The 72,089-nt window shown below is 38.8% G+C and overlaps 1 pseudogene; it reads right to left on the bottom strand.

The window, feature by feature from the left end:
- Positions 1–49,860: 49,860 nt before the first annotated feature.
- LOC132301304 (subtilisin-like protease SBT3) lies at positions 49,861–66,382 on the bottom strand (annotated as a pseudogene).
- Positions 66,383–72,089: the final 5,707 nt, after the last annotated feature.

The raw sequence follows: 72,089 nt of genomic DNA, 5'->3' as shown, positions 1-72,089 counted from the left end.
GTTTATCAAGCACACATTTTAGGATTGTTCCATGCACTATCTTATCAAAATTCCATATCCTTCCATTTAAATTTAAATTTGAATCCTCCATTATGATTCTAGTTTGGCTCTTTATATCTAGACAAATATTTTTTAAATTCTAACTAAATGTAAAACTTTAACCAGGGCCTTTTCCTTGTTTCATTTTTTTTTTTTTTTTTTTGATAATCCTCTGTTAAACTTATTTTTGCTTTGAATTTTTCATTGCCTTTTAAATTGAATCTTTATTCAGAGAATTCCTCGTTATTTCAGTTTAAATTCTAGAAATGTCCACGGCTTCATCCTCACGTAGAAAGAATCCCTCTCGTGGACAAAAACAGTCTACTCAGCGTCATGATGAATCAGGCCCTAGTGAACCAAATCCTCCTCCACCTCAAATCTCTGCCACCATGCTATATAAAAACCCCACATACAAAAGCATATATGACAAATTCTTTCAGCATAGAAAAGTGGCCACAGCAATGGTGTTGTCTGACACAATTTGCCATGATCTTCATCTCAACACCTATAGATTGTTTGATGCAATTGGCCTTGGATCTTTTGTTGGAATGAATGAAGGTTACTATCCAAAATTAGTGAAGTTATTCTACACTCATCTTGAAGAAATGCCTGGAGAAGAAAAACTCAACTGCTATGTGGCTGGAATATATTTTCATCTTGATACAAACAGCATTGCTCGAATCCTTCATCTTCCGTCTGTGGATGGAATTCAATTCTATTCTCATTTCAACTGGTTTAAAGGACAAGGTTTTGATAAACTAGCGGCTATTCGGCAAATGAGTTATGATTCAAATGTTACAAATACCAGAGAAGTCAACACCAAACAATTAACTATGGAAGCTCGGCTGATTCACAAGATCATCATGTACTCTATTCTTCCCAAATCTGGCAGTCAATCCAAAGTTTCCCACATGGATGTCTTTCTTATCTGGTGTGTCTTAAATGGCAAGCACTTTGATCTTGCATACATTATATTTCATCACCTTCTTACATGCAAAAGAAAGAAAAAGGTCTCTCTATATTATCCCATGGTTCTCTCTCACATATTTATGGCTAAAAAGGTTCCACTTGATAGTCGTGAAGCAGTCAAACCAGGGCCAAGACACATTCTTACTGCCTCCAATCTTGCATCCATGGGGCTAAAAAGGGATTACAATGGAGTGTGGTTTTATCCTAGGCAACGAAGGTTGGAAGAGGCTCGAGCTAGAGGAGAAGAGATTGAGGATGTTGATGATGGGGATGAAGACGACCATGAAAGTGATGACGATGATGAAAATGAGGAAGTTCCAGTTGAAAATCGTACCAATCGTGCTCTCTTGTTGGACATTCTCAAAGGGACTCGTCAGAACCAAGCCACTCTTGAAAAACAACAAACTCAACTTGACGAAATGCACATGGCAATCGCTAATCTTAATGAGGATTTTGCAGAATTTCGAAACCAATATGGACCCTCTTCTCCTTAGAACAGTTTCTCTCTATTTTGTGTGCCCTTATTAGCTTTATTTGCTTTAAAGAAGTTTTTTCTTTTTTGTGTGTTTTATAACTTATGCTTTTATCTGTCATATGGTACTTATATTAACAGTCTCTTTCTGTTATCTATAAAATGCTATTTCTGCTTCTCTTTTGCCCCTTAATTCATTCTTCTCTGATATTTCCTGAAATAGCCCGTGATTTTTTTTTATTTTTTTTGAGATGACAAAGGGGGAGAAAGATGTGTTATCATGCTAATGTGCTATTTTTTTTAAGTATCTTGATAGATGCATATTGATAGGGGGAGTCTTCTAAAAATATTTGTGAAATTTATATGCTAAATTTATTGCTATTGAATCAAGTCTGATATAATTTTCAAAATATGCTCCATGTTGACTATAAACACATCAATGTTTTGTCATCATCAAAAAGGGGGAGATTGTTGGCCTGAGGATTCTATTTAAAGGTCAATCTTATGTTTTGATGATTACAATCCATTAATGATGTTTATATACTAATATTTTCATTGAGTGAAGTACAGTTGTTCAATCATTCAATCCTTAATGATGAGCTAGAAGTTTCATTTCAAGCATTCCAAACACTCAAGAAATGATTTCAAAGAAGCATCAAAGTGCAAGAAAATAAAGAAGAACTCGGTCTTCAACGATCATTCAAGCTTTTCAGCAAATCTTCATCAAGCCTAGACGATCATAATCAAGAAATGAAGAAAAAGGGTAGATAGGATGGTGAGATGCTAAGGTTCAATGTCAAAGTTTAGTTGAATATATTTTGAAGCTCAAAATTACAATTCATGCATATCATTCTCATCTCATCTCTCAAAGAACATAAAATTAGCTCATTAGGTTTGTTAAACATATTCATAAGAGCCTTACATTGTACTGGATTTCATTTCAAGCCTCCTACTGAAAGTAGAGAAGGCTCTACAAAAAGTAGAGAAGGCTCCACTTTCTGTTGAGCCGTCTCTTATTCAGAAAAAGAGCCTGCTCCACTTTTTTAATGGAGCCGTCTCCATTTGAATTTGAGCCGCCTCCACTTTTGCAAAAAGCCGGCTCCTTCTAGGGTTTTGATCTACAACGGAAACTTTTTCATTTATTGTTGTCCAACCACCTGCAACAGCTATATCGACCATTGTTTATCTATAAATACAGAGATTGGTCTGCATCAAAAATACACACACTTACAGAGAGCATTCTACCATTTCTAAAAAGTATTAAAGAAGCATTCGTTGAGATTTCATTGCTTCTGCTTTCATTTCCTCTCTTCATTTCATTCTACTGTAGTAGTTCTGGGCTTCAGATATATATTCATCTTTACTATAGTCGTGAGCAGAACTGTGTACTTCTATCTTTGAGAGATTTATTGTACAATTCATTTCTTTTCAAGCTATTGTAAAAGGGTTGGTGTGACCCAAAAGAAAGTCTAGGAGAAGGGTGTTCTCTTAGCAAGGAAGAGAAGCAAGGTCTTGCTTAAACTGAAGGTTTGCTCTCCACCATTAAGGAGAAGCTCTAGTGATTTTGGAAAGTCTCAAGGAGGACCTTGAGCCGAGGAGTAGGAGTTTCCGAACCTCGCTAAATCGCTGAGTCATTGTTTGCAATCTCTCATCTCTATCTCTCTTATACTTGTGCTATACACTGCTTGAATATTTCAGTTTCTCTGTGATTAATAGTTTGTTAGATTTAATTTTTTTTTATTGCAAAAATTGCCCATTGACTCTATTCACCCCCCCTCTAGAGTCAATTAGTGACTAACAGAAACCCCTCCTCCGAGTGGGCCGACTCATGAACAAGTTCAAGCTATCACCACCCTTCGGAGTGGTAGAGTGGTTGACAACAAGGTCGATGGAGACAAAAGTGAGGAAGTTTCTCCGTTGAAAAATCCAAATTCAAGCTCTTCTAATCCAAATTCTTGTCCCAATACCATTCACGGAAATCCCACACATGTCTCCCCAAATGTGGAAACTACTTATGAGCCAAAAGCTCCGTTTCCTCAACGTCTTCAAGAGTCGACACATTTTGGGAACAAGAATTGTAAAATTCAAGACATATGGGAAGTTTTCAAGCAAGTGAAGATTAACTTGCCCCTGTTGGATGCTATCAAGCAAATCCCTCCCTATGCAAAATTTCTCAAAGATTTGTGCACTCAAAAGCGCACTTCTAAAAATCATTTGCCAAAAAAAGTGAGGTTGACTGAAAATGTTAGTGCTATCATTCAGCACAGCACTCCCCCGAAGTATAAGGATCCGGGTGCCCCCACAATCTCGTGCGTCATTGGTGACAGCAAAATCGAGAGGGCCCTCCTTGACTTAGGAGCTAGTGTGAATTTAATTCCATACTCGGTCTACCTACAACTTGGTTTGGGAGATCTTAAGCCGACTTCCGTGGTTTTGCAACTTGCCGATAGACCGGTCAAGTATCCACGAGGTATTCTTGAGGACGTTATCATCAAAGTGGACAAATTCTACTTCCCGGTAGATTTTGTGGTTCTTGATACGGAACCAGTCCATGACCCAAAAAAGCACATTCCCGTGATCCTTGGTAGGCCATTTTTAGCCACGGCTAATGCATCAATTAATTGCCGAACCAGGGTGATGGACATTGCTTTTGGAAACATGCAAGTCAAACTCCACATCTTTCATGCAACTCAACATCCCTCCAATGAGGATGATTGTTTTCTTGTGGATGTCATTGATGAAGTGGTCGAAGAATCTCTCCCCTTCATCCTAAGCAAAGATCCCCTTGAAACTTGCATGTCCCATTTTGACTTCTCAAACTTTGATGTTGATCAAGCCATTCAAGAAGTCAATTCCTTGCTTGATATTAATGCTATCATGGATGTACCTCCTTGGAAAATTCCAAAAGAACCACTTCCCCAACTTTTCACCACTCCTCCGGTCCCATCATTGTTATTTCCGCCACAACTTGAGCTTAAGCCGCTCCCGGCCCATCTCAAGTATGTGTTCCTTGGTCCAAAGCAAACCCTTCCGGTCATTATTGCCTCGGACCTTCAAAAAGACCAAGAGACCAATCTTTTAGCGGTGCTCCAAGAGCATAAAGAAGCTATTGGTTGGACAGTGGCGGATTTGAAAGGAATTGACCCCTCCATTTGTATGCACCGCATTCATATGGAGGATGACGCAAAGCCTACTAGAGAGGTCCAGCGCCGGTTAAATCCAAACATGCCGGAATCATCTATCTTATCTCTGATAGTAAGTGGGTGAGCCCCACACAAGTTGTCCCCAAGAAATCCGGGCTCATCGTTGTTAAAAATTCAGCGGGCGAGCTCGTGCCACAACGAACCACCACCGGGTGGCGTGTGTGCATTGACTATCGTAAACTCAACTCATCAACTAGGAAGGATCATTTCCCACTCCCATTTATTGATCAAATCCTAGAAAGGTTAGCCGGCCAAAGCTTCTATTGTTTTCTTGATGGTTATTTCGGCTATAACCAAATGGCCATCGGCCCCCAAGATCAAGAGAAAACAACATTCACATGTCCCTTTGGTACTTTTGCCTATCGACGCATGCCTTTTGGTCTATGCAATGCACCGGCAACGTTCCAAAGGTGCATGATGTCCATATTCTCCGATATGGTTGAAAGGTTCTTGGAAGTTTTCATGGATGATTTTTCCGTATTTGGCTCCTCCTTTGACTCGTGTCTCAAAAATTTATCTCTTGTGCTCCAAAGATGCAAAGAGACGAATCTCATTCTAAGTTGGGAGAAAAGCCACTTTATGGTCCAAGAAGGCATTGTTTTAGGACATGTCATTTCTAAGCGGGGAATCGAGGTAGATAAGGCCAAAGTTGAGTTAATCTCTAATCTTCCTCGTCCGAATTCCGTCCGTCAAATCCGTTCTTTTCTTGGCCATGCCGAATTCTATCGTCGCTTCATCAAAGATTTTAGCAAAATCTTACGGCCCTTGTGTAATCTCTTAGCCAAGGATGTTCCGTTCAATTTTGATGACGCTTGCATGGAAGATTTCATCAAACTTCGCATTCTCCTCTCCTCTGCCCCGATCATGAAACCCCCTAATTGGTCTCTTCCCTTTGAGATCATGTGTGATGCATCCGACTATGCATTAGGGGCGGTTTTGGGCCAACGTGTGGATAAACTTCCGCATGTCATTTATTATGCTAGCAAAACTCTCTGCGATGCCCAATTGAACTACACCACCACTGAAAAAGAATTGCTAGCTGTGGTGTACGCCTTGGATAAATTTCGCTCCTATCTTCTTGGCTCCAAGGTCATCGTCTTTTCAGATCATGCCGCTCTTAGGCATTTGTTAGCGAAAAAAGAGACAAAACCCCGCTTAATTCGATGGATCCTCTTACTTTAAGAGTTTGACATTGACATCTGGGACAAAAAAGGGACCGACAATGTTGTCGCCGATCATCTCTCTCGCTTACTTATTGAGAAATCTTCAGAATTTGCAGCCATCCGTGATTCCTTTCCAGATGAGCAACTTCTTCAAGTTTCACATTCTACTCTTCCATGGTTTGCGGATATTGTCAATTATCTTGCGGTTGGCAAAATTCCAGCTCATTGGTCCAAACAAGAGAGGGACCGGTTTTTCTCCCAAGTCAAGCATTTCTTTTGGGAAGATCCGGAACTATTCAAGTATTGCCCGGACCAAATCATCCGGCGATGTATTCCTGAAACCGAGGCCACAAGCATTTTAAATTTTTGCCATACTCTTACTTGTGGAGGCCATTTCAGTGCCAAAAAGACCGCTAACAAAATCCTTCAAAGCGGATTCTTTTGGCCTACCTTGTTTCGGGATGCATACAATTTTTGCAAATCGTGTGAACGATGTCAAAAACTTGGATCTATGTCCCGAAGAGACATGATGCCCCTCACCAACATTTTAATTGTTGAAATTTTTGATGTGTGGGGGATTGACTTCATGGGACCATTTCCATCTTCTTATGGCTATGAGTACATCCTTGTAGCGGTGGATTATGTGTCTAAATGGGTTGAAGCCGCGGCTACCAAAACCGATGATCATAAAGTCGTGATCCATTTCATTCAATCTCACATCTTTAGTCGTTTTGGTAGGCCCCGAGCAATCATTAGTGATGGCGGATCTCATTTCCGAAATCGTTATCTCAAATCCGTCCTTGCTAAGTATTCAGTCATTCATAAGGTTGCTACACCTTACCACCCTCAAACGAGTGGTCAAGTAGAGATTTCTAACCGGGAGATTAAGCACATTTTAGAAAAAACGGTTAGACCGGACCGCAAAGATTGGTCATTAAGGCTAAACGATGCACTGTGGGCTTACCAGACAGCTTATAAGACACCCATTGGCATGTCACCATATCGACTTGTCTTTGGCAAAGCATGTCATCTCCCGGTAGAATTAGAGCACCGTGCTTATTGGGCCATAAAAAGGTTCAATTTTGATCTCAAACAAGCCGGCTCTAATCGTGCGTTGCAATTAAATGAACTTGAGGAATTGCGTAATGACGCGTATGAAAACGCAAAAATTTACAAGGCAAAGACTAAAGCTTTTCATGACAAACACATCGTCAAAAAGTCTTTTGCCCCGGGACAAAAGGTCTGGCTTTTCAATTCCCGCTTGAAACTCTTTCCTGGTAAACTCCGGTCAAGATGGGATGGTCCATACATTGTCACTACCGTCTTTCCTCATGGAGCAATCGAACTTCATGATCCTGCAAGTGGATCACTCTTCAAGGTAAATGGCCAAAGGCTTAAGCCTTGCATTGACGGCACAATTCTAACCCGAAAAGTTGAGGAAGTCCTCTTGACGGATCCAATTTATGAGGATTAGTGCCTGCTCTAGCTTGGTCTAGCTATCGACATTAAATTTAGCAAAGCAAGGGAATAAATTCTTTCGATGTTCCAAGCTTCCTTCTCTTTGAAATTGCTCGTGCCTTAAAATTTTTTTCTGGGAAACGGTTTAGAAAAGCCAAAAATTTGATTTTTCTTAGACCTTCTCAACTCTAATTTTCATTCCCGGAAGTCTCCATCGCTTTCTAGCAATTTCATTTGATTTTTCAAATGCGACTCATGTGCATATTTTCTCATTTTTACTAAAAAGTTTGAAAATTTTCTCAAAATTCTTCATGCATTTGAGATGTTTAAAAAGTTGAAAAATTGCAAGGTTTCAAAACAAAACTTTCACAATTTCCCATGCATTGGAATGGAATGAATTTGCAAGTTTAAAAATTTTCTCCAGAAATTTCATTCATGCATTGTGTGATGTTGCAAAGGTTTGAAAATTTTCTTACATCCACCCATGCTTTGTGTGATGTTCTGAAAGTTGGCATTTTTTTTTTTCCATGCATTAGATATTGCAAAGTTTATTTTTTTTTTTTTTTATTTTTTTTTTTTTAAAAAAAATAAAAAATAAAAAATATTTCCATGCATTTAAGATGATTTGCAATTTCAATTTTTCCCTCCTTGCATTAGAATGGATTGAAGTTCAAAAGTTTGAGAATTTCCCATGCATTGGAAAGAAGTTGAAAAGTTTTCAAAATTTTTCTAAAAATCCATCCATGCATTGGATTGGAATAATGTGCAAAGTTTCAAATTTTCCATGCATGGCTTGAATTTAGGACTGACATACACATTTTCAAAAATTCTCTATGCATGAAAATTTCATTTTTGCAAATTCAATCCAGTTTGCATAAGGTTGCAATGTTTTGAAGCTTGAAAATTTCATTTTTGAGATTTCCATCCAATTTGAATAATGTTGCTATGTTGCATAATGTTCCTCACTTTACAACTTCCATCTCAATGTTGCATAAGTCCATTTCAATGCGTCAATAGCCTGCTCACTGCCTCCAGTTTGAGAGCTCTAGCACCCATTTAGAGTGCTCGAAAGTTCTAGCACCCATTCCGAGTGCTCAACATTTCATCCCACAATCCTCCTCATTTCCCCGAGCTTACTGATCCAATTTCGAGCACTCGAATTGGCATTTCGAGTGCTCGACATTCCTACCACATCTTGGCCAATCTCACTGCCCAGAGCTCGAGCACTCCAGCTCCCATTTAGAGTGCTCGAGCCTCACCAACATCTCACCAAACCAACCCTCACCTTCTCTCTCTCGCAACTTCACTCTCACCACCCAACTTTCTTCTTCTCTCTCTCTTAACCCAAGCAACCACAATGCATGAATCACTATGCATCCAACCGAGTCACAAACCAACTTCCCTCTCCACCATGCAATCCTCATGCAACCCAAGCAACCTAACCACACACCATGCATGCATGCAACCATGCAGGTGCCACCACAAACCAATCTCGGCTACCACAAACATCACCCTCTCGGCATCTTGCCTGAACCATCCAAACCCAACCATCCCTCACAACCCAAGCCACACCACCCAACCATCTTCACCATTCATTGAACCACCAACCTTACCACCTTTCTTCCTCCTCTCAACCAACCCAACCCATCCCCAAGACATGCATGCTACCATCTCTCTCTAGCTATCACCACCTCTTCACCTCTCGGCACCACCTCTCTCAGCCACCCCATGCATGCCCCTCTTACCCCTCTCAAACCAACCATGCCAACCACTTAACCAACCCATCTCCTCAAACTCCAGCCCACTTGCAACCAACCTCAACCCTTCTGCATGCATGCATGCACGCCCATGCATGCATGCCCCTCAACCAACCCCCCCCCCCCAACCACTTCTCCACTCTCCACTCTCCACCAAACAACCCACCCCTCCCCACCCAAGCATGCAAACCATGCATGCTCCCCACCACCTATCCTTCACCTCCCACGACATCCATGCATGCATGCAAGCTCCATGCATGTATGCAAAACTCCCTCACCAACTCACCCTCAACCCCATCAACCATCCATGCAAGCATGCCACCCAAAACCACCACTTTCCTTCCTCCACACTTAACCACCCCACCATCCAACCCACACCAACTACAAAACCCACACCCACCCACAACCGACCTCTCTGCCAAATTCTAGAGCACTCGAAGCCAAGCTTCGAGTGCTCGCCATTGCTTAAGTTCTCACACAATAACCACCCGAGCCCACTGCCATATTTTAGAGCACTCGAAGGCATACTTCGAGTGCTCGAACCAAGCCACTTCTCTTTTAAAAAACCACCCCAGCCACCCCAGGCCACCCTCATCTCTCACTCTTGGCTCCAACTCCTCACCCACCCTTACCACCACCCCATTCGACCACCAACACCCACCACCTCAAACCACACCACCCACCACCTTACCAAGCCCAACTCTCAAACCCAAGCACCATCACCCACCTCCTACCCATCACCACCACTTATCCCACGCACAAAGGGCCTTTGGTTCTCCATTTTTTGGTAAGTTTCTTCTTTATCATTCTCTTTTACATTTTTGGTATAAATGGAGGATGGGCTTGCATGTAATGGAGAGTTGTGATTGTTTGGGAGTAGCTAGAGCTTGTTTTCTTGCCAAAATTTTTGGGTTTGCTCCTCCATCCCACTCACTTTCACCTTCTCCTTTTTGTGGTGCACGCCAGGTGTTCGCTGAAATTCCTGAACCAAGTCCACCTCTCTAAATGTCTCGTGCCGGTCCTTCTCGCCCTCCTAGACCCTCTGCGGGTGCCCGTGCTGTCAATCGTGAGCAACCACGTGATCCTTGGGTTGGCAAACAACTCAACTACGAGCTTTCTTTTCCGCTCACGGATGCCTTTGACATTCTACCCACTACTTCGTGGGCTGTAGCCGAATTGACTAACCGGCGTCTGCAGCACATTTGTGCGCCCCTTGCTAGGGTTGCCTACCCCCGTGTAGTGCGCCTCTTCTACCAGAATCTCCAATGCCCTGAAGAGCCACCCATTTCTCTCACTACATCCATTGATGGCACCGCCTATGCTTTCACTATGACCGACATCATTCAGGTTTCTGGTTGCCCCATTGAGTGCCCCGATGACATTGTCAATCGTGAGAATCTCCCTTTATATGAGGAGCCGGATACATTAACTGTGGCGCAGATTGCCGCTGCCATTTGCATTATTGACGATCCTACTAGGCCCCGGTCTTTTATCCGCAAAACCAATCTTCCAGAACGCCTATGGTTCATTGACACTGTCTTCAAGCACAATGTCTGCCCTTTGGTGCATAGCACCGAGCGTCGGGGCCTCCTTCTGCAAGCCTTATATGCCATGGACCAAGGCAAATGGTTCTCCATCCCAGAGCTCATTTGGACCACATTTATGAAGTTTTGGCATGATGCTTATAATACACGGGCTCCGCGAGTTGAAAATCGGAAATTGCCTTTGCCGTTTTTCATCACTCGGCTCCTTCAGCACAAGGGTTTTGTTGTTCCTCCCCATAAACCAAAAGGCGACAAAATTAAAATTTTTACCCAGCGCCGGTGGATCAATGTTCTGAGCCATTCTAGTACCCCTCCGCCTCCTGCCCCCCTGTTCATCCACGCTCCACCTCCTCCTCCTTCTGAGGCGGTTTCCACCGCCGCAGCCGCTGCAAGGGTAGAGCCTCCGGTCGACTCTCACCAGGACCAGGCTTTCATCCGGGCTTCCATTGCCGGTATTCATGAGCGACTAGATCGTTTTGAGAATTCTTTGTCCGCGTGCACTCAGACTCTGTGTGAGACTTCTTCACGTGCTGAAGAAGATCGTCGTCTTGCTGCTGAAGACCGCCATGTCACTGCTGAGGACCGTCGTTTGGCTTCCGCTGAACGGCGTAAGACTCAATCTCTCCTCCATTCCATCCTCGCCCGTTTACCTTCTGGACAGTAGCTTGTTGCGAGTGTGGACCTTCTCTTTTTGTTTCATCTGTAACTATTTCTCTTGTATCTTTTGTTTTCCTTTCAAACTGTAAGAATTTGCTATGTATAGGTTGCTCTGGTCGACATGATCCCTGTACAGCTCTTTTTGTCATCATGTAAACTCTTTTTGCAATGCAAATTCTTTATGTTCTGTTAACTTTCGCTACATTCTTTTTCTGTATTTATGCTTGTGCTATTAATGCTGTTTGTGGTTGTTTCTTTTTGTTCTTCATGTTGCTCTCCAGGTTGCGCAGTCTAATTCAAGTTTGGGGGTTTTTGTCTCAAAATGCCGTTCCCTCCCCCTGGGTATTGTTGTTCCTTTTATACTCTTTGTCCTTTTTGTCTCTAACTTGCATCCATGTCCCACATTGAGGACACTGTGTAGTTTAAGTTTGGGGGTGCATCAAAGCATTCTTGGCATATTTTTGGTTCCATAATTTTTGCTAAGCAATGATAGTATAACTTGACACTTGTCGGAGATGAAACATATGTTTAATACCTTGTATATAGAAGCAACTGAAATTTTTGAAAATAAAGAAAAATTTGAGTTGAAATGATCATGTAGATTCAAACTAGTCTGTATAAATGTTTCAATTAGATTTTTGCTGGATTTACACTCTTATAAGCTTCACAATGCACAGATGCACATTGGAAACTTAACTGTGAGGCATGCAGCTGATTAACCTTGACCTTGGCCTAGTTAATCTGATTTGATGGACCTGATAGATGAATATCTTTGGCATGATTTATGTCATTAAAAAAAAAAAAAAAAAAATGAAAAATGACCAGTTGACGTTCGTAGCCTTTCCAACTCGAGCTATTAAGCCCTTTGGAGTGTCTCTACACTTAACACCCTAAAGCCGTCTGGTTTGGGAGTTGTTGGCCTAACGCTTGCTACAAGGGTTGGTTAGAAAGCTTAAAGGACTTAAACATTGCACGGTCATTCAAAAAAAAAATTGTAATAAACATGGTTAGCTGAAGTTCGTAGCCTTTCCAACTTGAGCTATTAAGTCCTTTGGAGTGTCTCTACACTTAACACCCTAAAGCCGTCTGGTTTGGGAGTTGTTGGCCTAACGCTTGCTACATAGGTTGGTTAGAAAGCTTAAGGGACTTTAGCATTGCACAACCATTCTATGTTTCACTTATGTGTTGAAATAAATTGTTAATAAGCAACAAAAGTTGTCTTGAAAATAAAATCATGCCTTAGGGACTTCATGTAAAAGGGAATTCATTGATTTGAAAACTTGTGCCTTGGAATTGGACAAGAAAGTAAAAGCCGCATGTTGAGAATCCAATTCACTTTCACTGGAGTTTGAGTTATTTCCATTTAAGAGATGACAATTGAATTATTTATATGGACTATGATGTTGATGCATGCATGTTGAAATGGTTTTTCCCATTTTTTGTATCAATGCTTCATATATGCAAGGTAGTTTTCCCAATGACCCCATCTCCAGTTTTTGTCTGTTTCAAGTTGTATTTGAGCTATGTATCTATCTCATTTTACCATGGATGATATTTTTGTAGTAGCATGCCCATGGTTGTCTTTTCATTATGTTTTTCATTGTAGTTTTGCTAAGGGACTAGCAAAATGTAAGTTTGGGGGTGTGATAAGCGCCGAATATTGTATATTCAAGCGCCCTAAATTACATTAACAAAGTCTAGTTATTAATTATTTTATGTAGATTAACTCCATTTTCATGTTTTTATGCATTTTCAGGTTGAAGTGCAAAAAGGAAGCAAAAATGAGGCCTTGTGGAATTTTGAACAAAAAGGATGCCATTTCTGAATTTCTGGCAGCAGTGATCCTGACTTTTGTCGCCATTTTCGACCTAGTAAACTCAAGAACTAGACTTCCATCATAACATGAAAGATTTAGATCTCTGAATCAGCTTTCCAAATCTTCAAGTGGTTCATCATTCGGAGTTCGCAGCAGAGAGTTATGATCTTCATAACAGAGGTACGCAGAACTGCCTGGCAGCACTGATGTACTGCCTTTCTCCCCATTTTCGACCAACCAGACTTGAGAATTGGGTCTTCATCAAAACATGAAGTTTTTAAAGCACTGAATCAGATCTCCAAATCTTCAAACAGATCATCATTCGGAGTTTGGAGCACAAAGTTATAGCAGTTTTCCCAAAATAGGTCAGCGCTGAGCAAGAGGAGCATGTTGCACATTGCACTAAGTTAGAGTGCTCGAGATCACCAAGCGAGTGCTCGAAAATCAGGCAGAATGCCCTTCGGAAATGGCTCATTTCAGCCCACTTGCACATTGGTTTCCTCAATGCCATCTTCCTTCTTTATGAAGTGGTTGGAGGTGTTCCTTGGAGAAGAGAGGGTGTTGTTGGAGCATAAAAAGCTACCCAAGGGCCACACATTAGGAATCTTTGATTTTTAGCAAGATAAAGGAGAGAGAAGAGAGCAAGAAGAAGGGGGTTCTTGGAGTAAAAGGAAGGGAGCTCGAAAATGGAGGAAAAGGGCAAGCTTCTTCCTTCTCCTAGCTCCACTCATGGGTAACTAAACCTCATCTAGGGAGGTGATGAAGCCTCCCCTTTTGTTCATGTTCTAGATTAGGTTCTATTTTGGGGATTATAATGTATAAACTTTGGTCTTTTCATAGTTTAAGAGCTTATTACTTCTTGTAATGAATATTCATGTTTAAATGATTGATGTGAGTTATTTAGCTTGTCTTGATGATTCTTACATTAGTCTTATTGCTTTTATTTTCATAGTGACAATGAAGATATTAACTATGAATGGTTTTCAAGGCATGTTAATTTTGAAACTTGATATTCCATTGCTTAGGTACCTCCTTTGATGGACTATGCTTTATTCTTACTTTCATGTGCTTCATCATTTGATTGAATGCTTGATGGTCTTTTGCTTAAGTTAATGTATTTGATACTACACCCTAGTCTAGGTAGTCCAAATGTGTTGTCTTTTGATAGACCATTCTTGTTTTAATCTCATGAACTTTTTATTAGTTATGAAGCAACTATGTGTTGCTACATAATTCTTGATCATTGCTTATATAGTGTTTATCCCCAATTTAGTCTTGATTTAGCATGTATTTAGGGCGTAGGTGGATTCACTTCTCTAGTTTCCCCTTTTATTATCTCTAACTCTCATTTACTAGCACTACTATTTTATGCATTCTAAGTTCTAAGTTTAAGTGACAAACAACCAAAACCCTCTATAAACCCATTATCATTCTAAGAACAATTCTAGACACTTAGGTTGCCATAGACTAGCGCAGTCCCAGTGGTTCGACTTACCCGACCAATAGCCCTATTTTACAATGATTCGTGCTATTGCGAAGGTTGATGTTTAGTTGATCAACCGATCACTATGCAGTGTGTGAGTTTCATGCATTGGTGCATGGGTTTCTAGTCATCGTGGGGGTCAAGTGTGCGAGTGAGGGTTTCGGTATGACCTTAGAAGATCAGTGGTTGTGACTTGGATCACAGTTCGGTGCGGAAGTTTTTTCCGAACCGGTCACGATAGGTGTAACAGAGGTTGTTTAAGTAACAAATGTGGTTTATGGGTTGTAGGTGTGTATTGCGGGTGTTCTGGTACGGTCCAAGGAAGTGTGTTGTGAGTAATTGACTCTCGGTGAGTTGATTGTATGGCTTGGTTGATGAGCAGGGTTCTGGGTTGGCACGACTGTCTAGAGAGTCTCAAGGTAGTGTATAGTGGTTAGTTTTAGTTGTGTAGAGTAAGATTGCACTATAAGGCTGGTTATATGAGGTCATTGAACTGCTCCGTCGTTTACAGATGAAGTGATTGATGGTAGGTACGGTGTTACCAAATAAACTGTGTTCTAGGATTTGAAAGCTATGGACTGGAGTTGGATTTTATGCTATATTTGAGGTATCAGGAGATTATGCCTAGTGTTTGAGGATTCGAAGAGGTAGGCTAATGATTAGAATGATTGGGACGAGGGTGATCTCGTAGGTCTAGTTGGTAGCCCCATTCGACTTTTGTCGGGGCTAAGGGTGTTCTGAGGAACGGTAAAGAGGGGAGGTAGTGATGTTGAACCTAAGGTATAGAGTTTTCTTGTTTAGATGTGTACATTGCTTAGAAAGAGTGGTTTGAGTAGCCAGTTAAGCATTAACGATAGATTGCATCGTTAATGGTTTTGAGGTGACAGTTGAGTGTTGAGCATTCTGGTTTTTATGTTCATTTTTGTTTTGAGGATTTGCCGACATGATATTGCCGCATGGATGTTCTTTTCTAGTGGTAAATAATGGTCGTTGATGGTCTGGTGGGATGATAGGTTGAATTGTTGATTTGGATGAGTGGCAGTAAAGGTATTATAGTGTGATGTCTAGTGATGAGTAGCGGAGCAACCTAAGGCATGATCCGAATTTGGTTTAGGATTGTAAGTGTTATTATATGTTGTCAAGTAAGTGATGGGATTATGCGCCAGTTAAGGCGATTGTGGTCAACTTAGTCTTTAGAACCAGAAAGAGAGGTGTTGCCCTATAGGTATCTTTTTCTTTTGAAGAATCAGCGGGATATTGTGACTGAGGTCACGGGTCTTGTACACACAGTAATCAAGGTAGTGTCGCCTGGGTAGGTAGAGATGAAGTGGATGGTAAAGTGTCGTTTTATGGCGTAGAGGTTACCGATTGGGAGTGACTGATTCTAGGTAGAACGGGACGTGGTGTCCGAAGGGCTGTGATTGTTTCTAGTGTTGGTGTGTCATGAATGTCGGTACTCTCATCTGATTGGTTTTGGTTAGCAGGGATATCACGATGTATTGTATGCGGGGTTTCTCTATTGATAGTGTGTGACGGTCCATTAATGGCGAGGTCACATGGAATCGAGGTCGTAGTCCCGTATGTGTTTCCAGTTAGTTTTTCTCCTTGTGTGTAGGGAGTTCATTTCATCTCAGGTGAGATTGGGTGTCCATGGTTGGACGATTAGTGAGTAGCGTATGATAGGATGTCGGGTGCATTTAGGAACGAGTGGTCAACCTCTTGTGAGAGCGGGGTCGTTACACTTTCCATTTGCTCTAGTTCTGGTAAAGATGTCATTTGTCATGAGTCTTGTTCTTCGTTTACGAGTTGTGTGCGTCTATAGGAGGACGGATTTATGAGTAGTTTGTTACGCTATTAGAGTTCATCGATTGAGGTCCTGATTGAAGGGGTCGACTCACTTCCACGGAGGGAGGTGGAGTCTTTGGTTTTTGTAGTATTTGTTTTGAGAGTGGTTTTGATTGGTAAGATATGAGGCACGGGTTACCGAATAGGGGTTGTGTTCCCGATGTTTAGTACTAACGGTAATGGCTAGGAAATGTGTCGTGAATCGCAGCTTGAGGATAATTAGGTGATGTAATGTAACTCATGTATTTGGATGTTCTTAGAGGTGATTGATTTTAGCAGTGTCTTGAGGACAAGTGTTGGTATTGTTAGAATGTTTTGCAGCTAGAGAGTGATTATGGATTCCGTTGAAGAATAATAGGAACAATTGACTTTGGTTTTGAGGTTTCAAATATGAAATGGTCATATTGTGCGTTTTAAAGAAATAAGAATTGAATTGAATGATGTTATGATGTTGACTACCTGTTGTAGGTAATATGAGGTGACTAGAAAGTTTTTGGGTTGATTGATGATTGTGGTATTGGCGATGTGTTACTTTTAGCTTGTTATGATTAAGGTATGATTGGGGATTTTTAGAGTAAGTATGTGTAATACCCCTAATTTTGAAAAGGATATAATTGAAATTTAATTTTTATTTTTTGTGCATTTTAATGAAATATGTGACTATGTGCTTATGTGGCTATGCGTTTCTATTTGCTTAATTGATTATTTGAAATACATGATTTAATTGTATGTTTTATTTTGTATGATAGTGTAGAGTTGGTTGATTCATTATATGTAATTATTTGTTATGTGTTGATGTGTTTGTTAAATGTAATTTTATTTGCAAGTTTAGGTGTGTATTTTATTTTAATTTTTAATGTAGAAAGGAGTTAAATGTGGATATAGTAGGGGACCAAATAAATGGGTCACATGGACTACTTGAATGGACCTACATGGGTAGGTTTATCACCCATCGGTAGTGAAGGTTATTATTATTATTTTTCTAATTAATGATGATAAGGAGGATTAAGTTATGTCTATATTTATATGTATATATATATAATCATATTATATTTTATAAATGGTTACATATATATGTACCTACGTAATAGTACGAGATTATATAATAGTATTATGATTTATATACATATATTTAATTTATATTAGATTTTCTTTTCTTTTCTCTTTTCCGTCTCCTCTTAAAATTGGAATTAGGGTTTTATAAACCTATATATATATATACATATTATGGTCTGCACTAAGGTTGGAAAACCCTAATAGCAGCGAGAGAGAGACGGGAGAATATAGAGTGTTGTAGAGAGAAACTGAGAGAAGGGGATTAAGGTTTTGGCCAAAGAAATAGGCTAGATCAAGGAGGAAGGTTGAGGACTATTTGAGGGTTAGAACCATAGTAGAGGAGTCCTTGACGGCAGTCACGACCGCCGAAAAAACCTAGGAAGAAGATGGTTAAGGTTTCAATTCGAAACCTAGAGGCAAGTTCTATTCTGTCTCTCTCCCCTTGACCTATGTTCTGTGCATGCCTAGATGATCTCTAGGGTTTTAATCAGACATTAAATAAATCTTGTATGTTTTTAAATCAAGATTAATTAGTCTATGTGCTGAAAAATTAATCCGTTCCTTCGTATCAATTGTTGTTTCATATGTGTTGTAAGTTTTTGTTGATGATGCATACTGGAGTTTGGATGACTTATGAGGAATTTTAGGACATGAATTGAAGCCTAGGAATTGTATTAGATATCACAGAACCTTCTGTAACAGTGTCGGAAGTGAAGAAGACGAACCAGAAGAAGAAAATGAGGAAGCAGCTCTCTGGGCGAGAGAAAGCTGGCTCCATGGATTGAGGGAGCCAGCTCCCTAGACCACAGAGCCTACTCCCAAGGTGTGGGAGCTGGCTCCCAATGGTTGAGAGCAGGCTCTCAACTTGTGAGAGCATGTTTTCATGCCAAACTTGCTACATGAAGTGGTTTAAAGGTCTGTTTTGGGTTTTTGAAGTTCCTGAACTATTTTGGGTGATTTGTAGGGACTCTAAACAATATAGTATACTGTATTAGAACCCACATGGCATAATTAAAGTTTTTATGCTAACGAATTTAACAGAAGGGAAGTTTAAACAATCTTGTGTACTGTTAACGGATAGAAAGGATTAAATTGGGTATTTTTGTTTTAACAATTTAATAGATTGTAGCATGGACTCTAAACATGTTATTAGGCTGTATTAGCACCCACACGGTAGAATTAATATTTTTATGCTAATGAATTTAACAGTAGGAAAGTTTAAACAATCTTGCATGCTGTTAATGGATAGGAAGTGTAACGACCCAAATCCACTGGATCCAGATCATTAAATGGGTCCTTGCCTGACCCAAAATCATCCAAGGGTAATACGGTCCTTTCATGTTAAATTTATATTTTAAAAGTCCAATAAGGACAAAATGGTCATTTGTCATAGTTATAATGGTTTAAGACTCAAGGGGTATATTAGTCATTTATTTATGTAGCATAACAATTAATGGAAAAATCCGAGGGCCAAACAGTCATTTCCATAATTAAAATATAATTAATGTATTTTTTTTGGGTCATAAAGTAAACACTCACAACTTTAGATAAGTGGTAAGGAATAATTAGGGAAACTAAATAAAAAATGTATGGAACAGGAACCAGTTAACATGTATATATCACAGGTCAACTGGTTTTGGACGTGTATAGTGGAAAAGCCCACTGCCAGTATACCGGTCGACGTATAGAAGGCTACACGTCGATTGGTTAAAGACTTGTACAGTGGAAATACTCACAGCCAAGATACCGGTCGATGTGTGGGAAGCTACACGTCGACTGGTTCAGGTCATTCGGTCAACGTATGGCATTTCACGTCGACTGGTTTTGGGTTATCCATACTCAATTGCTCACTGTCCAATAGAAAACTGAGATACACCAACTTTGATAACCAACCACCTACACCACTACACTCACGTACATATTTAAATACATTTCAACACCTAATACAATAACACCACCACATTGTTAACACAATTTACAACACGTTACTTAAAATACCCTAAAGGATTTAGTGTGATTAAAACTTAATTACATTTCCCCAATGGCCATACACCAAAAATGAATCTAAATACATCACATGTTACAAAATAATACATTTGGAGCCAACATTATACAAAATTAAGCCCAAATACAAAAGATAGCAATAAGAAACATTTTCCTACTCCAAGCTAAGGCCGGGGTGGATTGTCGTCCGTTACTTCCTTTCCGTATCCTGAAAAATGTTAAATATTAAGAGGTTAGCATAAAGCTCAGTAGGAGGTTCCTAAGACACACCTCATATGACCTCGTGAATCTAAATATTGAATAGAACAATAAAGAACGAGATCATGCTATGTCAGGAGAAATACAACATCAACATTAAGTTCAAAACAAACAATGCCGTGCTATGAAATGTAGTGTCATACCATGTCGCTCCCTATTTTTCTCAAAATCATCCATCACTTTTCAAACTGTTAATATAACTCATCCCTTGGTGACTCTGCAGCGACACGCGAGAAGGATTAGCTACTATCCCTGACCCTTGGTACCCCCGCGGCGTCATTTGGGCCCAGCTAGCTCAACCACGCTAGGGTGTTTCCCCTAGTTCTCTCTAGGTTACATTAACACACCGGCCTTTTAGTGACTCCGCGGCGACCGAGTTTTCTCAAAACCCTTCTTAATCAAAACTTTTCTCGAAATCCCCTTTTTCATTTTAAAACATTTCTTCCTCATTTTTTTTGCCCAATGTTATGCATGAATGCATCATGCTTTTCAACAATGTCATAAAGGGGAATCACATACCATACAAGTCATATGTTCACAATATAGCAAGCTTTGTAGGAAATTTCTAATAAAAACCATCATGTCTCAATATTGAAAATTTAGCAAAAACAAACACAATAGGTATATAAATTCACCACTTAAACATGCTTTTTCATACAACATCAATTAATTCACATAATTGCATGCTTTAAATACACAATTAAGTCATTTAGAGGCTAATTCAACACAATTGAGTATGTTATATAACAAAACACATAGAAAATTTCACAAAGGAGTAAGAAGTTGTGAATTAAGAACCCCTACCTCAAGAAGATGAAAAATCCCCAATTAAACCCTAGATTTGAAAAATCCTAGGATGCACCAAAGTTGAAATTGCTTACGTCAATTCAAAGATCTCGCTGCACTCTCCTTTTGTTGCAAACGGCACCCAAAAATTCCAAAGATTGATGTAGGAATCAAGTTCTAAAGTTTTGATTGAAAAAGAAAAAGAAAAAGCAAAGTAAAGGGGGTGAGAGAGAGAACTAGCGGGGAGAGAGAAAGGGAAGTAAGAAATGAGGCCTAAATGCCTCTTTGTTCAATCTTTAACATAATGTGTGGGCCCTACCAAAATTAAATTTATTTTCCCTTTTATTTTTAGTTTCATTACACACCACATATATACTTATACACATAATTCATAATCACTTAAAACACATTAAATAAAACAAATATGATGTAAATGGACCCAACAAAGATCCCGGGATGCAACAATTCTGGTAGCGGGTCCCACACGGAACCGTCCAGCCCGAAAAACAAAAAAAATGAAAAAAATGGAAATCTTGGCATTTCAAAGATTCCTGGACTCAATGAAATGTCCCAACCAACTCTCGGACACAACCGGTACACCCTACTGTGTCTGGCACGTAAAATAAGAAAAGACAAAAATGCCCTTACATGAACGAAAAATTTCAGAAATTGAAAAATGACGAAAATTGGACACGTTACAATCTACCATCCTTAAAGAGATTTCTTCCTCGAAATCTACCCTCCTTATGGAGAAGGCCCACAACCACACACTTCCCGAGAATACCTCACAAACCTCGAGACTATGAACTCACCGACATTATTACCTTTGACACCAGATGTCACTAGTCAATCACACGCCTAATGTGGTTACCTATCTCTCTCTTCATGAAAACACAAGACTAACAAGACCTTACGCCTAACTCAAAACGGACATCAGTCTATTCTACATAGTCACAAAAGGCTCCAAAGCCCGAGAAAAGAACAGTCACCAGACCACCGAAAAGACAATATCTAACCTTAACACATCCTTTAAAAGACACACTAAACCCCAAACAAGGAATCATGTCCATCTCTTAATCAATCTCAACTCTAATCTACACATCCTTGACAGGCCAAACACTTGTTATCCAACATACGGCCATACCACTACATAATCATACAACAACCACCAACCGGTAATTATCATACTGATCAATCTCAAGATAACTAAATAATGAATCTCCCAACAACCATACAATCATGAGTCACCAAACCAATAAAGCGTACTATCCTGTGCCCAGGACTCAAATTCTCAAAACAAGATCTTTAATAATTAGGCGAATTGAACACTTGGTCCCACCTAACACACCTCGTCATTCGAGACAACCTCCTGAATCCATACCATCACACTGACACAACACCAAATACCATACTCTCATTATATATGACAACTTGAAACAACCATTGACCTTTGACCCGACATTGTGCTAAAGAGGGATTGATTTAAGAGAAATGGTTGGCTAGGACATCCTCATCCTTTATCCGATCTCAGCACAGACGTCGTTCTTGTCCTCCTGTCCACACCTTAAATACAATCTCACACAATCCACAAAACAACAATGAGATCCACTTATTATCAATCCATCATTCTTGTGATACCCCTCGAATCCGAGACACGGATTGATCAGGCCCAGGCCCAAACCTGAGGGAATATCAAACAATTAAAGTATTTTAAAGCGAACATAGATGACAAAATGAAATATAAAAAAAAAAGAATAAAGCTGAAAGAAATACTAATTATAAAACCCTCCATGTATAACTGAATAATAAAACTCCAATCCTCCAAAACTTCAAGGTTATAACTTGGGAATCCACTGGTGGACCCCTACCCAAAAGTTCATTTGAAACTGAAAACTGAAAATAGATAATGATAGAAATATCGAGAGAAGTCCTACGTAATCAGCTGAATGTGAGACTATCCTCAACAAGCACGATCAAGCTCTAAGGCTGGAACCGTCCTGTACCTGAAAAGAATAATAAAGGAGTGGGTCAGACCCACGAGCAACTTCTAATCTAACTGTAATCCATATAATGACCCGATACGCAGATACACCGTAGACACCTCACAATATCTATCTAGTCCATACATATAACTATATCCACACTAAGGGATATTCACTGGTCTATAATAGGGGTCTCAATCTGAATAGAAGGCAACATGTGAATACGCACCCAAAGGTGGGCATGAGTACCTAAACCTAACAGGGTACACCTCAACCTATTATAACCAGCTACGCATCAACCGCATATACGCACCCTAACCAACGAGCCTGAGACTCAAGCTCAACTCATGGTACCATAAGCATATATATAAAGTCCATCCAAATCCAGGGTATATAGTTCAACTATTTATTAAACTGATATACAGTAAATCAACTAGTTAGTCACTCAACTTATTCAGTTGATATGACTTAACTACCATCTGTTAATCCAGGAAGCCATTCAACTTATTCGCAGTTGATTTGACTTAGTCACAATTAGGATTCAATATTTTTAAATCCATTCCTTAAATCTATTAGGGTAGGTTTATGTGTTTTGAGGTAAACCGATCCCAGTATGTCACCGTCCCATACCGGTGCATACAATCCTTCATAACCAGGTAAATTACATCATATATATAATAGTTGAGCAATTTAATTTCCAAACCAATATCCAAATAATTACAGAAAGAAGATTAACGATCTAGCAATTAAAAACCAGAATTAATCCATGTAATTGCATCAAATAATTTAATATTCTAACAATTAACATCCAAAACATGCATAGTTCAAATTTAATATATCAATGAAACTATCATGTTTTTAAAATAAGTTCCATAATCATATTATAGTCCAAAAGTCGCTAAATTAATTTAAGTAATTTAATTCCTTCCATCCGGTAACAGCGTACTAAGTCATAGACTTATATTCTGTTGTATCTTTTAGTACTGAGCCACACACCATGCCACAAGTCCAATTCATTAATTTAAAAGACTTCACTGTGCATTTAAAATAAGTTTAGAATCATTCTATAGCACCCTAAACCGTCATATTACAATTAGTCAGTAACTCTCCTTACAACCGTTAACTGCATACAAAGTTATCCAAAAAGAGTACTGTTGATTCGATTAAAACTAAGGGGTAAATTTATGTAATTCAAGACCTTAGTTACATGTTAAACTAATTATTTAAAAACCCATTAACTTTCTAAAACTGTTCAATAACCCAAAATGCCCAAACAGTGACTGAAAAGTCACTGTACGCACAAAACAAAGAAAGAGTCTGCTCTAGAAAAGTGGAGCAGGCTCAATGTGGCATAGAGCTGGCTCTACCACACCTTGGAGCTGGCTCTAACAGGTGGGAGCTGGCTCTTGGAATTCCAGAGCCAGCTCTCTCTCCCCCTGTGAGCTTTCAGCCTCCGTTCACTCCGTTTTAACCTATCTGCTTTGTCCTCAGCCATTCGAACCCTACTGTTCTTCCTCTAATTTAAACTTACAGGACTTAAGTTACATTTATTATCCATTCAAACCTTGATTGGTTCCAGTAGGATTCAAAACAAAATTAAAACAGAGAGACGTTTTAAGCCAAAACAAAAACTAACACCACATACAACACAGAAAGGTTTTGCAGATAAGTTTTCACAATTAAAAGACGACCAAATAGACATATACATATCATGCATGGTTCAGTTAATGGCCAATTAAATCTCCTAGATGCTGTCTAGGTGCACAGAACACAAGCCAGAGGGAAGGAGGAAGAAAAGAACTTGCCTGTACAGTTTTGTAAATAAAACCTTGTCGCCGTTGTTCTAAGCTTTCTGACGACCTCTACAATATTGTCTAGCCTCCTATAACTTCTATTCCTCCCTTCTCCTAAGCCTAATCTTGAAGCCTCAGTTGGAAACCTCACAAACTTGCTCTGCTCTCTCAAAACCTCACTCTGTAACTCTCTGTATCTATGTTACGTGAGTAGGGTTTTCCAACCCTTAATACAGATTATAACTATGTATATATAGGCGTAAAAATCCTAAACCCTAATCCTTGTTTAATTAGAGATAGAACCCTAATTCTAAGCCTAGTTGGCCCATGAAACTATCTCTGTTACCATAGTGTAGCTTACCTATATGTGAATTGCGAACCAAAGTTAACTGTAACTTAAGAATAGTCAATAATTATATAAATTAAATACTTTAAACTCCAATAACATAATTAAAAACCAATTAAATAATTAAATACACTTAATCAATTAATTCCAATTAAATAATAAAAGATAACTTACTTAATTCAATTTAAACACATGTCACATAGTTAAACAATTAAATCAAATAATAAATAAAAATGATTAAACCAAAATAATCACCCAAAAATACAATAAAAATAATAAATAAAATGCTGAGACTATCTTTTTAAAATTAGGGGTATTACAACTCTACATAACTTCAATAACTATACAGTCATATACCTATTCTTATAATCTCAATCGTACCTCAACCATATAATCATAACAAACAAAACGATAAGGCACCAAATGTCTCAATCATCGATCAACGTCTAAGCTTTCTAATCTTTTCATGATACCCATACCAGGTAAACAACTCTTTAACATCATTCGATTCAATTCTTACCTCGTCAAAATGCACAATGTGACTATCTCATGTTTAAAACCTCAAAACCAAAGTCAATCATTAAATCAATCCTCAATGGAGTCCCACATTCACCAATCACGTAATTCTAAGGCGACGTCAACACTTATCCTCAAAACACTGTTCCTATAAAAATATCTAAGTACATGACCCACATCACATCACCTAATCATCCTCAGCTGCCGTTCACGACACATCCCCTAGCCATCACTGCTAGTACAAGACACCGGAAACAATATCCCTATTTGGCAACTCATGCCTCACACACCACCGGTCAAAACCACTCTCAGAACAAACACTACTAAAACCAAAGACTACACCTCCCTCCATGGGAGTGATTCGACCTATTCACCCAAACCTACCGGTGAACTCTAACAATGTTACAAACCACACACAGGTCCGTCCACCCACGAACATGCACAACTCTAAAAGGGAGATTAAGACTTAGGATAATGATGTCCTTGTCAGGACTAGAACAACGGAAAGGGTAACGAACCCTATTCTCACAAGAGTCTGACGATTCGAACTTAGATGCACCAGACAACCTGTCACACGCTACTCATCGTTCATCTAACCATAGACACCCAATCTCACCTAGGATGAATTGACCTCCTTATACACAATGAAAAAACCAACTTAGAAACACATACGGGACCATGAACACCAATCTAAGCGACCTTACCACTAACGGACCGTCCTACACAATCAACACTGGAACCTAGCACAGAAAATGCTAAAATGCCAATACAAAATGAACCAAATCCATCATACAATATGTTGATGCGAAAATCCTCACGACTCGGAACGACGGCGTTTACCTGCAAAACAAAAGGACGTTATCTCGAATGGCACCGGTGGGGTGCCAGCCGAGGACCTTCTGACGATTAAGTTACTACTTGTAATCATATCACATAATAATTATGTAAATTCTCTAAGGGGTTTTTTCTTGTACCTTCTTTAATGGCTCGGTGCCCTATTTATGGCTGTCGATTGGAATCAAATTGGTCCTGCAGGAAATCCGTTTGTGCGAGATCAGAGGAGATCATTTGTTGTCAGATTTATCGGGGATATAATTTACTCCTTTGACTTTCTTAAATTGTTCCCAGGTTATCCTTACCCTGTTGAACCACGTCGTCATTCATTATCCTGGATAAGAAATGTCATCATTTTTATCTGATGGAAATCTTTATCTCTGATAACAAAGTATGTCGAAAAGGTCTGGCGGCTGGTCAAGGTAGGTTATTTGTCCCTATCAGTTGCCCCCCATTCCCAAGCTTGCTCATCTAGCTTTGGGAATGTAATACCCACTGCCCTATCTTTCATATAAACAGTAGAATTTTATTTTATTTTATTATTATTATTTTTTTTTTCCTGAGTACTCTTCCCTTGGGTAATGGTCCCTTGGGTACTGTTTACTCTTCCTTTGGGTATTGGTCCCTTGGGTACTATTTTTATTACCCTTGGGTACTCTGCCCTTAGGTACTATTTTTGGTACCTTGGGGTATTTTGCCCCTGGGTACTATTTTTAGTACCCAGTTCATCCAGGTGGTACTAAGATGTATCACAATTTGAGGCGTCAGTATTGGTGGAATGGGATGAAGAAGGATGTTGCACAGTTTGTGGCTAGATGCCTTACCTGTCAACAGGTGAAGGCCTAGCATCAGAGACCAGCTGGGTTGTTGCAACCATTGCCTGTAGCGCAGTGGAAATAGGAACATATTGCTATGGATTTTGTAGCAGGTCTTCCAAGGTCACGGAGAGGCAACGAGGTCGTATAGGTCATCATTGATAGACTGATCAAGACGGCTCACTTTTTGCCTATTAAGGCAAAAGATGATGCAGAGGCACTTGGTGTTCTTTACATGAAGGAGATTGTAAGGTTACATGGAGTCCCAGTAACCATTGTCTCAGATAGGTATGTGATGCGACCCGAGCGTGTGCACAAAATAATGCACAACACTTTAGGTTTAGAAATAATGTCAAGTGGGCATCATATTTTAAAATTTATAAAACCACTAAACACTTATACTATGGAGTATGAAACGAGTAGGGATCGTCCCAAGGGTGAACACGTGGTGGGATTAAACTTGGTTTTAAAGTTAATTAGATTGTGAAAGAGAGAAATAGAGAGAGAGAGTTTGAGAGAAATAGATTTTGGTGAATAATTAAACTAGAGTTCAATTGAAAGCATGGAAATGGAAATGACATTGCAAGTAAATTAAATTAAATTAAACTAAGAATTAAAGAGATATGAAGAGAGTCTTAGGGTTAGGATTCACCACTAAGCCCATGCAATTAAACATTTGCTTTCAATTAATGGGGAAATCATTAGTGTAATCATAGATGTGGTTACATTATCATCACAAATCATAATTGTAAGTATAGATTATCAACATTAAGAACGAATTGTCTACCTAATGACAACTGAACTAAAGTGTAGAACCCATTCAAGAGTATGTCATAACCCACCATACACATTCACAAATGTATCCGATAAGAGCACACATTAATCCAGATGATAATACTAATTGTAATTAGAAGTATGGATTAACATAATCAAGCACAAATTTCCTACTTTACTACAATTAACTAATGACAAATAAGCTAATTTGTAGAATAACCCATCAAGATTAAGCTTTTATCTATCAAACTAATTAACAATTGTATCATGCTATGGCCATCACTAAACACAACTATAAGGAGTATTTAGTGTAGAATATAATTCTAAAGTAATCACACATAGACATGCAATTTACATATAGAATTAATGGAAGAACTAAGTTTAAATCATCTAATGAAGAATAAAATCCCTAATTAATCATACATAGACATATAATCAACTGGAGATTTTAATGAAAGAATTCATCAATACAATCCTTAATTTCTCAAATTAAGCATGTATATATAAAGAAATCACATAGCCATACAATTAATTACAACATATTAATTCCCCAAGAAAAGAAATACAAAAGTTTAGGTTACATGAACTTAGGGCTCATCTAAGTTAGGATTCCCCATTAATTGAAAGCAAATGGTTAATTACATGGGCTTAGTGGTGAATCCTAACCCTAAGACTCTCTTCATATCTCTTTAATTCTTAGTTTAATTTAATTTAATTTACTTGCAATGTCATTTCCATTTCATGCTTTCAATTGAACTATAGTTTAATTATTCACCAAAATCTATTTCTCTCAAACTCTATCTTTCTATTTCTCTCTTTCACAATCTAATTAACTTTAAAACCAAGTTTAATCCCAACACGTGTTCAATCCCTTGGGACGATCCCTACTCCCTTCATACTTCATAATATAAGTGTTTAGTGGTTTTATAAATTTTAAAATATGATGCCCACTTGACATTATTTCTAAACCTAAAGTGTTGTGCATTATTTTGTGCACACACTTGGGTCGTATCATAGTTTTGGCGCCGTTGCCGGGGACTGGGGGATCAATCCCCCAGCCTTGGGGATCGATCCCCAGGGGGTATTTTTTTGCACCTTTCTGCCAATAACGGGGGATCGATCCCCCAGCGCTAGAAATCTCTTTTAAGCCCTGTTTAACTCTATTTTGGCCCCAGGCTAATCGGTTTGCTTCTTGATTGTTGGGAACATCATCAAAGGCTCGAAAAAATGTAGAATTGACTGCTTTTGAAGGATAAGCACACTATATGAACAATGGGCTGCGGCCTCTTTTTGCCATTTTCTAAACTTTTTCGGATTGTCTTTGCTTGACTCCAAAAAGGCTTTAATGAACCGAAATTAGTCCGTTTGAACCTTATTGACCTGAAAATGACAAAAACATAAATTAGAACTAAAATATGTAGGTAAGATAGATATAAGGACTTAAATACCCTAGCTTAGGTGCTGAAATGTGCAACATATAAGCACTTATCAGGATGCTAAGTTCACTTCGAAGTTCTGGGAGGGACTTCAAGCAGCGTTCGGTTCAGCGTTTGAAGGCGGTACGGATCCAATGGTAGCAGACGACTACATGGATCAAGTTGAGACTCAGTTGACCTCAATGGATGTGACAGAGGATCATTTGAAGATCATCCTAGCAACTTACAAGTTTGTTAAGGATGCTAAGCTCTGGTGGAAAACAGTTACAAATCGGCATAAGGTGGAAGAAATGAGTTCAGAAAAGTTTAAGGAACTCTACTATGAGAAGTATTTTCTGATTTTTAAAAGATGGCAACTAAAAGACCAATTTCTTGGCCTTATCCAAGGTAATATGTCAGTGGCGGAGTATGAGAACAAGTTCACTTCACTTTCTCACTTTGCTCTAGAAATAGTGAGAGATGAAGTTGACAAGACTTGAAAGTTTGTCTCTGGTCTTCATGACAGAATGAGGCCATTGATAACGGCACAGTTCATCAAGGTTTGTTCTGAAGCAGTAGAGAGGGCTTTGATGCTTGAGGCTAATATCAAGGATAAGGATGTAAGGAGGGAACAATGAAAGGAAAAGAGAAGTGCTTGGCCATCTTCAGAAGGATCTTCTTGGAAGAAGAATAAGAGTGGTTCATTTCAGTTTCTTCAGCTTCGAGGGCTTGTTATGGGTGTGGCCAGCAGGGTCATTTGATTCGGGATTGTCCGAGTTAGGGAATAGGCACTGGTAGTGGCAGAGGGTCACGGTAGAGGCCAACTGTGATACCTCTCAGATCCAAGATACGGGTTGATCAGGCCCAGGCCCAAACCTGAGGGATATCAAACAATTAATATGTAACCGAACACAGAATACAAGATAAAATAAGAAATAAAAATAATAAGCTGAAAGAATCTAGAAATAAAATCCTTTATAATTAAATACTTAAAACCTGATAATCCAAAACTCCATAAGTTTACAACTCGGGAATCCATCCATTGGACCCCTTATTAAAATTCTCCAAAAGATACTGAAATAATAATAAAAACAAAATCCAAAACTAACATAGAGAAGATTCCTACATAATAGGAGGAATGAATAGCTGTATCTACTTTGCATGTCCAAACTTTAACCCTGGAACTGACGAGCACCTAAAAAATAAAGAAGTGGGTCAGGCCCACATGCAAGTCCTGATTTACTACAATCCAAACAGTAATCCGATACGCAGATACATCCTAGGAAGACTCAACAATATCTAGAATAGTCCATATATGTATATATAATACATTATAGGACGCTCACTAGTCCAAAATTGATTGTCTCAGCCTGAATAGAGATACCATGCAAATCGCACATACTGTGGTCATGTGTATCTAGACCTACTAGAGAACAACACCTCTGTCCAGCTATCCATCCTAGGCGATATACGCACCCTAACCATGGTCATGAGACTCGAGCTCATACCACGGCACCATATAATATATATATATAAAGTCCGTACTCCTCCCAAAATAGTATACCATCCATCTGTGTAGTGGTTTGATATATGTATAACAAATCCATCCTGAAATCATAGTAGGTCATTCAATTCACAGCTGATATGACACATGTAGGTGATGGACTTAACCTTTATGATTAATCCATACCTTAATCCAAATTAGGTAGGACTTAGTATTGGAATTAGTCCATACCTAGTATGTCACCGTCCCATACCGGTACATACCATCCTCCAGTTAACAGAGTTGATAAAACAGTACTAGATAGTCATCAACCCAACTCCCAAAATATGCACAAACCAAATCAATCCATAATTATAAAACTTAGGCATTCAGTCCAGGCCTAGAAATTATATTCCAACCATTAAATTTGTTATTTATAAAACATAGCATTTACATCATGCATCAAGTCCACTAATTGATAAAATTAACTGAATTGTTATATCAATTTACTTCCAACCAAACATAGTTAATTCCAAGAATTTACTATGCTAAGAAAACTGTGTACATATAATTAAAACAGTATTAAACCAAGAAATCCAAATTACAGTCCGTTAAATGACAAACAAAGACATGCAATTTACTTCTCCAACAATTACCATAACTGATGCAATCCATATCCCGTTTACACGATCAGTTAATTCCATCCATGCATACATTTGACTATACTACTATATGCTTGTATCACAACATAAACATGATTAGCAGTTTAAGATTGGCAGAGGAAGCAAAATTCCAAAATCAGTAAACAATAGAAATTTAATTTCCATTCATCCTCCTATTAGTTTTCTATCTAAACTCGGATTAACTCCATCCTCATTATTTGAATGTAGGCTTGTTTCCCAACACATTTATAAGTCTTAAACCTTAAATTAGAACCTTCAGTAGCTTTCAATTAATTTTAAAAATTCAAACCTCAGCCAAACGGACCACAAAATGCAGTTTCTGGACAGTTTAAAAGAGAGCAGGCTCTAGAAATTAAAAGAGTCTGCTCTTTTTTTCTTCAGAGCTGGCTCTAGGCTCATTAGAGCCGGCTCCATAACATACTAGAGCCAGCTCTACCTTCTAGGAGCCGGCTCTAAGGGGTTCTAAGAGCCTGCTCCCTTTTCCCCTTAGCAGCTTCGTCCGCTTCATCGTCTTCTCTGTTTTCTGTGAGTACCAGTTCTTGCAGTAACTTTTAGTGCATGTTTTAAGGTCTGATTCAATTCCAGATTGATTATAAATCAAGGACATATAATGATATTTAATCAAAACTTGAATTGAAAACCAAACTGTTACTCAATAGAACAAGGTTACCAAGTTTCAGTTTTTTTTTTTTTTTTTTCTACCTTGTTAAAACAACCCAGAACAGGTTCATTCCATGAATTTAAACATTAATTAAACATGCATAAAGGTTATAATTAAGCCTTAGTTTAATTCCTGGAGTCTTCCTAAACACGCACAGAACACAGTTTAAAGAGATAGAGAAGAACAAGACTTGCCTTAAGTTTCAAAGTTGAAACACTGAATCCACGTCTCTGAGTTTTAGTTTTCCTTGCTTTGCCTTCCTAAGCCCTCTTTGTAAATTACTCACTCTCTGTTTCTCTGCCCTCACAACCCTTTGTATCACTGTATATGTGACTATGGTGAATAGGGTTTACAAAAACCCTTAGCAGATGTAAACATATGTATTTATAGGCTTAAGTTGAAACCCTAACCTTAATCCTAAACCACCTACAGGTCGGCTCAGACTAAAACACGATGAAATTAACAAAACCCTAATAATTTAAAACAGTTAAGTTGCCTCTAAAATAATTAAACCAATTACAAATAAATGAATTAAAAAAAATTAACAAAATTAAATAAAACAATTTAAGCAATATTAACAATTAAACAGGTAATAAATCCAGTCACAAAAATGCAACACTTAATGTAAGCTAAATAAATCTAAGAATTCAACAATTTAATAAATCAAAGAAAACAAGTAAACAAAAGAATTAATTCAAATAATACAAATAAGTCAAGTACATCAAATAATTTAAAAACAATTAAACAATTAAAAAGTTAATTAAAACATAAGTTGAAAATTAAATACCAGGACTATCCTTTTGAAATTAGGGGTATTACACCGACACAGTCGGCTACTGTTCAGTCAGGTTTTAGACTATTAGCACCACAGCCTGCTATGTCTTCTCAGGGTTCACGATCCATTAGGAGGGATGCCCCTACTGTGCTAGCGTAGCAATCTGGTATTCAAGGTGGCAGTTCTCAGGCACAGGAACCGCAGGGCCGTGTCTTTGCACTTGTACCGGCTGATGCATCTTCTGGACCGTCAATTCTCCGAGGTATCTTTCCAGTGTTTGGTTCTTGGGCTCGTATTCTTTTTCACTCTGGTGCATCTCATTCCTTCATATCATCATCATTTGCACTTGCATCGAGGTTAGAGGTTAGTCTCATGAATAGGGCGTTGTGTGTTGATACGACAGTTAGGGTTTCAGTGTCTTTGAGCTGAGTTATGAGGGATTATTCCATTGTGATAGCTGGGCGGACTTTCATGTTTGACCTTATCCTCCTAGAGATGACTAGTTTTGATGTCATTCTCAGGATAGATTGGTTGGCTTCCTTTCGTGCCACGATTGATTGTTTCAGAAGGAGAGTTACAGTTTGCACTCCTAAGGGAGATTATTTCTTTTTCCTGGGAGATCGGAGTGATTCCCAGCCTTCATCATGGTATGGAATTCGAGAACGAAGTCGTGGAGATTATTTCTTGGCTAGTCTTCTAGCTGAAGAAGATGATGTTGTGGGAGAGGACTATCCGGAGGTAGTTCGTGATTTTCCAGAAGTGTTTCCAGAGGATTTGATAGAGTTTCCTCCACACCGAAAAGTAGAGTTTACTACCTGGTACCGCGCCGATTTCTATAGCACCGTATCGTATGACACCAGTTGAGTTAGAAGAATTAAAGAAACAACTTGATGATTTGAGGATGAAAGGTTTCATCCGACCGAGTGTGTCGCCGTGGGGCACACCGGTCTTATTTGCTAAAAAGAAAAATGGTTCTTTGAGGTTGTGCATTGATTATCGAAAGTTGAATCATGCCACCATCAAGAACAAGTATCCTTTGCCAAGGATAGATGATTTGTTTGACCAGTTGAGGGGAGCCAGTTGTTTCTCGAAGATTGATTTGAGGTCTGGCTATCAGTTGCGGGTTAAGGATGAGGATATCCCAAAGACAGCGTTTCGTACACGGTATAGACACTACGAGTTCCTTATTATGCCATTTGGCTTGACTAATACGCCAACGGCATTCATGGACTTGATGAACCGTATCTTCCACGATATCTTAGACCAATTTGTGGTAGTTTTCGTGGATGACATTTTTGTGTACTCACGGACTTAGGAGGAGTACGAGGTCCATTCTTAGATGACATTCTTGAGTACTATTCTACAGATTTTGCGAGAACACCGATTGTATGCCAAATATGAGAAGTGTGAGTTTTGGCTACAAGAGGTGAAGTTTTTGGGACATGTTGTTTCAAAAAATGGAGTGTCAGTTGATCCATCAAAGATTGAAGCTGTTTTGAATTGGGAGCAACCCAAGAATGTTTTTGAGATCCGGAGTTTCCTTAGCCTAGCGGGTTACTATCGAAGATTTGTGAAAGATTTCTCCCATTTGGCAGCTTCTATGACCCGACTGACCCGTAAAGGAATCAAGTTTATAGCGAATGAAGCCTGTGAGTCATCTTTTCAGGAATTGAAGACAAGGTTGACTACGGCTCCAGTGTTGGTGATACCCGAGCGTGGCTTGGGTTATGTGATTTATTATGATGCTTCCCGTAATGGGTTAGGATATGTGTTGATGTAGGATGGTAGAGTAGTGGCTTATGGGTCTAGACAGTTAAAGACTCATGAGTACAACTACCCTACTCATGATCTGACGTTGGCGGCAGTCGTGTTTGCATTGAAGTGTTGGAGACACTATTTGTATGGTGAGAGATTCGAGGTATTCTCGGATCACAAGAGTCTCAAGTACCTTTTCTCCCAAAAGGACTTGAATAACAGACAGAAGCGATGGGTTGAATTCTTAGAAGATTACAATTTTGATTTGCAGTATCATCCGGGTAAGGCAAATGTGGTAGTAGATGCCTTAAGCCAGAAAACTCGTGGAACTTTGGCCGGATTAGCCATCCGAAAATGGAAGATGCTTAAAGATCTGGCAAAAATGGGATTGTAGTGTTTTGATGATGATACTTGCTGTGAGTCGGCATTCTTGTTCAGTCTTGTGGCTTAGCTTACTCTTGTCGGATGAGTGATTGAGTCACAGAGATCGGATTCGGATTTAGATGCCATTCACACTTTAATCTCCAGTGGTGAGACAGTGAAGGATTGGACCTTGCATGCAGATGGAGGTCTACGGTTCAGGGTTTGTTGGTGGTTTTCACAGGATGTCGTGAGGACGTCTTATGGGAGTTTCATACTTCCCGCTTTGGGTACTCTACCCCTAGGTAATATTTCTGGTACCCGTGGGTACTCTGCCCCTGGGTACTATTTTTGGTACCCTTGAGTAATCTTCCCTTGGGTACTATTTTTAGTACCCTTAGGTACTCTGCCGGTACTATTTTTGGTACCATTTGGTACTCTACCCCTGGATACTCTGCCCTTGGGTACTCTACCCCTAGGTACTATTTTTAGTACCCTTGGGTACTCTGCCCCTGGGTACTACTTTTGGTACCTTTGGGTACTCTGCCCCAGTGTACTATTTTTGGTACCCTTGGATAATCTTCCCTTAGGTACTATTTTTAATACCCTTGGGTACTCTGCCCCTGGGTACTATTTTTAGTACGCTTGGATACGCTGCCCCTGGGTACTATTTTTTGTACCCTCGGGTATTTTTCCCTTGGTAAGGGAATAAATTGTATGAGCTTCACTCAGCTTGTCACTCATTTAATAAGGGAATTAAATTTTACGAGTTTTACTCAGCTCGTCCCTTTAGTAAGGGAAGTAGGTTTTACGAGCTTCACTCAGCTCATCCCTTTAATAAGGGAATTAGGTTTTACGAGCTTCACTCAGCTCGTCCATTTAGTAAGGGAAATAATAATACAGGACACTTGTTATCATCCCTTGTAATACGGGGATATTAATTATGGGATTCATTCAGCCTGGGTCCTTATAATACAAGACACTCATTATCATCCCTTGTAATACGGGGATATTGGAACTTTAATAAAAGGTTATTTTTTACGAGCTTCACCCAGCTCGCCCCTTTTATAAGGGGATGTTTTGCCCAAGCTTTATATGTTTGCCCTTTAATAAGGGAGTTAAAGTTTTTCACTTTCATGGACTTATCCTTTATGCTTGCCTTGCTTTGTGGGTATGGTGGTAGTGACCCGTCAAATTTGAAGTACATGTGATTAAGCTTGGTTCCAGGTTAAAAACATCATCATTGGTGCTTGATGGTTAAAAACCTCATGGGACCACCTTGGACATGGTGGACTCATTGATTGTAGAAACTTCACTGGACTTAGAGTCCTTCCCGGTGTGTAAAGACATACCAGGTTATGGTTTCGGAGGATCGGGCATCGGTCTTAGGCGACTAGTTCCCCCGAGGGGTCGCTAAAGGAGAGAAGCTAGAAACTCGACTAGCCCAATGTACCAAGGTTGGTATATCAATCTTCTAAACCTTATCATCATATGTAGATCGATGATTGATATCGTGTGATCCACTATTCTGCCCCCGATGGTGGGATCCTAGGTGATGACCCATTCTATAGATGCTTATACAGCAGACGAAGTGCTTGGTGCTGTAACAATTTACAGTTGTTTAAAAATATTAGATTGTGTTAGAAATGATTACTGAAAATTAACCTACCATGGATTATCAATCCAAAATTCTACATAATTTGAAGTTGATAGGCAATTCCTGCAAAGGAACAGAGGTGATGACTGTTGTCTAATTGGTGGAGGCTTTATTAGTAGGTAGAAACTCCCTTATTGGTAGTGATCTTCTTGATGGGTGGAGACCAACTCATTTATGTAGGCACAGAAGGATCAGGCCTTAGTTTTCAACGATCAGGCCTTGGTAGTTGGCTGCGGCCAGAGATAGAGTTTAGTTTTAGATGACCAAACCTCAGTAGTGAGGGGTCCAAGCATCGCTAGATGGAAAACACCACATTGGACTGCCTGGGTCGATGTGCCAAATTATGATTATTGTCATCATACATTGGGTGGCATCACGCAACCCATCGTTTTGCCCCTAATATGATGGACAGGTAATCATGATGTAGAGACCTGTCCTTATATAAGAACATGGAAACCCGTTGTTAACTGATGACTTTAGGATCGTTTTCATGATCAGAAACTGTCGTCTTGTCGTTCGAGCCAAGTCGCGTCAGGATTATTATTTCTTCAGAGAACTAATCATTCCCACAGACGGCGCCAGTTGTTGATGCGAAAATCCTCATGACTCGGAACGACGGTGTTTACCTGTAAAACAAAAGGACGTCATCTCGAATGGCACCAGTGGGGTACCAGCTGAAGACCCTCCGACGATCAAGTTAGTACTTGTAATCGTATTACATAATAATTATGTAAATTCTCTTAGGGGTTTTTTCTCGTACCTTCTTTAACGGCTCGGTGCCCTATTTATGGCTGGCGATTGGAATAAAATTGGTCCACAGGAGATCTGCTTGTGCGAGATCAGAGGAGATCGTTTGTTGCCAGATTTGTTAGGGATATGATTTACTCCTTTGACTTTCTCAAATTGTTCCCAGGTTATCCTTATCCTGTTGAACCACGCCGTCATTCATTATCCTGGATAAGAAATGTCATCATTCTTATCCGATGGAAATCTTTATCTCTGATAACAAAGTATGTCGAAGAGGTCTGGCGACTGGTCAAAGTAGGTTATTTGTCCCTATCACAATACATGCACACCGAGTACCAAGAATGCCGTGCATAAGTAAAATAAAAGAAAATAATACAACGAAGAGCGAAATAAAAAAAATACTCCCACGTAAGGACATTAACACACATAACGTAGCAACAGAAGGGAGTAACTAATGCTACCCAGGATAACGCATCCTACTTAATCTAAAAAGAAGATTCCATTCAAATAACAACCTCCATCGTGTAAGAACGATGACCTACCGCCAACCCATGCTACCACAACTCCCCAAGGTAACCTCAGCACCTACATAGTGTGCAAACAGCATAATAATCATCACTATTACCTACTAATTCATTATAAAGGGGGTGCACCTATATGGTAGCACCGTCCTAACCAAGTCTAAGAGAAACTGATAAGCCACAAATGTCTCCACATTGCTAAACCACATCATAAACCTACCATGGACAATAACCAATCACTACTTTCTACTTGAATACTGGGGTCACCCCTAAATTAACTTACTCTTTAATACAAGAACCTCAAGCTCCAATACCTCCATGATCGTCCTTCCCAAAACAACTGCACAAACTCCAATCCCCGGGAAACAACGAACCTCCACTAACCAACCGCTCATTCAAAAGTGATACCAACTCGACATGAAACACACATCACTCATGATACCCAACACCATAGTCAACAATCTGTTACAAGAAAATAAGAATCCTACGTGACAACGCTACATGAGTAATCCCTAAGAGGGACAACAGACACCACACCAAATGGTCAACCACATAAACTGTACTCCATGACGACTACAAAATAATGGCCTCTCATTGGTATCTAACCAGACACTCGAGTCATACCTACAACTGACCTATCCGATCAAACGAAAGGATACACAACTCCTACGCCCCTAACATCATTATTTCCCAACCAATTGCCATGACTACCATCTAATACAATGGAATGTCTACATCGATTTCATCTGAGTTGTGTGCCCGCAACTCACCCAGTGTGTTAGCCTTCTGGTGCCACCTATACACGCTCACGCACACCTGCCCACAGGGCCACAAAATAAAGAAATCGAATAGAATAGGCAACTAAGCCCAAGAGGTCACTCATCACACTGGCTCAACACAATCTGTGACCAACACTCTATGGTCACTAAACAACATCACACTAAGCTTCTGCCTTTCTTGTTGGGGATCAAAACAAAAGGTGCAACCTACCCATTTCATCGCCAACTCCAGGTCAACGCCTACTCTTATTCCCAAAATGGCAATCTAAGAGACAAACTCGTAACCTGAAACATCAGTGAACTTCTAAATGAGAATCTAAATACAAACCTTGATCAACCCGCACAACACCCGAACCTCACAAGTCATACACTACATACACTACCACACGTTCTGTGACATTAAATCAATTCTGGTCACATAAAAGGAACCCATGACTCACACATCATACCGCACTAGCCCATCATCCTAAGAGTCCACTCACTATACTGAGGAAGCACAACAGAAACTCTCTCTCATACAAGAAAATGAGGACTTCTGTCCCGGAAGATACCTAAGATCAAACCCTTCCACCATTACCAGTCTCTAGGGGAAAAGACTCATAATGGAATAATGTGTCTAGATCAAACTAAACTTAAAAGATAGTGCTATTTACATCACCCATGCTCACAACGCTGATATCTTTCCAGTCGTAGGTGATAACTCACAAAACTAATACAACATAAAAACGTGCCTGCTAAACAATTACATACTGAAAACATAACACCTACTCATGGATCATTTAAGTCAGTGCTACACACATATAACATATAGGCACGTGATCACGTAAACAAATAAAATAGGTAAGTAAGTAAGCAAGTAAGTATGTGTCACAAACATTTAAACATTTTAACACGTAGCACATAATAATGCAATTCAACTTCCCCGTGCAATCCCAAGTAGGCCTCTACCTATCGTCCTAATGGTATTCAAACCATTGCTCTGATACTATTTCTGTAACGACCCAAATCTACTAGATCCGGATCATTAAACGGGTCCTTGCCTGACCCAAAATCATCATAGGGTAATACGGTCATTTCACGTTAAATTTATATTTTAAAAGTCCAACAAGGACAAAATGGTCATTTGTCACAGTCCTAATGGTTTAAGACTCAACGGGCATATTAGTCATTTACTTATGTAGCACAATAATTAATGTAAAAATTCAGGAGCCAGACAGTCATTTCCGTAATTAAAATATAATTAATGTATTTATTTGTTGGTTGATTCATTATATATAATTCATGTAAAAATTAGTGTATAGTTTGTTGATTCGTTATATGTAATTATTTGTTATGTGTTGATGTGTTTGTTAAATGTAATTTTATTTGCAAGTTTAAGTGTGTATTTTATTTTAATTTTTAATGTAGAAAGGAGTTAAATGTGGATATAGTAAATGGGTCACATGGACTACTTGAATGGACCTACATGGGTAGGGTTATCACCCATCGGTAGTGGAGGTTTTTATTATTAATTTTCTAATTAATGATGATAAGGAGGATTAAGTTATGTCTATATTTATATGTATGTGTGTGTGTGTCTATATATATATATATATATATATATATATATATATATATATAATCATATTATATTTTATAAATGGTTACATATATATGTACCTATGTAATAGTACGGGATTATATAATAGTATTATGATTTATATACATATATTTAATTTATATTAGATTTTCTTTTCTTTTCTCATTTCTGTTTCCTCTTAAAATTGGAATTAGGGTTTTATAAACCAATATATATATATACATATTATGGTCTGCACTAGGGTTGGAAAACCCTAATAGCAGCAGAGAGAGAGACGGGAGAATACAAAGAGTTGTAGAGAGAAACTGAGAGAAGGGGATTAAGGTTTTGGCTAAAGAATTAGGCTGGACCAAGGAGGAAGGTTGAAGGCTATTCGAGGGTTAGAACCAGAGTAGAGGAGTCCTTGACGGCAATCACGATCGCCGGAAAAACCTAGGAAGAAGATGGTTAAGGTTTCAATTCGAAACCCAAAGGCAAGTTCTATTCTGTCTCTCTCCCCTTGACATATGTTCTGTGCATGCCTAGATGATCTCTAGGGTTTTAATTAGACATTAAATAAATATTTTATGTTTTTAAATCAGTCTTGTATGTTTTTAAATCAAGATTAATTAGTCTATGTGCTGAAAAATTAATTCGTTCCTTCGTATCAATTGTTGTTTCATATGTGTTCTAAGTTTTTGTTGATGATGCATACTGGAGTTTGGATGCCTTATGAGGAATTTTGGGACATGAATTGAACCCTAGGAGTTGTATTAGATATCACAGAACCTTCTATAATAGTGTCGGAAGTGAAGAAGATGAACCAGAAGAGGAAAAGGAGGAAACAGCTCTCTGTGAGAGAGAGAGCCGGCTCCAAGGATTGAGGGAGCCAGCTCCTTAGACCACAGAGCCTGCTCCCAAGGTGTGGGAGTCGGCTTCCAATGGTTGAGAGCAGGCTCTCAACTTGTGAAAGCATGCTCTCGTGCCAAACTTGCTACAGGACGTGGTTTAAGGGTCTATTTTGGGTTTTTGAAGTTCCTAGATTGTTTTGGGTGATTTGTAGGGATTCTAAACATTATATTATATTGTATTAGAACCTACATGGCATAATTAAAGTCTTTATGCTAACGAATTTAACAAAAGGGAAGTTTAAACAATCTTGTGTACTTTTAACGGATAGAAATGATTAAATTGTGTATTTTTATTTTAACAAATTAATGGACTATAGCATGGACTCTAAACATGCTATTAGGCTGTGTTAGAACCTACACGGCAGAAATAATATTTTTATGCTAATGGATTTAACAGTAGGGAAGTTTAAACAATTTTGTAAGCTATTAACGGATAGGAAGTGTAACGACCCAAATCCACCGGATCCGGATCATTACATGGGTCCTTGCCTGACCCAAAATCATCCAAGGGTAATACGGCCCTTTCACTTTAAATTTATACTTTTAAAGTCCAACAAGGACAAAATGGTCATTTGTCACAGTTCTAATGGTTTAAGACTCTAGGGGCATATTAGTCATTTATTTATGTAGCATAATAATTAATGTAAAAATCCGGGGGCCAAACAATCATTTCCGTAACTAAAATATAATTAATGTATTTTATTTGGGTCATAAAGTAAATACTCACAACTTTAGATTGATGGTAAGGAATTGTGACGACCCGAACTCGGAGGTCCGAGCCGTTAGCCGGGTCCTTACTCAAACTCGTGGTCATCTACGTCAAACTTATCATTTCAAGCTTCAAAAAATGCTCATTCAGATAAAAAAAACTAAGCTTTTCCAAGGTTCTAAGTAATTCTCCCGAGTTAAGAGTGGATTACAAAGGAAGAAAGAACAAAGAAGGCCAAAAAGGTACACTTCAGTCGACTGAAGTGGAGCTTCGGTCTGCCGAAGAAGACCTCTAAGAACCGGTCTACTGACACTCTGCTTCAGTTGACCGAAGCTGAGACACTAATGGCAAAAGGATGGTTCGGTCGATCGAACCCTATTTCGGTCGACCGAAACAGGAGATCCTAAGAGCTACAATTAGTTCGGTCGACCGATGAGCCATTTCGGTCGACCGAAACAGGTCCTTCGAGTGTTGGTCCTGAACTTAACATACTGTGATATGAAAATAAAAGGGAAGCTAAAATGGAGACTTTACATCATGGACAACTTACATCAAAAAGGATTTCAACCATCTAATTACATTATCCTTTACATACCAAATGAACTTAATACATTTTACATCATATGGTTTACAAAATAAGTTCAAATTCAACAAAATACATTCAAAATGCTCTTCAAGTTCCCTTAGTTCTGTGGTGGATTATCATCTGCCAATTCCTTGCCATGTCCTAAATTTATGTCTATATTTATGGTACCATGATATGAGCTTGAGTCTCAGGATCATTGGTTAGGGAGCGTATATGCATTGGGATGCATAGCTGGTTATGATGGTTAAGGTATACCCTGTTAGGTCTAGGTACTCATGCCCACCGTTGGGTGTGTTTTTGTAGGTTGCCTTCTATTCAGGTTGAGACCCCCATTGTAGTCCAGTGAGAGTCCTTTAGTGTGGATATATATATGTATGGATTAGATAACTATTGTTGAGATATCTAGGATGTATCTGCGTATCGGGTTTCTATTTGGATTGTAATTAGAATAGAACTTGTTCGTGGGCCTGACCCACTATTATTTTTTTAGGTAGCGGATGAGCTTGTTCGTGCTAAATAGAGATGGTCACTCATTCTTTTGACTGTGTAGGACTGCTGTTTATATTTAGTTTTGGTTTTTCTTTTTGGTTTAGTGTACCTTCAGTTGGGTTTTGAATAGGGGTCCACTAAATGGATTCCCGAGTTGTATTTGTATTGGATGTACCAGAATAGTTCTTATATATATAAATTATTCTGAGGTTTTCATTATTGGATTATCATTTTAGTTTTCTTTTAGCAATTTTTATTTATTCTGATTTATCATAATTGTATTCTGTGTTCGTTTATTGCCATTTGTTTTTGATATCCTCGGGTGTTCGGGCGTGGGCCTGGCCAACCCGCATCTGGAAATCCAAGGGTATCACAGTATGTGATTGTGTAGTTGTTGAGGTTATATGGAACAATGGGTGGATAGTGAGTAGATCTCTTGGTTGTTTTATGGACTGTATGGGGTTGTGTATGAGATTTAGACCTGATGACAGGAACGACGTCTGTGTTGAGATCGGATCGATGATGAGAATGACCTAGCCAACCATTTCTCCTGAGTCAGTCTATCTTAAGCACGATGTCGGGTCAAAGGTCCATGATTGTTTTGGTTAGTCAGGGATAGTGAGAGCATAACATTGTACAATGTGTTGATATGACAGGGTAGATTCAGATGGTTTGTCTCGGGTGATGAGGTGTGCTAGGTAGGACCAAGTGTCTGATAAAAGGGTTTGTGGTACAATAATTGATTATTGAGAATCTCATTTTGAGGATTTGTGTTCAAGATACAGGATAATATGTTTTATTATTCTGGTGACTCATGTTTATACAGTTGTTGGGAGAATTATTGTTGGTTCATCTTGAGGTTGTTAAGTGTAATGATTGTTGAATGCTACGGTTGGTGGTCACTTGTACCGATAAGTAATGGTGTAGTTATGTGTTCGATGGCGAGTATTGGTTTGACAGAGATGTGTGGATTTGAGCTTGAGCTTGATTGTGTGATGGATAGGGTTCCTTGTCTAGGATTTTTTTTTTTGTCTTTTAAAGGATAGGCTGAGATAGGATATTGTCATATTCAGGGGTCTTGTGACCATTCTTCTTTCGAGCTCCAAGGTCTTGTGTAGTAGTGCAGGGCGTACCAGATGGTTTGGTGTTATGATGTTGTGAGTGATGAGTACCCTCATAGAGTGGTGAGTATTGTGTTTTTCTGACGACAGTGGGTGATTGCCTATTGGCATTGGGGTGTCAAAGGCAACAAGGTTATTGAGTTCTTAGTCTTGGGGTTGGTGAGGTGTTCTCGGAAGGTGTGTGGCTGTGGGTTTCCTTCTTTAAGGAGGGTAGATTTTGAGGATGAAATCTTTTAAGGAAGGTAGATTATAATATTTCTGAATTTCGCTATTTTCCATTTTTCTGGAATTTTTCGTTCATGTAAGGGCATTTTTGTTCTTTCCTCGTTTTACGTGTTGGACACCGTAGGATGTGCCGGGTGTGTCCAAGAGTTGATTGGGGCATTTCTTTGAGTTCAGGGCTCCTAGAAATGCAATGGTTGTCATTTTTGCATTTTTTTTTCCATTTTTTGGACCGGACAGTCTCGAGTGGACCAGTTACTAGAGTTGTTGTGTACATAAGTTGTGTCTCAGGTCATTTGCATACCATGCATTATTATTTTGTGCCTAAGTAAATTGTTTAAGTACTAAACTGTGTGGCCATGATATAACTAGAATATATATATATATATATATATATATATATATATATATATATATATATATATAATTATATGGTGGCAAAATAATTAAAAAGAAAAAGAAAATGTGGGATTTTAATTTTTTTGGTGGCACCCACTTCCCACTAATTCTTTTATGGTCTAGAGACAACATTTTGGGCCTCTCATTCTCTCTCCCCGGCTGAATCTCTTTCTTCCTCATTTTCCTTTCATTTTTTTTTTCTTTTTCATTTTAAGCTTCAAATTTGATTATTCTCCCATCTTTTGGAGTTTTTGGGAGCTATTTGCGGTAAAACGGAGAGCACAGCGAGATCTACGTGTGAGTACATGTAACGACCCTAGCTGATGCCAAAATTTAAAAAAAATTCGGCATAACCTCCCCTAAAAATGGGCCTTCAACAACCTGTCCCAATACACAAAACACATAAAATCATGTAGCATCCCATTCATCCGTTCATTATACCTTAACATAGTTCCTTTCATAGTGGAACATTCACACACCAATTAATCTAAATTATCATAATTACAGTCCCAAAATACAGGATTAATATTTAAAGTCCCTGTCTTACAACGTTACATGATACAATTGCATGGAAACATATACCATAATTCCACTAGTTTCATTTACATCAAACAAAAGATAAGTTCGTTCTTAAGTTACAAGGCTATGAATACTAACTTAGTTACATTTCCATAACTACAAATATACATAGAACGGTCAAAATACAAAATAGCAAACAACCTTCTAACAACTTTCAAGCTTGAGGTGGATTGTCATCCACCAGTTCATTTCCAAAACCTGAAAAAAATAATATAAATAGTAGGGTGAGCATAAAGCTCAGCAGGTGACACTTAAGACACACATCTTGTGTCCTTGTGAATCCAAACAAAGCATAGGCCAATGGAAAATGGGGATCATACAATGTCGGGAAATAATACAGCATAACGATTCAATGTCAAGTATATCCAATGCAATGGTATGAGATGCAATGCATGCTAGTGTCGCTCCCCATTTTCATAATCCAAAACATCATTTCCAAACTGTTAATACAGCCCGCCCTTTGGTAGCCCCGCCGCGACACGAGAGGAGGATTGGCTAGTGTCCCTGACCCTTGGTAACCCCGCGGCATCATTATGGGGCCCAGCTAGCTCAACCACGCTAGGGCGACTCCCTAGTCCCCTCTAGGCTATATTAACCTCCGGCCCGTTGGCAACCCCGTGGCGACCGGGTTTCGCATAAAACCATTTCATCAAAAACACTTCCCTGAAATTCCCCATATTTATTTAAAGAACAATTTCTCCCATTTCATGCAAACCCAATGGTATGTGCATGTATCTATGTTCCATATATTCAATGTCATGGCATTTAAAATTCTACACCATAAAATTAAACATTCAACATGTTCAACATCTCCCAAGTAATTATTAACACATTAAGATACATCAAAATACATTTAAGCATGTTTTACACATAAAACAACTCGCATTCAAATACATGAATTTCTCTAGACAACATTTAAAATAATCATTGATACAATTAACTTCTAATTAAGCATGCTTGGCATAATAAATGATTATAACTCACAATGGAACAAGAAGGTAGTGAATTAAGGTGTCCCTACCTCAAATTTGCACAAAACCCTTAAAATGGGTCTTAAATTTTGAACTCCAAGAAGGGCACCAAATCTGGAATTGTTCGTACGGATGCGTAGAGCTCGTCGTGGGCTTCGTTTTGCCTCAAACGGCACCTAAATTCGCCAAGTAACGAAGAATAAATCTTGCCTCAAAGATTGGGTTGAAAAATAAAAGAAAATGAAATAGAAAATTGAGAGAGAGAGATAGATACGGGGAGAGAGAAAGAATGAGAGACCAAAAATGGTCTCTAGCCACTTAAGGCTTAGTGGTGGGACCCACCAAAAATTCTTTTCTTTTCTCTTTTTTTTTTCTTTTTAATTTACAGACATTACATTCTCCCCAACTTTAAAAGATTTTGTCCCCGAAATCAAGACATACCTGGAGAAGAAAACAACTCTGGATACTTGGAGCGAACCTCCTGTTCGAGCTCCCAAGTAGCCTCCTCGACTCCGTGGTGTCTCCAAAGGACTTTCACTATTGGTATCGTCTTGTTCCTCAACACCTTTTGTTGTGTGTCAAGAATCTGAACTGGTCCTTCCTCGTAGGAAACATCCTCATCAATGTCTACATCAACCCAACTCAGAATGTGAGATGGATCTGGCTCGTACTTCCGTAACATCGATACATGGAAAACATTGTGGACCCTATCCAACTGTGGTGGCAAAGCAAGTCTGTAGGCAACCTCTCCTACACGGTCCAAAATCTCAAATGGTCCAATGAATCGTGGAGACAACTTACCACTTTTCCCGAATCTCATCAATCCCTTCCGTGGAGAAACCTGAAGAAAAACGTGGTCTCCTACCTCAAAGGATAACAACCGTCTCTGCTTATCCGCATAACTCTTCTGCCGGCTCTGAGCTGTAAGTAACCTCTGTCTTATCAACTTAATCTTCTCAGTAGTCTCGAGTACAATGTCAGGTCCTAAGGCGGCTGTCTCGCCTATCTCAGTCCAACAAACAGGAGACCTACAAGGTCTACCATACAACGCCTCAAATGGAGCCATCTGAATGCTCGCCTGATAACTGTTGTTGTAGGCAAATTCAATAAGTGGAAGGTGATCCTCCCAACTACCACCCAAGTCAAGCACACATGCCCGAAGCATATCCTCCAAAATCTAGATAGTACGCTCCGACTGACCGTCAGTCTGTGGATGGAATGCCGTACTCAGGTGCAACGCTAAGCCAAACGCTGCTTGAAGTCCTTCCTAAAACTTCGAAGTGAACTTAGCATCCCTATCTGAAACAATGGTTACTGGAACTCCATGCAACCTTATAATCTCCTTCACATAAAGAACACCAAGCTTCTCTGCATCATCTGTTGCCTTAATAGGCAAAAAGTGAGCCGTCTTGGTCAATCTGTCAATGATGACCCATACGGACTCATTGCCCCTTCGTGACCTTGGAAGACCTGTCACAAAATCTATAGCAATATGCTCCCATTTCCATTGCGCTACAGGTAATGGTTGCAATAAACCGGCTGGTCTCTGATGCTCGGCCTTCACCTGCTGACAGGTAAGGCATCTAGCCACAAACTGTGCAACATCTTTTTTCATCCCGTTCCACCAATACTGACGTCTCAAATTGTGATACATCTTGGTACCACCTAGATGAACTGCAAAGCGGGAAGTGTGAAACTCCCGTAAGACATCCTCACGACAAACAGTAGGAACCACCAACAAACCCCTGAACCGTAGACCCCCATCTGTATACAAAGCCTAATCTTTCACTGTCTCACCACTGGAGATCAAAGCGTGAATGGCATCTAAATCCGGGTCCTGTCTCTGTGACTCAATCACTCGTACAACAAGAGTAGGCTGAGCCATAAGACTAAATAAGAATGCCAGCTCGCTGTCAACATCATCATCAAAACAATACAATCCCATCTCTGCCAAATCCTTAAGCATCTTCCACTTCCGAATAACCAGACAGGCCAAAGTTCCACGAGATTTTCGGCTTAAGGCATCTGCTGCCACATTTGCCTTACCTGGATGATACTGCAAGTCAAAATTATAATCTTCCAAGAATTCAACCCATCTTCTCTGTCTATTGTTCAAGTCCTTTTGGGAGAAAAGGTACTTGAGACTTTTATGATCCGAGTACACCTCGAATCTTTCACCATACAAGTAGTGTCTCCAACACTTCAAAGCAAACACAACTGCCGCCAACTCTAAATCATGAGTAGGGTAGTTGTACTCGTGAGTCTTCAACTATCAAGACCCATAAGCCACTACTCTACCATCCTGCATCAACACACAACCTAAACCATCACGTGAAGCATCACAATAGATCATATAACCCAAGCCACGCTCAGGTATCACCAACACTGGAGCCGTAGTCAATCTTGTCTTCAATTCCTGGAAAGATGACTCACAGGCTTCATTCCATGCAAACTTAATCCCTTTCCGGGTTAAACGGGTCATAGACGCTGCCAAACGGGAGAAATCTTTCACAAATCTCCGGTAGGAACCCGCTAGACCAAGAAAACTACGGATCTCAAACACATTCTTGGGTTGCTCCCAATTCAAAACAGCTTCAATCTTTGATGGATCAACTGACACTCCGCCTTCTGAAACAACATATCCCAAAAACTTCACCTCTTGTAGCCAAAACACACATTTCTCATATTTGGCATACAACCGGTGCTCCCGCAAAATCTGTAAAACAATACTTAAATGGATCTCGTGTTCCTCCCGAGATCGTGAATACACAAGAATGTCATCCACGAAAACTACCACAAACTGGTCCAAGTAATCGTGAAAGACGCGGTTCATTAAGTCCATGACTGTCGCTAGAGCATTAGTCAAGCCAAAAGGCATAACAAGGAACTCATAGTGTCCATACCGTGTACGGAATGCTGTCTTCGGGATATCCTCATCCCTAACCTGCAACTGATAATAGCCAGACCTCAAGTCAATCTTGGAGAAACAACTGGCTTCCCTCAACTGATCAAATAAATCATCTATCCTTGGCAAAGGATACTTGTTCTTAATGGTGGCGCGATTCAACTTCCGATAATCGATGCACAACCTCAAAGAACCATCTTTCTTCTTAGCAAACAAGACCGGTTCGCCCCATGGTGACACACTCGGTCGGATGAAACCTTTCATCCTCAAATCATCAAGCTGTCTTTTTAATTCCTCCAATTTAACTGGTGCCATACAATACGGTGCCCTAAAAATTGGCGCGGTACCTGGCATTAACTCAATAGAGAACTCCACTTCTCGGTGTGGAGGCAACTCTGTCAAATCCTCCGGAAACACATCCAGAAAATCATGAACAACTGCAAGATAATATTCTTCCACAACATCATCCTCTTCGGCTATAAGGGTAGCCAAAAAGTAATCACCATGACTCCGTCCACGAATTCCATAAAACGATGAAATGTGGAAATCACTCCGATCTCCCACGAAAAAGAAATAGTCTCCCTCGGGAGTACAAACTGTAACCTTTCCTCTAAAACAGTCGATCGTGGCATGAAAAGAAGCTAACCAATCCATCTCGAGAATGACATCAAAGCTAGTCATTTCTAGGAGGATAAGGTCAAACACAAAAGTCCACCCGGCTATCACAATGGAACAGTCCCTCACGACTCGACTCAAAGACACTGAAACTCCAACTGGCGTATCAACACATAATGCCCGATCCATAAAACTGACCTCTAACCCCGATGTAAGTGCAAATGATGATGAAATGAAAGAATGAGATGCACCAGAATCAAACAAACACGGGCCCAAGAACCAAACACTGGAAATATACCTCAGAGAACTGAAGATCCAGGAGATGCATCAGTCGATGATGCAAGGGCAAAGACACGCCCTTGCGGTGCCTGTGCCTGTGAACCACTAATCTAAACACCAGACTGTTGTGCCGACATAGTAGGAGTATCCCTCCTAGCTGGTCGTGAACTCTGAGAAGACAAGGCAGGCTGTGGTGGTGGTGGCGGTGGTCTGAAACCTGATTGAACCGTAGCCGACTGTAACGGCCTCTGCCGTGACCCTCTGCCACTAGTGGTGCCTGCTCCTTGACTCGGACAGTCCGGAATCAAATGGCCCTGCTGGCCACACCCATAACAAGCCTTCGGAGCTGAAGAAACTGAAGTCAATCTCATGGGACAACTGGACTTGTAATGCCTAGGCTGTTGACATTGAAAGCAAACAATTGCATTCCTATCAGACCCAGCTGGCAACGGAGTGGTAGGAGCAGATCGTGCAGACTGCTGTCCCTAAAACTGAGATGGACCGCCCCTGTTCCTTTTCTAAGAAGATCCTTCTGAAAATGGCCCTGCACCCCTCTTTTGCTTCAACTGCTCTCTTCTTGCATCCTTCTCTTTATTATCAGCTTCCAGCATCAAAGCCCTTTCCACTGCTTCAAAGTAAACCTTAATGAACTGTGCTGTGATCAACGGCCTCATCCGATCATTAAGACCAGAAACAAACTTCCGAGTCTTGTTAACTTCATCTCTCACCATTTCTGGAGCAAAGCGAGAAAGTGAAGTGAACTTGTTTTCATATTCTGCCACTGACATGCTCCCTTGGATAAGGTTATGAAACTGGTCTTGTAACTCCCATCTTTTGGAAAGCAGAAAGTACTTTTCATAAAACAATTCCTTGAACTTGTCCCAACTCATCTCTTCTACCTTGTATCGGCTCGTAACCTACTTCCACCATAATTTAGCATCCTTAGCAAACTTATAAGTAGCTAGGATGATCTTTAAATGATCCTCTGTCACATCCATAGAAGTCAATTGAGTTTCAACTTGCTCCATGTAGTCATCTGCTATCATTGGATCTGTACCGCCCTCAAATATAACCGGCATCAGCTGAGAAAACCCCTTAATAATCATGAGACACTTCTGAGCTGGCGTCTCCTCAACTTGAACTGTAGGTTGTGGTGCCGACTGCGACTGAGCAGCAATCGTTGCCCTCACGACATTTTGCAACAAACGATTAAACTCCAGTGCCACAGAACCTTCACCCACTTCTACGGGTGCTTCAACATTATCCCTCCTTGTGGGGACAGTTCTCGGGGGAATCAAGTCCCTAAGAAGTGTGTCCTCATCATTTAGCTCCTCCGGATTGGAGCTGGAGCTCTCGCCAATAACGATATATAAAACAAAGGAAACAATTCAATAACGATAACACTAAGGTCCAACCGTGAACAACCCAACGCAAAAACATACTGTTCAAACATTTAGCATGTAATACTATGCAATGAACACATTAATGTAAGCATATAAACACATAAGCACGTAAGTAAGTAAGCAGTTAAGCATGCTTTTTCACATAGCAAAACAATTTTCCAAACAAGGAAATAACAATGCAAATGACTTCACAGACAACCCTAGGCAAGCATCTACCCGTCGTCCTAATGGTATTCGAACCATCGCTCTGATACCAAATTTGTAACGACCCTAGCTGATGCCAAAATTTAAAAAAAAATTCGACATAACCTCCCCTAAAAATGGGCCTTCAACAACCTGTCCCAATACACAAAACACATAAAATCATCTAGCATCCCATTCATCCGTTCATTATACCTTAAAATAGTTCCTTTCATGGTGGAACATCCACACAACAATTAATCTAAATTATCATAATTATAGTCCCAAAATACAAGATTAATATTTAAAGTCCTTGCCTTACAACGTTACATGATACAATTGCATGGAAACATATACCATAATTCCACTAGTTTCATTTACATCAAACAAAAGATAAGTTCGTTCTTAAGTTACAAGGCCATGAATACTAACTTAGTTACATTTCCACAACTACAAATATACATAGAACGGTCAAAATACAAAATAGCAACCAACCTTCTAACAACTTTCAAGCTTGAGGTGGATTATCGTCCACCAGTTCATTTCCAAAACCTAAAAAAAATAATATAAATAGTAGGGTGAGCATAAAGCTCAGCAGGTGACACTTAAGACACACATCTTTTGTCCTTGTGAATCCAAACAAAGCATAGGCCAATGGGAAATGGGGATCATACAATGTCGGGAAATAATACAGCATAACGATTCAATGTCAAGTATATCCAATGCAATGGTATGAGATGCAATGCATGCTAGTGTCGCTCCCCATTTTCATAATCCAAAACATCATTTCCAAACTGTTAATACAGCCCGCCCTTTGGTAGCCCCGCTGCGACATGAGAGGAGGATTGGCTAGTGTCCCTGACCCTTGGTAACCCCGAGGCGTCATTATGGGGCCCAGCTAGCTCAACCACGCTAGGGCGACTCCCTAGTCCCCTCTAGGCTATATTAACCTCCGGCCCGTTGGTAACCCCGCAGCGACCGGGTTTCGCATAAAACCATTTCATCAAAAACACTTCCCTGAAATTCCCCATATTTATTTCAAGAACAATTTCTCCCATTTCATGCAAACCCAATGGTATGTGCATGTATCTATGTTCCATACATTCAATGTCATGGCATTTAAAATTCTACACCATAAAATTAAACATTCAACATGTTCAACATCTCCCAAGTAATTATTAACACATTAAGATACATCAAAATACATTTAAGCATGCTTTACACATAATACAACTCACATTCAAATACATGAATTTCTCTAGACAACATTTAAAATAATCATTGATACAATTAACTTCTAATTAAGCATGCTTGGCATAACAAATGATTATAACTCACAATGGAACAAGAAGGTAGTGGATTAAGGTGTCCCTACCTTAAATTTGCACAAAACCCTTAAAATGGGTCTTGAATTTCGAACTCCAAGAAGGGCACCAAATCTGGAATTGTTCGTATGGATGCGTAGAGCTCATCGTGGGCTTCGTTTTGCCTCAAACGGCACCTAAATCCGCCAAGTAACGAAGAATAAATCTTGCCTCAAAGATTGGGTTGAAAAAGAAAAGAAAATGAAATAGAAAATTGAGAGAGAGAGATAGATACGGGGAGAGAGAAAGAATGAGAGACCAAAAATAGTCTCTAGCCACTTAAGGCTTAGTGGTGGGACCCACCAAAAATTCTTTTCTTTTCTCTTTTTCTTTTTCTTTTTAATTTACAGACATTACAGTACAAGCAATTTCAGTTTTGGCCTCCCCTAGGATTTTGAGTTTTGAGACCCATTTTGAGGGTTTTTCTACAATTTGAGGTAAGGGTGTTCTAATACATAAAATTCTTGTACTTTTGCGAGTTTTATTGTTTAATTTGATGTTAAGCATGCTCAATTAGTATAATCTTTTGCAGAACGAATTTAAATGTCGGTTATGGAACACATGACTACTTGTTACTTGTTGTGTAGTGATTATATATATACTTATGTGAAGCTAAATTTATGTTTTAAATGCTTACCATGTTAAATTGATGTTGATTAAAAGTATGAGTTATGTGTTTTGGAAAAATTATGTTGGATAGTATGTATGAAAATTTTATTGTTAAATTGATGATTTGAAACATGGTGCATTCTTGCATCAATTGGGAAGAGAAATGGGAAAAGTGTTTTCAAAACAAAGAAAAATTAAATTTTGGGAAAATGTTTTCTAAAATCATTTGCGAAAACCTGGACGCCTAGTGGTCCATGATGTTAGTGTGATCTAGAGGGGGATTAGAGAGAGACTCTAGTGTGGTTGAGCTACCCAGACGATGATATGGAGGTGCCATGTGGTCAGGGAAAAACTAGCCAACCCCTCCCTCGTGACGCCTTGGAGGTGCCTTGGGTCGGATAACACTAATGGTTTGGATGTTGAAACAGGAATGTTTCGGAAATAGGGAGCGACATGAGCATGGCATTGCACTTCATTGGCATACATGGCGTGTTTGTGACTTGAATGGCATATGTGTTTATATTGGATGTTGTGGTTATGGTATATATTCCAGGTATAGTATGATCATGTTCTCTTGTTTTCTATTCTATACATGGATTCACGAGGTCATAAGAAGTGTGTCTTAGACACTTCCTACTGAGCTTATGCTCACCCCTTTATTATTAACATTTTTCAGGACACGGAAGGAAAGTGGCCGATGACGATCCACCACAAGTTTAGACGAGATTGGAGACCTATTTTATTTTGCTATCTTTTGTATTAGAACTCTAATATTTTGTAAATGTAATCATTTTGGGAATGTGATGTAATATTTGTATTGTGCGTTGGGACAAGATAGATTAGTTTTAAGGCCTAATGAGGCCATTGCATTTTTTTAATGTTTTTTAACAGGTTGTAGAAGGACTTTTCTATGAAGGTCATGCTGAATTTTATTTATTTTATTATTATTATTTTGGTATCTTTTTGGGTCGTTACATGTATAGCCAAAGGACTTCTCACCACATGAGTCCCTTTACATTATTTTAGAGTAAATACCCACAAAAAAGCACTTTGAAATATGGATAATAGGTCTTGGACTGATTATATACCTCCTAAATAAACTGACATTATTCTGGATTAAATACCACAAATAATCAATCTATAATATGGCCAATAGGTCTTAAAAGATAAAATGGTTATATACCTCCTACATAAGGTGCATAGGCAGCAACAATAGGACTTATCACCATGTGAGTCCCATTAACATCATTCCAGCTTGAATACCCATAATTCACTAAGGAATCACTCTATGGACTAGCATCTCCAACACTGACCTCTATCGTTATATTGAACTCGGCTTTGTTGTACTTTCCAGCAAACGACACCACCGAGGGCGGCACAATAACTTCCATTCCTGACGGAGCCTTCACCACTGCACGATTAGTAGAGGGACTATCTACTACATTTGTTAACACTCGATTAAAGGTGTAAGTCATAGAGTTGGTGTTATTGAGGATAACAATAAAAGATGGGTAATTAAGGTCAAAACTGGCTCGATCACAGCTGAAATTTGACCTCCTGGTGATGATCTTAATCTGTTTGTTTATGTAGTTCATTCCACACAAGTAATTGATATAGTTATGCACCTTTATGTCATAAACAAGACCAGGATCCATGGCATTTTCAGGGTTTATATGTCCTGCTCTAAAATCAAGAAGAGTCCCAGCAACATTTGTGGCCATCATTTGTGGCCATATCAATGATGGGGTCATTAGCATTATCAATCACATAAGCAGTGGTCATCATGGCAGATTGGCTGGCAGCTGCGCTCCAATCCTTGTGGACTGCTTTTAGCAACGTTGTTATGCCAACTGCATGGGGAGAAGCCATTGAAGTGCCAGAGATGATTGCAAATTTTTTTTTTTGGAAAGTAGAGATGATTGCAAAATTGCTAAGCAATAATTCGTCTCCTATAGGTGCAATTCCTCTGTTGGGTGCCCATGCAGCTAAAATATCAACCCCAGGAGCAAAAATATCAGGCTTTAGTATCCATGGAGACTTGAAGTCTAGCCCTCGTGATGAGAACCATGCCACAATAGAGGTAGGCTTAGCACCCAACAATGTTATCTAGAACTTGATGCTAACAATTGCATTCTCTGTTTTGATTAAGTACGTAGTCTTTGATCAAATCTCCATCATTTGGGGTTACTGCCACAAATGGAAAATTGAAATCACTTGGCTTAAGAAATCTTTGGTCATCTATACTAAAGATTGCTCCAGCAGCTCCTATCCTTTCTATTTCAAACGTATTGACTCCTGAATCTTCATCAATGAAGTCGTAGAAAACAAACTTCCCCGCTACATCTTTTGGGTTAAGAAAATATGTTGGAAGTTAATTCAAATTTAACTTCATTGATATCGTCAATGTTATCTTGACAGTTAGAGTTTTGAAATTAAAATAAAATGATTGATAGGTTTAGGTTGTTAGAGTTTGAATGATTATTGTTATCATTCAGATCATGTTACGCGTACTTACTGTGTATTTAAAGAAAGTGATTGTAATCATATTGGTATCCAAAAAAAATTAATATAATTTACGTGATTGTTTCCTTTCACGTATATTTTTCTTCCTATTCCTGTTGTTACGTTTTGGTTCATCACTAGCCAAAAAGGCTAACAGTGGTATCAGAGCAGTTGACGATCAGCCGGGATTACACAAAAACGTGAAAAAAAGGTTGAGGTAAAAAATAAAAAAAATAAAATAAAAAAAAAACGATGGCCGCAACAGGTAATAACAACTCTCATCCATTTGTTCCTACTTTTAAAGGTGAAAATTACCAGTTTTGGAGTATTAAAATGAAAACAATTTTTATTTCCCTTGATTTGTGGGAACTGGTTGAGAGTGGTTATGCAGAAAATGATAATCAGGAAGAGAGAGTTACTGCTGCACAAAGAACAGCATTGAAAGAGAACAAGAAAAAAGATGCCAAGGCGTTGTCCTATATCCAACAAGGGTTAGACGACACTATTTTTCCAATAATAATGGAAGCCAAAAACATCCAAGGAAGCATGGGAGTTGCTTCAGAATGAGTACGAAGGATCGACTCAACTAATTACTTTAAGATTACAGACTCTCCGTCGTGAGTTTGAAACATTGATGATGAAAAGTTCTGAGTCAATTCATGCTTACCTAATTAGAGTTACTTCTATTGTTAATCAAGCAAAATCTCTTGGTGTTTTGAATGATCAAAAAATCATTGAAAAAGTTTTGAGAAATCTAACTCCTAAATTCAATAGTGTCGTAACTGCAATTGAGGAGTCAAATGATTTATCTAAGTTGTCTTTTACTCTATTGATGGGATCATTAAAAATGCATGAAGAAAGATTAAACAGGTCTACAGAAAGTCAAGTAGAGCAGGCTTTACAAACAAAATTGGAGTTTAAAAGATGCTCAAATGGAAAAGGGAAAAACTATGGATTTTAAGGCAAATGAGGGAATCAATTCAATGGAAAAAGGGAGACAATTCAATAAAGGTTACGGTGAAATTCCTATTTGTTTTCATTGTAGTAAGAAAGGCCATATTCAACAGGATTGTTGGTACAAAAATAAGAATCCTGATATCCCTCAGTGTTCTTTTTGTAAAAAATATGGACATAATGAAAAAGACTGTTGGTATAATCCTAAACATCAAGCTAACTTTCATGAGGAAAGAGTTGATGAAGAAAAAGTTGAAGATGAAAATGATAATGATGAACATCTATTCATATCTTGCCTCAATCCCACTACAAAAAATTTGTGGCATCTTGACAGTGGTTGTAGTAACATATGACCAGAGATAAATCTATTTTTGTTAAACTTGATGAATTTGTAAAGTCGCAGGTGCGTATGGGGAACGACAAAAGGGTGCAAGTTCAAGGCAAAGGAACCGTTACAGTAAATACAAATTTTGGTAAAAAATTGATTGATGAGGTTTTGTATATTCCAAGTGTGGCTCAAAATTTGATCAGTTTGGGACAGCTACTCAAGAAAGGTTGTTCAATTGTGTTTGAAGATGACAGATGAATGTTGTATAACAAAGGAGATAAAAAATTAATATTGTTTTCAAAAATGTCTGATAACAATATTTATCCTCTTGTTTTTTCTAAGCTCAGGGATGATGAGAAGAAGAGAGAAGTGGTTGCATGCACAGCAAAAAAAAAAAAAAAAAAAAAAAAAAAAAAAAAAAAAAAAAAAACTCTAGAAAAAGCATTGAGAATTCAAAAGACAAAGAAGAAACCAGTGGAAGACAAGCCTGAAAAGACTGAAATTTCAAACAAAACAAAGCATGGAAGAAACAACAATGTTGGCAAAAGATTCAAAAGAAACAGTAGCAGTGATCGTGGTAGAAATTTGAAAACTTACCATAAATTTGTTAAAGATGTTTGAAAATTTGAATTAAGGGGGAGTCTTGGAAGTTAATTCAAATTTAACTTTATTAATATTGTCAATGTTATCTTGACGGTTAGAGTTTTGAAATTAAAATAAAATGATTGATAGGCTTAGATTGTTAGAGTTTGAATGATGATTGTTATCATTCAGATCACGTGCTTACTGCCTATTTAAAGAAAGTGATTGTAATCATATTGGTATCCAAAAAAAATTAATATAATTTACGTGATTGTTTCTTTTCGTGTATATTGTTCTTCATGTTCCTATTGTTACGTGTTGGTTCATCACTAGCCAAAAAGGCTAACAGAATAATCGTTGCAAATTTCTTTGCTTCTATTCCGTCTTGGCCAAAGTATGTTGGAACCCTAGACACTAACAAGTCCAATGGGTAGACAGATTTTCCTACAACAGTGAAGGCCTCATCACCAAGTGTAACATTAGCTGCATAATCGCGATCGATTGTCCCAGCACCAACAGTTGTGATCCAAGGAGCTCCATTGAGTATAGTGAAACCATGAGGACCATTATTGCCAGCTGAACATGACACAAAAATCCCTTTCTTCATGGCTGCAAAAGCTCCTACTCCAGTAGGGTTTGCATTAAAAGGCATTTCACTGAATCTCAATGACAATGACATGAGATCTACCCCGTCAGCTATGGCTTGGTCCATGCCGGCTAATGTGTCTATGGCAGCAGACTCATAATTGTCGTTGCAGAAAAGCACCTCGTACATGGCAAGCCGAGCTTTTGGTGCAACTCCAGTTGCTGTTCCTTTTTGCATAACCAAAGTAATTGGCACCTTGTACTGGGCTTCAAGCAGTAGTGGACGATGTGTGTGTCCCATGTCCAAAGTAGTCCCTCGAAGAGTCGTAGTCATCAGTTCTTGATATGTTTAACCCTTGTTGCTGTTGATAAAATATGTATCATATACTATAGTATAAGATATTTAAATATTATTTGTAAATATAATATTTATTATAATAATCTATATATATTTATATAGTTTAATATCAAGAAATTAAAACTATAAAAGAACCTGATAAAGTCGAGGCTAGAATTTAATTCTATAGCCTTAAGACAGATACGCCCCGTTACGGTGCTAACGGACTCTTCGGCATCTATCTCCTAGGATACAACGACTTTTCTTCCTTTGGTAGTAGCACTTCAAACCAATGGAATAGGCGAACCGGCTCGGTGAAGTACTCTCAGACTCGGATTTGGACTCGAAGTGAGTGACTAAGGTTTGAACCAATTAGTTAGGGTTGAACCCAAACAGAATCCCTAAGGTTTGAACCCAATTGGTTAGGGTCGAACCCAAACAGATTATAAAAGAAAAAGAGGGAGAAGTAAATTCAGAAGAGAGAAGATTTTGTTCTGAATTTGGTGTGATTTGAAATGAATCCAAGGAGGGCTATTTATAGGCTTAATGGTGCCTATTCCAAATAGGTGCACCCATATTCCGAATGGATGCAACCATTGTGGACCAATGAGACATTAGAAAGCCAAAACTGATTTAGGTTCAAAAGGTGCAACCCTTGGTTCAAACAAAAACTGTTTTATGGTTTTTGATTTGAATTTAAACCCAAAACAGATTAATCCGATCCAGCCAAGCAAGCAAACTTCGGCCACAAGCCCACTTAAATAAGTCCAGTAGACAAATAAAATAACCACACAGGCCCAGTCCAACTTTGTGTAAAAAGGTTAGACCCATTTTACAATTCAGCCCCGCCCCGCCCAAGCCCGAACCGGACCGGGTCGGGTCAGGTCGGGCGGCGCGTGTGTGTGTGGTAGTTGGTTCGGATCCAGGCTAGCCTAGGTCCTCCCCCTCTTAAAAACTTGGGTGCCCTTTGGCCCAAACCCAAATCCCATACTAGACATATATATACTCAAGGTTGCTTTGTTACTTTTTCGATGTGGGACAAGCATTTCCCACTTTATTCACACCCATTTAGGCTTTATAAATCACTTACTTTGGAACCAATTTCTCATTCACCCGGAAACGGATTTGAGAAAATAAATATACCACGTTCATCTCCTCGCAGAGAGGAACGCGCTCGTCAATAGATTCGCAAAAAATTCTTAGCGGAATCTTTTAAAAATCCTTCCAAAGTTTGCGTTTTCTAATGCCGTTTCCAACAATCCCCCACATGAATGAAAATTTGAGCAGATTTACAAAAGGAGAAGATACAGACACTATAGAGAGTACTATTGGAAAGTTACTGCATCGGGATAGGTAGCTTTTGGCCTTGAACCTTCCCTAGTGTATTACTATCGGATTTACTGGCTAACCAGTGAACATGATGTCTTGAACTGCTCAGCCGTTGATGTAAACCAAGACAATAGCAAACACACAATTCCTTCCCACACAAAGTCAGTTCTCACGGTTGTGTTCATATGGCCCTGAACAACGCCTAGTATTTCATGAGCGCTCCAGAAAACTTAGCCTTAGAAGTTCTCATAGAAGCGGCCCCACTTCACACTCATATAGGTGACTTCTTATTAAGAGTATCCTACCATACCCCACTTGAATTTTCAAGGTATAAGAGTCATTAAAAGCATAGCTTATCCTACTTATCGCTGTAGGTAACACTGTCTCATCATAGAAATGGGTAGAAGATTGAATCTTCCCAGTGCTTCTGGTGAGCCATTCAGAATTTCTGTTGTCCCTTTGAACCTAGATCTTGGGATCTCCAGTCAACTAGGTTGGGTTTCCATTAAGATGACTCGTTAGCTTTCGGCTTTAATCCCATTCCCCTCGATGAACTATACACTTGCTCTCTTGTCAAACCTTTTGTAAATGGATCCGCTAAATTATCTTTTGACCTGATATAATCTTTTGAGATTATCCCACTTGAGAGCAATTGTCTAACGGTATTATGTCGTCGACGTATATGTCGAGACTTACCGTTATACATATTACTTTGTGCCCTTCCAATTGCTGATTGACTATCACAATGTATACATATAGCGGGCACCGGTTTAGGCTAATTTAGAATATCTTCTAAGAAATTATGAAGCCACTCAGCTTCTTCACCAACTTTATCCAAAGCAATAAATTCAGATTCCATAGCGGATCTGGCAATACAAGTTTGTTTTGAAGATTTCCAAGATATGGCACCTCCTCCAATAGTAAAGACATAGCCACTTGTGGATTTAGAATCCTTTGTATCTAATATCCAATTAGCATCACTGTATCCTTCAAGTACTGTTGGATATCTAGAATAATGTAATCCATAACTTATAGTATATTTTAAATACCTTAGAACCCTGATTATTGCAGTCCAATGGTTCTTTCCTGGATTATTAGTATATCTACTCAATTTATTAACTGAGTATGCTATGTCTGGTCGTGTGCAATTCGTCAAATACATTAAGCTTCCTATAATGTGAGAATACTCAAGTTGTGATATGCTAGGACCAGTATTTTTCGATAAATGAAGATTTACATCAACAGGAGTCTTTACAAGACTACTATCCTCTTTATTAAACTTTTCTAATATTTTCTCAATATAGTGAGATTGAGATAATACTAGACCATCTGATGTTCTAGAAATCTTAATTCCTAGTATGACATTAGCTATGCCTAAATCTTTCATATCAAAATTTTTGGTCAACATCTTTTTAGTAGTTTTGATTATAACATCATTACTACCCATTATTAGCATATCATCCACATATAGGCACACAATGACATATCCATTTTGAGTGTTTTTCACATACACACATTTATCACACTCATTAATTTTAAAACCATTTGACAACATCACTTTGTCAAATTTTTCATGCCATTGTTTAGGTGCTTGTTTTAATCCATATAAGGATTTTACAAGTTTGCACACCTTCTTTTCTTTTCCTGGAACTATAAACCCTTCAGGTTGTTCCATATAGATTTCCTCCTCTAATTCACCATTTAAGAAGGCAGTCTTAACATCCATTTGATGTATTTCTAAGTTTTGCAGTGCTGCAATAGCTAGTAACAATCTAATGGATGTTATTCTTGTGACTGGTGAATATGTATCAAAATAATCCAAGCCTTCTTTTTGCCTGTATCCCTTAGCAACAAGTTGGGCTTTATATTTTTCAATTGAACCATCAGGCTTCATCTTCCTCTTGAAAATCCACTTATACCCTAAAGGTTTAGTACCAGGAGGAAGATCCACCAGCTCCCAAGTATGATTTTGCATGATGGATTCAATTTTACTATTTATGGCTTCTTTCCATAAATTAGCTTCAGGAGAAGACATAGCTTCCTTGTAGCTTTGTGGCTCATTCTCCAATATATATGTCAGAAAATCAGGACCGAATGACTTAGGCGTTCTAGCTCTTTTGCTACGTCTAGGTTCTTCCTCATTATCATCTATAGACTCTTGGTCTATATTCTCTTGTATATTGCTATTAGCAGTATCATAATTTCTTTTAAGAGGATTTTTGCATAGAAATATATCCTCAAAGAAATAAGCATTCCTTGACTCAATAATTGTATTGACATGGATATCAGAAATGTCTGATTTATGCACAAGAAAACGATATACACTACTATTCTGTGCATAGCCTATGAAAATACCATCAAAGGTTTTTGGTCCTATCTTAACTTTCTTAGGAGTAGGAACCGCAACCTTAGCTAAACACCCCCACACTTTTAAGAATTTATAGGAAGGTTTTTGACCTTTCCATAATTCATAAGGTGTCACATTTGATTTCTTTTGAGGTACCTTGTTGAGAACATAATTAGCAGAGAGCAAAGCTTCCCCCCACAAATTCTGGGTTAAACCAGAACTTATCAACATAGCATTCATCATTTCTTTTAAGGTACGGTTTTTGCGTTCAGCAACACCGTTCTGTTGAGGTGAATAAGGAGCGGTAGTTTGGTGAATAATACCATGTTCTGAGCAAATGTCAGCGAATGGTACTTCGTATTCACCACCTCTATCACTTCTAAACATCTTTATCTTTTTTCCAAGTTGATTCTCAACCTCATTCTTGTAATGTTTAAACATTTCCAAGGCTTCATCTTTACTTCTTAACAAGTATACATAACAATATCTTGTGCAGTCATCAATAAAAGTAACGAAATACTTTTTCCCACCTCTAGTTGGCACAGATTTGAAGTCACAGATATCACTGTGAATTAATGCTAGAGGTTCAGTACTTCGCTCTATGGAGTGAAATGAGGTTCTAGTCAATTTTGCTTCTACACATGTTTGGCATTTTTGATTTAAATCAATATTAAATTTAGGTATAGATTCCATGTTAATTAATCTACGAATAGTATCATAATTAACATGTCCTAACCTACCATACCATACATCAGATGAGTCAATCATATAAGCAGAAGAAGCACTAGCTTTATTATTATCATTAATAGCTTTGGGTACAACAGTCATTACATTGAACTTAAATAGTCCATTACTTAGATACCCTTTCCCCACATACACCCCATTCTTAGTCAACACAAACTTGTCAGATACAAAGACCAGCTTGAACCCATTCTTGCTTAGAAGTGACCCAGAGACCAAGTTCTTCCTGATGTCTGGTACATGCAGCACATTATTAAGAGTGAGCTCTTTCCCTGAGGTCATTAGTAGCTTGATCTTTCCTTGTCCTTCAACCTTTGCAGTAGAAGAATTCCCCATGTAGAGTTGTTCTTCATTATCTATAGTTTCATAGGTAGAACATCCTCTTTTCAGAGCAAACATGACGAGTAGCTCCTGTGTCCACCCATCATTCTCTGTTGTTGCTCACCAGGTTGATTTCAGAAACCACAGCTGAAAAATTTAACTCTAATACATCAGCTGTCAACTTATCTTCTTCAGCTATGTGTACCTCAGTGGTCTTCTTCTTGGGGTTATGATGTGTTTTGCGGCTACGACAATCTTTAGCTCAGTGTCCTAGCTTGCCGCATATGAAACACTTCCCAGTGAACTTCTTGTAGTTTCCTTGGCTAGGACCTTCTCCAGAGTGCTTCCTCTTCTTATTTTTCTATCCTACTTCCACTACATTTGCCTTTGACACCATTGAAGAATTTCCGGCTCTCTTTTCAGGTGTACGGTTATCTTCTTCAATTCTCTACCTGACAATTAAGTCTTCGAGCCCCATTTCCTTGCGCTTATGCTTCAAGTAATTTTTGAAATCTTTCCAAGTAGGTGGCAGCTTTTCAATGATTGAAGCTACTTGAAAGGATTCACTCAATGTCATCTTCTCAGCATGTATCTCATGTAGGATCAGTTGGAGCTCCTGCACTTGGCTCACGACTGTCTTGGAGTCTATCATTTTGAAGTCCAGAAATCGTCCAACCACGAATTTCTTCAAGCCAGCATCCTCTGTTTTATACTTTTTGTCTAACGATTCCTAAAGCTCTTTAGCAGTATTTATTGGACTGTACACATTATATAAGGTGTTGTCCAATCCATTGAGGATGTAGTTCTTGCATAGAAAGTCTCCATGCTTCCATGTATCAACAGCTCCAAGCTTGGTAATGTCTGTATCACCCTCATCTAACACTAGAGCAGTCTCAGTCAGATACTTGCTTAGATTCAGAGTTGTAAGGTAGAACATCATTTTCTGTTGCCACCTTTTAAACTCCGTCCCGTTGAATTTTTCGGGCTTCTCCCCATGACTGACGGGAACATTAGGCACGGTAATACTCGTACTTGCCATTTGTCTGTTATATATTGATATACAGACCATGAGTCAAATTATAATAATTATAACAACAATAATAATTAAATAATTATTACTATAGTATAAAGTATCTGTCTTAAGATTGTTGATAAAATATGTATCATATACTATAGTATAAGCTATTTAAATATTATTTGTAAATATAATATTTATTATAATAATCTATATATATTTATATAGTTTAATATCAAGAAATTAAAACTATAAAAGAACCTGATAAAGTCGAGGCTAGAATTTAATTCTATAGCCTTAAGACAGATATGCCCCACTACGGTGCTAACGGACTCTTCGGCGTCTATCTCCCAGGATACAACGACTTTTCTTCCTTTGGTAGTAGCACTTCAAACCAATGGAATAGGCGAACCGGCTCGGTGAAGTACTCTCAGACTCGGATTTGGACTCGAAGTGAGTGACTAAGGTTCGAACCCAATTAGTTAGGGTTGAACCCAAACAGAATCCCTAAGGTTTGAACCCAATTGGTTAGGGTCGAACCCAAATAGATTATAAAAGAAAAAGAGGGAGAAGTAAATTCAGAAGAGAGAAGATTTTGTTCTGAATTTGGTGTGATTTGAAATGAATCCAAGGAGGGCTATTTATAGGCTCAATGGTGCCTATTCCAAATAGGTGCACCCATATTCCGAATGGATGCAACCATTGCGGACCAATGAGACATTAGAAAGCCAAAACTGATTTAGGTTCAAAAGGTGCAACCCTTGGTTCAAACAAAAACTGTTTTATGGTTTTTGATTTGAATTTAAACCCAAAACAGATTAATCCGATCCAGCAAGCAAACTTTGGCCATTAATTTAGCCCAGCCCAGCGTGCTCCACCTAAATAAGTCCAGTAGACAAATAAAATAACCACACAGGCCTAGTCCAACTTTGTGTAAAAAGGCAAGCCCAGCCCAGCGTGCTCCACTTAAATAAGTCCAGTAGACAAATAAAATAACCACACAAGCCCAGTCCAACTTTGTGTAAAAAGGTTAGACCAATTAAGCCCCTTCCCGCCCAAGCCGAAACCGGGCGGCGTGCGCGCGTGTGGTAGTTGGTTCAGATCCAGGCTAGCCTAGGTCCTCACCTTCTTAAAAACATGGGTGCCCTTGGGCCCAAACCCAAATCCCATACTAGACATATATATACTCAAGGTTGCTTTGCTACTTTTTCGATGTGGGACAAGCATTTCCCACTTTATTCACACCCATTTAGGCTTTATAAATCACTTACTTTGGAGCCAATTTCTCATTCACCCGGAAACGGATTTGAGAAAATAAATATACCACGTTCATCTCCTTGCAGAGAGGAACGCGCTCGTCAATAGATTCGCAAAAAATTCTTAGCGGAATCTTTTAAAAATCCTTCCAAAGTTTGCGTTTTCTAATGCCGTTTCCAACAGTTGCTTCATCCCTTTACTGAAAGAGCGAGCTCCAATGAGTTTTCTATTAAAATACGAAGAGTTGAATTCTACCCCCGACTCACATGCCCCGCGCCATCTCTCTGGCACCGGGGGCATGCCATCATCTCTGAAACTCTCACTTTCTGGCCAAATGCCAGAGTCAATTATACCGATAATCATGTCATCACCAAAATTGGCTTGAGGCCACAGGCCAGCACTCTTTTTCAGGCCAAGAAACTCTGGAGTATGTGTGGTGTCAAGCTTTCCAGAGGTCTCAGGGTACGTGGCAATATGGCCAGGCATCTTTTCGAGCTGATCTAGATGAGACCGAGATAGCACAGCACTGAAGCCATCCAATACATGGTTTTAGGTGTAGAGATGGGTTGGGAAAACACCATGATCAGATAATGATAGGGATGAAAGCATCACCGTATAGACTCGTATACCAATTATCATGATCTGAGAAGGGAGTGGGCATGGCTGATTTGTCCATGTGGATGATAGAGGTGGCACGATCATCCACCGTGGAAACTGACAAAGCAGCTGAAAGGAGGAGGAAGAGAGGGAGGAGCTTGTATGGAAGGTAGCATTCCATTGTTGAAGTGCAGCGACTGCAGATCACAAGAAATCAGAACATTACAAGTGGTTATATAGGTCAGTTTGTTTAAATGTTAATGGAACATCTACCTAAATAACTACTGTCTTGGGGATATTTTAAAAGCTAAATAAACTAAACTGGAATAGGTCGAACCAACTAGATGAGGACGGACAGAATGAAAAGTAGTAGTTATTGGAGTTACTCTGAAGGCCGGACAGTGATACTCATAGTTATGGTCGCCAAGTTTCTTGTAATACCACCTAATGTTAAATACGTAGTAAATAAATAAACATGGTATTGTCATTGCCAACTGTTAGAACCAATCTATTTTGAATCGCCAAAAAAAATAAAAATAAAAAATAAAATAAAAATAAGAGTAAGAACCAGTCTTTATCATTCTGGACATCCAAGGGTTCGATCAGTTCTCCATTTGAAAAAACAATGATAAAGTGTGATTTATGCAAATTGATTAAGCTCCATATGCATATGTATCTTTAACAATTATGCTTAGAAACATCAGATTAAAGAATTAACACACCAAAAATTCACATGGATCAAGGAAGAATGCATTTATCAGGACTGTTTCATTGAACATGATACAATACAGAGCAATCAAATAAGGAATATTACAAGAAAAAAGCTTGGTTTATACTTTATAAAATGAAACATAATAGTGTTGTTAAATTAAACAGAAAATACAAGTAAGAGATCAAACACACACACAACAAGAACATGCAAATTTTACTTCGCTCATCAAAAATTCAAGGCTACGTTCAAGGGGGTTGCAGGAATTTCACTATAATAATAAAAAAAAAACTATAGTGGATACAGAGAGTTCAGAATAAATATATATCCTCGCACTAGGGCAACATAACATGAATCTTTATTTGCAGATGATACACTGACTCATTCTTACATGGAATTTTTGAGATTAGTCTTCAAACCTATGTGAGACGCAGAAGAACATATATATTACTACATTTTCCCATCATCTCTTTCTAAAACATGGGCGAAAAATTGAAAAGGGACATGTTAGTGACAAGCATAAATACCTCAGCTATAAGATCCTAATTAAGTTAAAGACATTAAAAACTCTCAAAAGATGGTAATTGAACAATTGTTCTAGCCCCCAACAGCAGCCAGCTGGAACTTCCTCTTGTTAACCGCTTCCTCGTCCAAAACCACATCACCTTGTCCAAAACGTACTCTGATAATTAATGCAGTGGCTTCTTCTACCGTTGCTGATATAATGCTTCAAAACAACGCAAAGAAAATTCGACAGTAGTAGCTCACAAGTTATCTCTTGAACTGCTGGAGACTTTGGTCATCAATTTCACGTCATCTCTCACCGTGTCTGCCATCTTCTTGGCCATCTTCTTGATAAGATTCGCCTTCCAAAGTAATCGTCAGTGTTATGAAATAAGAATCGAATAGGAGTTTATAAGAACAAGAGAAAATTAATGACAAGAAAATAAAATAGGCACACACACAAATAAAACAAAGATTTATACGTTGTTCACCCTCACAAACAGGATTACGTCCACAGGCGAAGATGATTCGTATCACTATAAAGAAAAAGATTACAAACTGAAGAACGTTTTGGTTCTTCCACACAATAATCTCTCTTCTCACACTACTAACTCACCAACAAAAAGACTGACACAACACTCTCAAGAAATACCCAAATAGTATATGATTTAAAAAGGAAAAACTTACCCAAATACAAGCTCCAAGTGTCACTTGAAGATTGTACACACAAAATGATTTTCTCACACACACAAAACAAATATACTCTCTTGATCCGAATATTGTCTCTTTCTCGGATGCTTTTCATCGAATGAGTGCAAGGCTACTTATAGCCAAAAATATACTTGATGTCCAAGTATATTACAAAGCTTTCTTTGGAAGCCAAATGACACTTACTGCCCAAGAATAATTCTTGCTACCCAAGAATTTCAAAGCTTCCTTTGGAAGCTTCACCATCACACTTCTGTAGCTAATAGATTTTTGCCATGTCATAAATGAAATTTAGACAAATTTCTAAAATTCTCCACCTTGACTAAAATTCTCCACCTTGGCAAAAATTTCGAATGACTCACAATGTCAACAAAACTCCATTTTTGGCAAAATTTCTCCATCTTAGCACAAATGAGAAGACAACATCATAAAGAGTCTTTCTTCAACACAATGTGAGTAATAACGCCATCATCATCTCCAACACAAAAGAAATTAATAAAGAATTCTAGTTAAGTTTGAGTCATTCTCAAACTTAATCATCGGGCTCTCATTCTTCAACCCATGCATGTCTTGTGCAGCCAAAAGCATACCTCCAATATTTCTATCAAACTTTAAGTGTTTATCAAAAACACCCTAAAAAACTCTAATTTTGACATACCCTTCAGCAAACTTCTCCAACCGCCCACTAACCATCGGTTGGTAATGAAAAGTCATCTTCTCACTGTCACGCCCCGACAGTTCCAATAAAATCCTCCATTTATTCATATACAAATACATCAAAATACACCCAGGATCATAAAAAAATGGCCTCATTTATACAAAGTCGTTTTCCTCAAATATACAAAAAAAAAATTCTCCAAATAATAATAATAAACTCGCAACGCCGACTCTTCAGCCTAAGCCCGAATTTAGCAATTCCCGCTCATCTTCAGTACTTGAAACTAGAGGGTGGTGAGACAAAAAGTCCCAGTAGGAAAAACCATAACAAGAATCTCATGGAGGTTTAATAAAACAGCTTCACAACATAAACATATACATTTAATACATATGCATTTAATAAAAACATTTCATAAAATATTTAATCAAAACCTCCCCATGCCATTTAAGGTATAGACAACCCTACTCTGAAAAAGATTAATTTTCCACTGGATCACCAAGTCTCCGAGCTTCCGCTGCGCCCTCTGCAACTCTCAGCTCCTCTCTATCTCTCAAAACTCTCTGTATCTCTCTCTATTTTTCCCTCGGCTCACTCTCTAATTTTTCTATCTTCTCTGCCTCAACTTCATTCACAACACATTAAATAGACAATTCCACCAACTCAATCCATGTGAACTACTCTACTTTTGGCCAAACAAAAAGTAATTCAATCACCAGAAATGGGCCCGCCACTTGCTCTCTTTTCCTACTCCATCAGAACCCACGTGAAGCCAACCAAGAAAATCAACTTGCGGGACCCACGAATTCCCTTTCTTTTTCCATTAAACTGATCAGCTCCTCTTTTCTTACCCTATTTCGGCTGGTGTCCTCTTTCCATCAAAACAAAACCCATTCAAATAATCATGGGACCCACACCAAAATCATTACCTTCTGCAAATACACACAAACCACACGATCTCTCTCCTTTTTCGGCACCTTCTCCAAACAGGCCACCCATTTGCTTCTTTCTTCATCAAAACATAAATACATAAATAATATATATACCATCATGCCTTAAAAATATAAGATATATACATAAACATGTAATAAAAATCAAAACCCATGACAAATGGGACCCGCCAAAAACAACTTTTCCTCACTTCTTTCATTTCCAATTCGGCACTGTTTTTTTTTTTTTTTTTTTTCAATCCACAAGATCACACACACACACACACACACACACACACACCTACACCTATATATATAAAATAATCATCACCCCACACCTCCACTATCTATAAATAAATAATTTATTACAATCAATGCTAAAGAACAAAATATTAATAACTCAAATCACTAATAAAAATTGAATAATCAATCTCTAACAATTAAAAATCATGAAATAAATATAAATAAAAATCTGAGGTATCACAATCTCCACAACTTAAAAAGAATTTCGTCCCCAAAATTCAGATCCAACTGCCTTTGTATATCCGAAAATACCAATAACCACTAAAACCAAATCCACAAATCCTTACCCCAGGCGATGTGAGATACAGTGATATGTAGGACGTTGTGGTAGCTGACAGTGCTAGTCACCCGCCCACACACTCCGTAACCGTTGTGGTAGCTAGTCAATGCGTCACCCGCCCACTAGAAAAAAACAAACACTAACAAATCTGGGCTACTTGCCCAACCACACTAACCAACCATCTCAGTAGCTGCCGGTGAACGCCATCCGCCAACACACACCCGGCTACGAGTGGTAGCTCACCAGTGCTACACACTCGCCCACTCACACCCGTCTACATCATCACTACACTCACACTTCCGGCTGGGTACAAGCTCTGATACCATTTTGTCACGCCCCGACAGTTCCAATAAAATCCTCCATTTATTCATATACAAATACATCAAAATACACCCAGGATTATAAAAAATGGCCTCCTTTATACAAAGTCGTTTTCCTCAAGTATACAAAAAAAAAAAAAAAATTCTCCAAATAATAATAATAAACTCGCAACGCCGACTCTTCAGCCTAAGCTCGAATTTAGCAATTCCCGTTCATCTTCAGTACATGAAACTAGAGGGTGGTGAGACAAAAAGTCCCAGTAGGAAAAACCATAACAAGAATCTCATGGAGGTTTAATAAAACAGCTTCACAACATAAACATATACATTTAATACATAAGCATTTAATAAAAACATTTCACAAAATATTTAATCAAAACCTCCCCATGCCATTTAAGGTATAGAGAACCCTACTCTGAAAAAGATTAATTTTCCACTGGATCACCAAGTCTCCGAGCTTCCGCTGCGCCCTCTGCAACTCTCAGCTCCTCTCTATCTCTCAAAACTCTCTGTATCTCTCTCTGTTTTTCCCTCGGCTCGCTCTCTAATTTTTCTATCTTCTCTGCCTCAACTTCATTCACAACACACATTAAATAGACAATTCCACCGACTCAATCCACGTGAACTACTCTACTTTTGGCCAAACAAAAAGCAATTCAATCACCACAAATGGGCCCGCCACTTGCTCTCTTTTCCTACTCCATCAGAACCCACGTGAAGCCAACCAAGAAAATCAACTTGTGGGACCCACGAATTCCCTTTCTTTTTCCATTAAACTGACCAGCTCCTCTTTTCTTACCCTATTTCGACAGGTGTCCTCTTTCCATCAAAACAAAACCCATTCAAATAATCATGGGACCCACACCAAAATCATTACCTTCTGCAAATACACACAAACCACGCGATCTCTCTCTTTTTTCGGCACCTTCTCCAAACAGGCCACCCATTTGCTTCTTTCTTCATCAAAACATAAATACATAAATAATATATATACCATCATGCCTTAAAAATATAAGATATATACATAAACATGTAATAAAAATCAAAACCCATGACAAATGGGACCCGCCAAAAACAACTTTTCCTCACTTCTTTCATTTCCAATTCGGCACTGTTTTTTTTTTTTTTTCAATCCACAAGATCACACACACACACACACACACACACACACACACACACCTACACCTATATATATAAAATAATCATCACCCCACACCTCCACTATCTATAAATAAATAATTTATTACAATCAATGCTAAAGAACAAAATATTAATAACTCAAATCACTAATAAAAATTGAATAATCAATCTCTAACAATTAAAAATCATGAAATAAATATAAATAAAAATCTGAGGTATCACACTCACCTTTGTGGAGAATAGGACGTCCTTGACTTTTCCTCGCATCTTTATTGTGACTAACTAGTTACCTCCCATGCATCTTAATGGCACTCGAATGGACTATCTCATTGCCACCAAA

Source organism: Cornus florida, unplaced genomic scaffold (genome assembly GCF_030987335.1).
Source record: "Cornus florida cultivar Cherokee Brave unplaced genomic scaffold, ASM3098733v1 CherokeeBrave_3.0.0_Hap2_Chr03, whole genome shotgun sequence".
In the NCBI taxonomy this organism is placed as follows: Eukaryota; Viridiplantae; Streptophyta; class Magnoliopsida; order Cornales; family Cornaceae; genus Cornus; species Cornus florida.
This window is presented reverse-complemented; position numbering and strand designations above follow the sequence as displayed.